The following is a 72,089-nucleotide window of genomic DNA, read 5'->3' as shown; positions in this document are numbered from 1 at the left end:
TCTGCATTTCAAGTATTTAGTCGAAAAATGAAATACACAGGGTGATTTAATGATACACCTTTCACCCCGCCTGAAAGGCCGAGGTGGTTCGCGCCCACGGCCTTATCTAGCCGTCCGTCCCTCGCCCTCCGATAATACGCCCGAGCGGAGCTTTCGATGATTTTGAAAGGGCCCGCCATGGAGCTTCAAGCTTGCCGACGCCGCCGGCTTGACTTTCTTCCAGACAAGATCGCCGACTTGGAACGATCCGGGATTACGCCGGCTGTAGTTTTGCTTCATCCGCTGGTATGCCATCAGCCGAACGGACGCCTTTGCCCTCTCCTCTTCTACCAAGTCCAGCTCCATGTTTCTTCGTTCGGCGTTGTCATCATCATAGCTCTGGATCCTGGCTGACTCAACGCCGACTTCGACCGGTATGACAGCCTCACCGCCATATACCAAATGGAACGGTGTGACTCCCGTCCCTTCTTTTGGCGTCGTTCGGATGGCCCACAAGACGCTCGACACTTCATCCGGCCAACTCCCTCCCAAATGGTCGAGCCGAGCGCGCAGAATACGAAGAATTTCCCGGTTGGCGACTTCAGCTTGACCGTTGCTCTGAGGATAGGCCACGGACGTGAAATGTTGCTCAATGCCGTAGCTTTTGCACCAATCCTCTAACATCTTCCCTGTGAACTGCCGCCCGTTGTCGGACACTAGTCGGCGAGGGATGCCGAACCGACAAATGATGTGTTGCCAGATGAATTTTTTAACCATTTGTTCAGTGATCTTTGCCAGCGGCTCGGCCTCCACCCACTTGGAGAAATAGTCTACCGCCACTAGTAAAAATTTCCTCTGCCCGCCGCCATCGGAAATGGACCCACAATATCCATTCCCATTGATCGAACGGACATGAGATGGTTGATGCCTTCATCTCCTCTGCGGCCGGTGGGAGAAGTTGTGATACTTCCGGCATGAAAAGCATGTAGATACCGTCCGAGCGGCATCTGTTTGTAAAGTTGGCCAAAAGTATCCGGCCAAGAGAATCTTCTTGCCAATGAGCGGCCGCCTGACCCCGCATGATCCTTGATGTACTTCCCGGAGGATGTATCGAGTCCTCCGAGCTTACACATTTCAGCAAAGGGCGAGAAAGCTTTCTTGTAAAGCTGATCTCCGATGAGCGTAAACCGACCGGCTCTTCTTCCGAGCCGGGCTGCATATTCATCGGATGGTGTGGTGCCGAACGGAGGAATTCTATAATAGGTGTCCTCCATCATTTGGAAACGCGAGGCCTTGCATCCGGTCGACATGCGCCGCCATTCAATTGGTTGCTGAATGGCGACCGACGTTATTGAGCTCACGAGTTTGGCTAACTCATCGGCCTTTTTTCTCCGTTCGTGGGATCTTCTGAATAAGCACCTCTCGGAAAGTAGCTTTGAGTTTTTCAAAGGCCTCAGCGTAGAGTTTGAGCCGAACACAGTTGATTTCAAAGGTGCCGGAAAGTTGCTGAGCGGCCAACTGTGAATCAGAATAGAGTGTCACCCGACCTGCTCCCACATGCCGTGCTGCCTGCAACCCGGCTATGAGGGCCTCATACTCTGCTTCATTGTTAGTAGCTTTATAATCTAGCCGGACGGATAAGTGCATCTTTTCTTCCTGAGGTGAGAGTAGTAATATTCCGATCCCACTTCCGAGCCGAGTGGAGGATCCATCCACATATATTCTCCACATAGCTTCCGGCTCTGGCCTTTGCACTTCGGTCACAAAATCAGCCAAGGATTGGGCTTTAATCGCCGAGCGGGGCTGATATTGGATGTCAAATTCACTTAATTCTGTCGTCCACTTGATGAGCCATCCGGACGCTTCTGGATTCAACAGCACTCTTCCGAGTGGACTGTTCGTCCGGACAATAATGGTGTGAGCCAAGAAATATGGTCGCAGGCGCCGAGCGGCTAGAACCAAAGCAAAGGCCAACTTCTCGAGCCCAGTGTAACGAGATTCAGCATCTTTTAAAATGTGGCTTAGAAAATACACCGGCTGTTCTTCGCCGTTTGCCCTCACAAGTGCTGAGCCTACAGCATGCTCAGTTGACGACAGATACATATAAAGTGACTCACCCCCGACCGGCTTGGCTAACACTGGCAGAGAATTAAGATATGTCTTCAACTCTTCAAATGCTCGGTCACATTCTTCATCCCACTGGAACTTAGTGGCCTTGCGCAGGATCCTGAAGAATGGGGGCTCGGTCGAGATGAATCTGGATAAAGCAGTTATCCGACCGGCAACCTTTGCACTTCTCTTGTATTTGGGGCGGCATGTCTCGCTTTTAACCTTGGGGATTTGCTTGATTCCCCGGTCACTATGTACCCCAAGAAACGCCTCCTTTGGCTCGAACAGGCACTTTTGGGGATTTAGCTTGACTCCATATTTCAGCGTTCGGAAGGTTTCTTCCATATCCTTGAAAAGATCGGCCGCTCGGACGGATTTGATAAGAATGTCGTCCACATAAACTTCCAGATTCCGCCGATCCGCTCCTTGAACACCTTGTTCATCAAGCGTTGATAGGTGGCTCCGATTCTTCAATCCGAACGGCATCACATTGTAACAATATGTGCTGTCAGCCGTTACTATTCTTGATCTTGCGAGCAGCACTTGATGATATCCTTGGTAGGCGTCAAGCATGCAAATTACGGCCGTAGAGTCCACCAAATGATCTATCCGGGGAAGAGAAAAATTTGGGGCATGCCTTGTTTAAATCTCGAAAGTCGACGCAGACCCTCCACTTGCCGCCCGGCTTGGAGACCAAGACTACGTTGGCCAGCCAGCTCGGGAACTGCACCTCGAAGTTTTTCCACCTCCGCCGGATAATGGCATTCCGCTCGGCCTGAAGTCCCTTTTTCTCTGCTTCATGGCCAAGCGTCCGGCCGGACATGCAATTCATGCTGCGCTAGGCTCGGCGAAATTCCAGGTAACTCATGTGTCGACCAGACGAAGACATCATGATTTCGTTGGAGGCATTGAATCGCCTTCTCCTCCTCCGGATCGGAGGCGATAAAAGTCGTGGCCTCCGATCGGGTCGGATGGATCTGGACTTCCTCCTTTTCATCATAAATTAAAGCAGGAGGTTTCTGTTATGGCGTGTACCTCAATTCGGGGCGCCTTCCGAGCGGAACAAGCTTCTGCCGGATCATCTCTATATAGCACCGCCGAGTTGCTAGCTGATCCCCGCACTTCTCCTACTTTGTCCTCCACGGGAACTTTATCTTCGGTGGAAGGTTGAGACAACCGCTCGGAATTCGCCGAGCGCCGGTCGTCCCAAAATGATGTTGTAGGATGAGGGAGAGTCGACCACCACGAAGTTTATTGTCCTGGTCCTCCGAGCGGCTCTTCTCCCAGTGAGGTGGCCCGGATTTGTCCGACCGGTGAACTTCCGTAAACCCGAGAGCGGGTCGTCATGGGCGGCTCGGCTCGATCAATTTGCACTGATCGAACTCCTTCTTGAATATGATGTTGACCGAGCCCCCTGTGTCAAATATGCGGTGAATGGTGTAATTTGCTATTACCGCTTTAATGAGAGCGCCGTCGTGGGGCACTTCTACTCCTTCTAAGTCCCCGGTCCGAAAGTGATTTCCGGTCCACTTGCCCGCTCTTGGCTGCATGGATCTCCAACCGTCGGACGCCCGCCTTTCCGGCTCGGTTGGAGTCTCCTCCGGTCCGCCCACCAGCAATAACGTTGATCTCGCCCCGGGAAGTATTGCTCCTATTTTCCTCCTCCCGAGCGGACGGCCGTGATCGTTCTCTGGACGCCCGGCGATTCTCCCGCCTCGGAGATCGGTGCCGATCGGGTGTCTGTGATGTCGCCCCTGGTGCGGGTCCGGCCACCATGAGTCCCACGCCTCCGTCGATGGGAGGCGACTCGTCGCTTTCCCGGAACAGATTGGACACAAAGGAAGGCTTCGACAATCCCTCGTGTTGTGCGTGTCCGTCCGGTGGTGTAGAACATAGGGGTCCACCTCTTCTTTGGCTTGAGGCAGCCACTTCTTATACGTGCGATCCGGCGTGAGGATCGAATTGCTTCGGCCCTCGGTCCTGTGGGCGGCTGATGAGCAGTGTGTGCTTCCGCTCGGTTTCCTTTTTCCGAAGCGGCTTGCGCTTCTTCCACATTTATATATTCGTTGGCCCGATGTAGCATGTGATCATAATCTCGGGCGGCTTTCGGATGAGCGGAAGAAGTCCCCATCCACAAGGCCTTGCGTGAAGGCATTCATCATCGCCTCCGATGTGGTGGGGATATCCATCGCCACTTGGTTGAATCGCTGAATATAACCTCAAGCGATTCTCTGGCTCTTGCTTGATGGCGAATATCTGACACTTGTCTTTTGATAACGCCGACCACTGGCGAAGTGGTGGAGGAAGGCCGTTCGAATTCCTTGAAGCTCGTGATGGATCCGTCCAAGAACCTCCGAAACCACCGCTGAGCCGATCCCAGAGGGTGGTAAGGAAGACTTACACTTTACTCCATCTGTAATCGATGGAGCGTGGTCAGATATCGAACTTACCCATGATCATCCGGGTCTGTTGTTCCATTGTATTCGCCGATCGTCGGAGGCACGTAGTGCTTGGGCAGAGGGTCTCGTAGGATAGCCTCCAAAATTGGCGATTGATCCGCTCGGGAGGAGTCCGCTGGGGAGCTTTTCTGTCATCCCGCCTTGGCATTTCATCCGAGGAAGATCCTCTATCTCTTCGGTGGTATGGCTTCAGGAGTGCGAAATAAGGCCCGATGGAATGCGACGGTGGTTGGAGGTGCTCGGCCACCGACGCAGATGTTGCTTGTTGCTCCGCCCGGATGCTTTTGTTTTGCTCCATGAGTTTTGCCCCTCATCTCGACCAGGGCCGAGTTCTTGCTGAAAGCGCCACCGTGTGTTGTCGTCCCGCTCGCCCATTGTTCTTGTTCGAATGCAGGAGCTCCCACATACGGCGCCAATTTGATCCTCGTCGAACCAAGAGACGCTGGGCACGTGGCGCTCCTTCTGGATCCTCGAGTGCTCCGAACTGCAACAAAACCGAGCCGGGGGTGCCCGGCGACGGCTCTAGTCAGGTAAGTGGTGGAGAAAGTGGCTGCCAAATTTGTATTATGCGTACCTTTGGTGAAGTAATAGCCTCTTTATATAGGACGGAGAAGGAACTGATGCACGCCCACCGAGGTGCGTACGTGTCAGCAATCCATACCACGGTATGCACTTGTCAGAGAGCTTACCTGACACCATGCTGCCACAGTCCGCGCATGTTCTTTGATGGGACGACAGGACCACCCGTTGTCAGACTAGAAGTATAGCACAGCCATACGACTTGACGGCTGTCAGAAGATGTCCCCGTCTTTTACCCACCGTCTGACTGGGGTGCCCGGCCTGCCGGGCGGGCGATGAACGTCGTCCGGACGGCCTTGATTCTTTGCGCCGTCCGGGCGGCACCTCCTTCCGCTCGGTCATTACGCACTCTTTATTTGAGCGTCGGACCCCTGGTCCCTACCAGGGTGCCTTTTACTATCAGATTTCCCTTTCTTCTGAGTCCGGTCGGCTCGCCCTTTTCCGGCGAGCCACTGGACCCTTTGACCTCCCCTCAACGTTGACTCCTTATGGGGTTCCGGATTTTTACCACCGGATCAGGCTCCATAAAAGCTCGTGAGCCATGAATATATTTGTTAAATAAAACTCGAGCTCGACTTGATTATAAACGAGCTAAACTCAAATATCCAAGAGTTCGGCTCGGCTCGGCTCGATTACACCCCTAGGTCTGAGCGTCCGGAAGGAATCTGGGAGCCTGGACCAGGCTCGCCCGTACAGGGCCAAGGGTGCCCATGTGCCTGGACCCGAAAAATGATCTAATGTGGAGTGCGCTGGTTGGTCGTGCACGTGGTCCAGGCGCCCGGAGAGGTTTCAGACGTCCAAAATAGACCTATTTAAAAGGTCTTCAACCAGAAGCTTAAAAAAAACAACTGCCACGACTTTCTCTTCTGCTCGGTGCTCCAAAAAGGCTCCTGTGATGTTAAAAAGCTCCTCCGACAACCGGCGATCAAGATCCTTTTCTTTTGTTGTCAGTAACACTGTTTTATAGTTCTCTTACTTGAAATGTATAACCATTTCAAACTATTAGTGAATTGTCCAACGAAAGCACTCAACGAGTGTAGGACTTGGAGTAGAAGTCGTTGAAGGCTCTGAATCAAGTAAAAACAACTTGTGTTAGAATTATTTTTTTGCTTCCATTTTCCCCTGCGTAACTTAGGTTTAAATCAAATTTTCAACGATCGCTATTCACCCCTCCCTCTAGTGAATTTCTGATCCTACACAGTACACTTCCAATATTTTGTCTCATTTACTTGCATCAAAAGATACTATACAGTAAACCTCGTGTCGAGAAACACCTGAACAGAATATGGTTGTAGAGAGAAAGCATAGACATCTTGTTGAGACAGCCCATTCATTCTTATTGTCTACAGATGTTCCAAGTATTTTTTTAAGGATAAGCAGTTCTTATTGCTACTCATGTAATTAATAGGATTCCAACTTCTCACAATTCAGGTTTGTCTCCTTTTCAAAAATTGTATGGTGGTGCTCCTGATTATTTCTCTTTACGTGTTTTTGGTTGTACCTATTTTGTTCTCCGACCACACATCGTGTGTGATAAGTTGTCCTCTACATCTGCTTTGTGTGTCTTCCTTGGTTATGGTTCTAGTCAAAAGGGATATTGTTATTTTGATCTAGTTAGTAAAAAATTATATGTCTCTCGTCATATTATATTTCTTGAGCATATTTCTTTCTTCTCCATACCTCTTCTACCACATGACATGACTCATACAGATCTTATTCGTATGGATCCCTTCAATACTAACACCGACGAAGCCTCCCCCACAGCTACTCTTCCATATGAAGACTTCACTGATTCTAGTATTCTCGAGACATCTCCTCCACCTCCACCTCCTGCGACTGTTTCATCACCTTGAGAGATTATGGACAATCCTATTCGTCAGTCTACACGTCCTCGTAAGTCTACTAAACTACCTGATTTTGTTTATTCTTGTTATTCTACTTCCTTTGCTTATTTTGCTACCTCTATTCATCATCTTTCTAAGCCTTTGTCCTATAGAGAAGTTGTTGGTAGAATGTTATGGACGAGAAATTAATTGCTCTACACCATACTCATACTTGGAATTTGGTACCTTTGCCACTAGGTAAACACACCATTGGTTTTTGTTGGGTCCATAAGATCAAAATTAAATCTAATGGTTCTGTTGAATGGTACAAAGCTTGTCTTATTGCTAAAGGTTACTCTCACGAGTATGACATGGATTATGAGAAATTTTTTACTTCTGTTGCTAAAATGACCACTGTTTGTATGTTAATTGTCGTTGCATTTGTTCATCAATGGAAAATATCTCAGATGAATATCAAGAATGTTTTCTTGAATGATGATCTTCAATAAGAAGTATATATAGTGCCTCATCCGGGAGTTATTCACTGATTTAGTGAAGTTTGTAGGCTCTGCAAAGCTCTCTATGCGGGGACTCAAACAAGCACCACGTGCTTAGTTTGCGAAGTTCTCCACGGTGATTACCTCGCTTGGCTTTCATCCCAGTAATCATTATTTAGCTTTATTTGTCAAGTGTACGCGTGTAGGCCATATACTTTTGTCTTTATATATGGATAATATGATAATTACTGGTGATGATTTTAATAGAATTGAGTCTTTGAAGTTTGAATTAGCTCTGATCCTGTCCGGACGCTGAATCGATGGACGCTAGGCAAGTGGCACTCTCCGAACTGATGACGTGGATCTCTGACCGGCCGTATAGAGCTCTGGCGAACCTACAAAGAAGTCGGGCCGGGAGGGGTTCCCGGCGACGACCCTCCGACGCTCAAGTCAGGCAAGAGGAAACTAAGGAAGTGGCTTCGAAGGTCCAAGATTGCGTGATCGCCTACCTTCGTCGAAGTATGAGGGCTCTTATATAGAGCTGTGGGGAGGCTTGCGCAGACTTACCGAGGTGTACCCGTGTCGTTTCCCATACCGTAGTATGGGCTTGTCAGAGGAACATGCCTGACACCATACTGCTACAGTCTGATCACCTCTCCGATGGGACAGCAGAACCTTCCGTTGTACGACTCTGCGTATGGCCTGATCATCGAACATGCCTGCTGTCAGAAAAAGATGTTCTCCAATGTTCCCTCTGCCTTAGTCCTCTTTTTCCTCGAGCCGAGTATCCATCCGCTCGACAAGCATCGATCCGACCGGACGTAGGTATCGGTTCAACCGGGTGCTTGGCTCAAACGGTTCCTTTACAGTATCGACGCTTCAAGCCTCGGCCGAGCGGGCTACCCGCTCGGCCAGACGACTCTATTCACCATGAGCGTCGGAGACCCGACTCCCCGTCGGGTTGCCGTTGCTTCTTCTTAGACCCCATTCGGCTAGTCGGTCCCCCTTTCCCGATCGGCCATTTGACCTTTGACCTCCACGTGGCGTTGACTTCCCTCAAAGGGGGTCCCCTGCTCTTACCGCCAGATCACTTGCCTCCCCTTCAAGTCTAGTCGAAGGAGGCGATTAGTCCGACTGACTGGACGCCCGTTGTGTCGAGCGACGCTTCCAAGAGACCATCGTCCACTCGGCCTGTGTGGAGATAAGTACGGCCTCAGTCAACACCACCCTCTCTCGGATCTCCTCGGAATTTGCACCAATCTCCGTCATTAGGGGCGAGCACGCGCTCTGTGCCTCGATAAGGCGTTTATTAAATGCTCTCCCGTGATGGAATGCCACGTGGCACCCCTGATGCCGTCAGTGTACGGCGGCGGCGTTACCTTCGATGGGACCGCCTTAGTTCGAAATGGACGGCGCGATGTGTGCTCCGGTTCTCGCGACCTGAATCTAACGGTGGAGGCCGCTCGGGCTCAACCCTATAAATCCTTCGTCTTCTCCTCCTTCGCCGCATTTCTGCTATCGCGTACCAGAAGCTTCCTTCAGTGTTTCAGTGCTCTGGCAGCTTCAGTTCTCTTTTTCCGGCGATTCCTCGTTCTTCATCGATCCTCCTTCTTTTTGTAAGGTTCTCCTTCCTTTCCTCTCCGTTAATCTTGTGTTTTTTTTGTCTAGTTTGGGTTCTCTGGCCGCTGTTTTGTTTGCCATCTTCTTTCTTTTATCCTCCACCTTTTTTCGCCTTTTTTGGTTTCGTCCGTTCGGACAATGGCTAGTTCCTCTCAGCCTCAAGACCAAGCCCTCGGCCCGTGGTACACCACCATGGAGTTGCGCTTCGATCGGCGCGACGCCGACATCCTGATAAATAGTTTTGACATCCCTTCCGACCTCGAAATTATCTTACCCACTCCCTCCGCTCGGCCACACAAACCGCCGCGCGGAGCCTTTTGTGTTTTTCGCGACCAGTTCACAGCTGGTCTACGACTTCCAATTCATCCCTTTATCATCGACGTTTGCAATTTTTTCGGCATTCCACTCGGAAGCCTAGTTCCCAACACTTTCCGCCTTCTATGCGGCGTTGTCGTCCTATTAAAAATCCACAACATTCCTCTCCGACCGGAGGTATTCTACTATTTCTACTACCCTAAACAGTCCGAGCTGGGCACTTACATGTTCCAGGCTCGGCCCGGTTTAGTTTTCTTCAATAAACTACCCTCTTCCAATAAGCATTGGAAAGAATTTTACTTTTATATTCGCCTTCCCGAGCGGGCCCCCTTCCGAACCCAATGGCAGGTCGGACATCCTCTTTCCCCAGAACTCAAAAGGTTCAAGACCCGGCTGGACTATCTTCATGCCTTCAACATGCTAGCCGGTCTGAAGTTTGACATCACTAAGTTCCTGCCAGAAGGGGTGATGTACATATTTGGACTGAGTCCTATCAGGACCCCCCTCCCGAGCGGCTTCGGTAAGAATCTTACTTGTACCTTCGCCTTAATTGCTAACTGATTTTCTTCTTTTTCCTTTGCAGCGAACATTATCATGGAGTCGGTGATGGCTGGAATTTTGAAAAGGAAGGCGACGACGCTCGAGGCCGCGGCGGACAAAGAGATGGAGACGCTTGGCATCCAGCCGGTCGGCTCTAACGAAAGAGAGAGCGAGACAAATGCTGGGGAGTCGGCCGCTCAAGCTTCTCTCCTGGAGCCAGCGGCTGGCATAACTGCTAGTCGAGAGCCTTCCGTCCGGGAGGTCCGCTCGGCTCAAGAGGAAGAGCGACCCCACCGACAAAAGCGGCGCCGCACGAAAACACCACTCCGCTCGGCTACATCTGCGGTCCATCCATCCGAGCGGACCATCGCTGATTCTCGAGGGAAAGCTCCAACGGTAGAGGCGATATCGTCCGATCGGACCCCATCGCAATTGGGCGCGTCGGCGGACCCCTTGGAGGCATACCCGTCAACGTCCTTCCGCCCGCTCCCCGCCAAGTCCAGCGTTCAACGATTTTGTCCCAGTTCTCTGCGCCGGCTTCCGATCCTTCTCCGGCTTCCACCCAGACGACCCCTGGTCGGCGCCGCACCGTCCGGGTGTCCCTGCATCTCCCTACTGAGGAATTAATGCCCAAAGTCGATCGGCCTATCGCGCCCGAGCACACGATCACCTTGAAGGGGCCTCTAGCCGAAATATGGGCCGACGCTCGGGCGCGCGTGGCGATGATTCCGCTCAGCAATCTGGCCAACAACCACTTACAGTAGGCCACTGGGGTAAGCGTGTTCTCTAAAGTCCTTTTTGCATTCTTTCCGATCGGCTATTAACAATCATGCTTGTTCCAGAGATGGGTGGAGGAGATCGCTGTCTCCAATCGTCTGGCTATGGTGGACGAGGAGCTAAAGAGGTTGAAGGCTTCTGGTGGCCCGGTCGGCTCCCAAGGCCCCTCTTACGCCGAGCTGCAGAAAGAGCTCAAAAAGACCCAAGCTTTGCTGGCGGCGGAGCAAAAGAAAACGGCCGACCAGGCACATACTCTGTCCGAGCTCGATCGACAGGTCAAATCACTTGACTGAAAAATAAGCCTGGCGACCGAGCGGAAGAAGGCAACTATCTCCGATCTGGAGAAGAATAATGTCGAAGCTCGGGGCCTGGAGCAGCGAGTCAAAGAGTTGATGGAACAACTAGACGACGAGAAGGCAAGCCGCTCGGCCGAGGCAATTAAGCATAAGGACGAACTGAAAACTCTGCAGGAGTCCCTCGCAGCCTCCCAAGCGGCCTTTAAAGAATATCAAGAGGCTGAGCCTGGCCGAGTCGCAGCCCTAACGCTGAATTACATCCGTTCGGAAGAGTTCACGGTGAAAGTCTGCGAACGGATGTACACAACCTTCGATCTGGCTATGATTGCCACCACCACTTATTTGAAATACATGGGTCATCTTCCATACTCCTTCCTCATCACGGCCCAAGACCAGGCGACGCTCCTCGGCAACATCCCAAAGGATCTTTATGACTTCCTTGAATAGAAGCTTTTTATGTAATTCGGCCGCTCGGCCAAAGACTATCCTTTTTTGTAATTCAGGCGCTCGGCCTTAATGTCTTAAATGCTATCCTTTCGCTTGCTTTTTCATTTATTAATCAATATGTGTGCTGGCCGCTCGGATTACCAACTACCGTTGTTCGTATTCCCTTAATTCTCCTCGTTATTCGTCTCTCCTCCCACCTTTCTTGTGTTCGAAAGGGATTTTTACGAAGTATATTGTATAGCTAGTCCGCTCGGCTGAATATATCCTGTTTTGCAAACAGGATTTTTGCCGGACATTCACGAAGTACTTTTGGTTACTTGACCGATCGACCAAATGACTTAAAAAGTTACCTCTTTATTGTCTTCTTTCGGCCGGAGGGTTTATAGTCGCCGGAGCGACTCTCGATTTTTAACGTCGGAGCTCGACGGTCTTTCGACCGGAGGGTTTATAGTCGCCGACGCGACTCTCGATTTTTAACGTCGGAGCTCGACGGTCTTTCGGCCGGAGGGTTTATAGTCGCCGACGCGACTCTCGATTTTTAACGTCGGAGCTCGACGATCTTCCGGCCGGAGGGTTTATAGTCGCCGGCGCGACTCTCGATATTTAACGTCGGAGCTCAACGGTCTTTCGGCCCTCCCGGCGCGACTCTCGATTTTTAACGTCGGAGCTTGACGGTCTTCCGGCCGGAGGGTTTATAGTCGCCGGCGTGACTCTCGATTTTTAACGTCGGAGCTCGACGGTCTTCCGGCCGGAGGGTTTATAGTCGCCGGTCCGACTCTCGATATTTAACGTCGGAGCTCGACGATCTTCCGGCCGGAGGGTTTATAGTCGCCGGCGCGACTCTCGATTTTTAACGTCGGAGCTCGACGGTCATCCTGCCGGAGGGTTTATAGTCGCCGGCGCGACTCTCGATATTTAACGTCGGAGCTCGACGGTCTTCTGGCGAGGGGGGGTTTATAGTCGCCGGTCCGACTCTCGATATTTAACGTCGAAGCTCGACGGTCTTCCGGCCGGGGGGTTTATAGTCGCCGGTCCGACTCTCGATTTTTAACGTCGGAGCTCGACGGTCTTCCGGCCGAGGGGTTTATAGTCGCCGACTCGACTCTGATTTTAACGTCGGTCTTCCGGAGGGTTTATAGTCGGCGCGACTCTCGATTTTTAACGCCGAAGCTTGACGGTCTCCCGGGAGGGTTTATAGTCACCGCGACTCGATATTTAACGTCGGAGCTCGACGGTTTCCGGGGTTTATAGTTGCCAAGACGACTCGATTTTAACGCCGAGCTCGACGGTCTTCCGGCTGGAGGGTTTATAGTCGCCGGCGTGACTCTCGATATTTAACGTCGGAGCTCGACGGTCTTCCGGCCGGAGGGTTTATAGTCGCCGGCGCGACTCTCGATTTTTAACGTCAGAGCTCGACGGTTTTCCGGCCGGGGGGTTTATAGTCGCCGGCGCGACTCTCGATTTTTAACGTCGGAGCTCGACGGTCTTCCGGCCGGAGGGTTTATAGTCGCCGGTGCGACTCTCGATATTTAACGTCGGAGCTCGACGGCCTTTAATGCTAATTTCAACACTGCCGTTCGGCGAAGATTGCCAAATGCGTTTCTTATCATTTTGCTTCCTGCATTAAAAGAACACAGGCAACCAAAAAATACACAAAATGAATTACATCAGCGCACCTTTCACCCAGCTCGGTACGGCTGGAGATGATTTGCACTCCATGGTCGATCTAGCCGCCGTCCGTCTTTATCTTCCAAATAATAAGCACCCGAGCGGAGCTTTTCGATAACTTTGAAGGGACACGCCCAAGGAGCCTCCAGCTTGCCAACGTCCCCGACCGGCTTTACTTTCTTCCACACTAGGTCGCCGACTTGGAACGCTCTGGGGATCACGCGCCTGTTGTAATTCTGCTTCATCCTTTGCAGGTACGCCATCAGCCGGACGGACGCTTTGACTCGCTCTTCATCGATCAAGTCCAACTTCATGTTCCTCCGCTCGGCTTACGCTTTCTGCTTCTGTTGTTCCACGAGTTTAGCTGCTCTTGCCTCGATTAGAGCATCGAGCTCCTCCTGGGAGAGCATCACGGTGTGCGGTCGTCCAGCTTCATCCATCTCTTCCGCTCGGATACAGGTCCGTTCCCACAGGCGGCGCTAAATTGATCCTGTCCTAACGCTGAATCGATGGACGCTAGACACGTGACACTCTCCGAACTGATGACGTGGATCTTTGACCGACCGTATAGAGCTCTGGCGAACCTGCAAAGAAGTCGGGCCGGGAGGGGTTCCCGGCGACGACCCTCCGACGCTCAAGTCAGGCAAAAGGAAACTAAGGAAGTGGCTTCGAAGGTCCAAGATTGCGTGATCGCCTACCTTCGTCGAAGTATGAGGGCTCTTATATAGAGCTGTGGGGAGGCTTGCGCACACTTACCGAGGTGTACCCGTGTCGTTTCCCATACCGTAGTATGGGCTTGTCAGAGGAACATGCCTGACACCATACTGTTACAGTCTGATCACCTCTCCGATGGGACAGCAGAATCTTCCGTTGTACGACTCTGTGTATGGCCTGATCGTCGAACATGTCTGCTGTCAGAAAAAGATGTTCTCCAATGTTCCCTCTGCCTTAGTCTTCTTTTTCCTCGAGCCGAGTATCCATCCGCTCGACAAGCATCGATCCGACCGGACGTAGGTATCGGTCCGACCGGGTGCTTAACTCAAACGGTTCCTTTTACAGTAAAAAAGATTTTACTCGATTCAAAACTCCCATCATTATTCGGCTAACCAAAGGATTAAATCGAATGAACGCTCAATTAAAATAATTATATGTATGCCCAGATACTAACTCCTTAACTTTAACTATCATGTCTGTCTGTGACCTTCTCCTCGATCTTAGTATCAATTACTACAACAAATATACATATTTTTAACATAAAAGATATATTGAGTATTATTTTTATATTTTTTTAAAAAAAGACGTGTCGATGAAAATGATAATAAGGCGGACTTTTAATTTTTTTTCCAATGAAAAAATAACTTCAGCCAAGAATATTTTATTTTGTTTTTTAAAATTATAAAGGTAGTCACATAATATTATTAAATGAAATATATAAGTAAACTGTCGGGTGTAAAATGAAATGTTCTCATATTGGATTAAAAGTAAAACATGATTGAAAATTTCGGTGGAAAAATAAAAAAAATAAAATTGTGGGGGGTGAAATAAAATTTGCACATGTTGGACAGCGAAAGAATTGGCTTCGTCCTTGCCTTGCCGTCTGATCTCTTCCGCAGACGCCGACGGAGAGCCAGCAACGGATTCCACGCCCTGCTCACGCCAAAAGCCAAACGCCTCACTTTTGAACCATCGATCCTTTCTCTATTCCTCCTCCTCCTCTTCCGCTCTGGTATAAATCCTCTCTCTCGCCTCCCCGGAAGCTCCACAGCGACCCACAGAGACGGAGGAGAAGGCGTAAGCGGTGACGCCATGGCGAGGCTCTACGTGCAGACGGTGCCTCCGCCGGATCTGAACAAGAACACCGAGTGGTTCATGTACCCCGGCGTCTGGACCACCTACATATTGATCCTCTTCTTCTCCTGGCTACTCGTCCTCTCCTTCTTCGGATGCTCCGCCGGCATGGCCTGGACAGTCGTCAATCTCTTCCACTTCGCGGTAGGTGACGTCGCTTTCCCTTCCTCGCCCCAAAATTTTGCTCTTTTGCCCCCTTTTTTTTCTCATGATCTCGCTTGCTCCCAATGCTAACCAAAGTAGGGTTCTGATTGTTGAGTTTCGAGATGCCGGGTCGGGTTTTTTTTTAGTAGATTACAAAACGGAGAATATGGATCAAAGATGATAGCATTTTAGAAATGATTTCGGAGTTCAGTGTCTCAAATTATTATTATTTTTTTCTTCTCTGAAACTCTTCCCGCAGCACAAAATTCTGATTTGACGGAACTGGTTAGAGGATGATCGATTCTATAGAGTGCAGTGGAGGAGTTGGATATTACAATTCGCATCCTCTTTTTGTGAGCAATTTAAGTAATAGATTTTTGTTGTTCCGATTTCTTGATGCTTCGATTTGTCCTGTGATAATTGTGCTGCAAGAGCTATGCCTTTCTTCTTTATGAAATGATCAGGTATTTTACTAGTTGCAATTCACAAGCACGCTATCCATGGCATAATTCAACACCTTCCATTTTCTTATCTTGATGGTATAATTTAACACCTTCCATTTTCTTATCTTGATTTGGAACAGGGTAATCATCTTAGAATTAACTGATCTTGTGTGTGTGCGCGTGCACACTTTGTTTGTTCACTCATAGATTTCCACATTTACTTGATTGTGGATAATCTAATATGTGGCCTTTGGTTTGTCTAAATGAAATTCTGACCAGATTGTTTTTCAGGTTACATATTACTTCTTCCACTGGAAAAAGGGTACTCCTTTTGCTGAAGATCAGGGCATATATAATAACTTGACCTGGTGGGAGCAGATAGATAATGGCAAGCAATTAACACGTAACAGGAAATTTTTGGCTGTGGTACCTGTTGTCCTGTAAGTATTGTGCTTCTAAATCCTTCCATATAAAAACCTTCCTTGGTTGTCGCTATTTATGTGCAATGCAGCATTAACTGCCAACACTCAGATTGTTATGTTTCTTGTTGCAATTCTTTCAAGTGAAACTTTGAACCTGTATTTACTTTTGACATCCTGGTTCAGGAAACTCTTTGGCACTACTTAACCAACACACATCAGTAAGATTTAAAGATGATTGTTTAGCAATACTTTGCTATATAGGTGCATTTATTTATCTTCTTTTCTGTTTTTGTTTTAAGTTGAAATCACCTCTCTGCCTTTGCCTTTCTAAGTGATCAAATATGGACCCTTCATTTTAGTAAGTGATCTAGAGAACTGGTAATTTTGGAATTGGAATTCGAGGCTTGTCTTGCAAATCAATCTTGGAACTAGCGCAATTTGTGGGGTTGGAAGCCTCTGTCTAATTGGATTTTTGAAGCAGGGTAATGGTGGATGAAATTGAAAACTAGATTCACTTAATTCTGTCGTGGGTGATTCCTCTATTTCGGAGTAGTTCAATACTAGATTCCTTGATGTCCTGTTTTAGCACTTTGTTTTGAAGAGAATTTCAGAAAGTTTGATCCATATCCCAAATCCTTTAAGAATTAATGCTTGTTTAGAATCTTTTGTATCTGAAATTGTTTGCTTAGATATCAATACTTGTTAGTTTTCTTCATCCATAAGTTGGTGCATGTCACATGATTGTTGGATCAAAAACCTAATGCCCAAGAATATACAAGTGAATTAATACATAAGAGTGGAGAGATCTATCATTGAAGCAAATTAAATTTATGAAGGATATAGTTTGGTAATTGTCATCGAGGATAACTATTATCAATATGTCCTCATAATAGAGTATACAGCAGTTTGACAAGTATGTTAGGCATATTTTTGATATAGTATCAACTTGCCAAGTACTAATGCATGAGAATAGAAGTTGCCAGGAAAAAAAATCTAATATTTCACTTTTCATCTAACCTCTCCATGCCCATGTTGAATATTGATGCTAGACACTGACACACTGAATTGGACACCCAATGTTCCTTGTAATCACATCTAAAAACTCTAAAAACCTTTAGAAAGAACCTTATCAAACACTTGGATCCATGCTTGTGTTGGACACTTGTAACCAAGTCCAAGTAACATAGCAGAAAATTGTGAGACCCCACTTATTCCCACCAAAGATAGGAGGAGATAAAGTAGGGTTGAAAATTGCAATTTTCAAATTTTTTTGTTTGATAATATAGGAAAAACAGGAGCATTTCATTGTAACTATTAGATTCAATCTGATACTCTGGTAAATTTTGTGTCACAATAGGAAATGCTATATTGGAAACAAGGTTTAAGGTTAGGACACCAAATGGGCATGCTATATCTCTATTGATCACGGGGAATTTTAAAAATAATTGTAAAGGACACGTGAATTCACCTGTGACAGACACTTGGATCCACCCGTGTCAAATAGTTGGCTAGTAACATAGCTTAACCTGTGCTCGACATAAATCCTGATCCACCTGCCTATTGCATAGGTTGAAAATGTAGCCTAGGTATTATTTGTTCTTAGCAGTGTGCCTTTTGATCCTCTTCATGTGATTCCAAGTTCTGAGCAGATAGAAGCTTGAGGTAGGGCATGATCGAAGAAGGTTAAAGTTAAGCTATATTCATGGTTCTTGATCAATGACTTAATCCTGTAGAACTCCTCTAAAGAACTTAAATAACCAAGTAAGACTTAAATTACTTGATTGTTTAAACAATTGAGCATAACTATTCTCTATCTCTTACTTCTGTTTCCACTCATGTTTGCTCGTCGAATTGGGCAGGTATCTGATAGCCTCACACACAACTGACTACCAACACCCAATGTTGTTCCTGAATACACTTGCAGTGGCTGTTTTGGTGATTGCCAAGTTCCCAAACATGCACAAGGTCCGAATCTTCGGAATCAATGGTTAACTGTTGCCGGCCGCAGCACATCAAAGATGTCGGATCTTTTTCATCGACTGCGAAAGTAGTGCTGAAGTTGCAGCAATGGCCTTTCTTTTTCTCCTCTGATTTAGTTCTCTAAGCCCTCTTTGTATGAGTTAGTCGAATACAATCAGATCATACTTGTGTTTCCTTGGAGATAAATCTTGCTCTTGAGTTTAGTCAGGATTATGTATTTGTGTCTAGTCGTTTTTTCCCTGAAGAAATGGAAACGAAATCATTGAATAAAATGCCAAAAGCATGGAGCTTTGGTAAACTCTGGTTATGGTTGGATTATTTGCATTGCTATCTAATTTTACCATAATCATGATTTGAATATTGTATTATTTGTATTCTAAAAAATTATTAAAAATTATTACTATGTGACATAATATCTCCATGTGTCACTTAAGGTATAAGACAAATATTGATGAATTGAAATAATATTATTTTTTAAAATTGTGATTGTATAAGATAATATTAAAATTATATAATTTTAAATAGAATTATATAATTCAAATTTAAATATATAGTTATTATATTTTTATTTTTCATCTAGTTTCTTTGTCTACCTCTAATTTATCGTAAGCACCCTACAATAACAAAATATTAATACATTTTTTCAAAATAGTAATTTAACTAAAAATAGAAATATCAGAAGTGATGAAAATATTAAATGTGCAAAGAAAAATCTAAATGTGCAGATTTAAAATAAAATTTTAGGTGAAAATTAAAAATTTATAACGTTAAGGTATCAAATTTAGATTTTTGAATAAATTTTTGATGCACTTGAAATTGGATGGAATATTGAAATTCTATAAAGGACCGGCTCTTTAGGATGAGTCCATATTTTTTTATAAAGGGATAAATTATGAGAGATATTTGTGTCGTATAATGGCCCTTTGTATAAGATAGATTAGACATTCCGTGAAGTATTTTACATAGAATTAAATATCAACTATGCCAATATATGGGGCTGAAAATCTATAAGGTTGAATCATATTATAATTTTTCAATATAATATAGTACTATTACCGATTCTCATTATGAAAAGGGGAAAATATTAATAAAATTTATTTAATTATAAATTTATCTGTATGTTCGTAAAATTATGAGACTAATTAATAGTTTTATTGAGAAACATGATAACTAGGCATGCTATGTAATTTTACTATAAAACGTGCATTGAAAAGTTCTCCTTTTTAAAAACTATTTTTTTTTAATATTTGCTAAATTTATAATTACAAAAAAATTTAAGGTGCTTTAAAATGATTTTATTTATTGCCTAATTCAAGTGGATCAAATCATCAAAATATAGAGAGGGTATAGACTATTTGAAATAAAGGTGAATCACCTTAGCAATATTTTTAAGATAAGTCCATATTTTTTAGAGGGAGTAAATTATGAGAGATATTTATTTAACGTAATAATCCTTTGCATAAATATTCCGTAAAATAATATTTTGCATAGAATTGACACTCAAAATCTATTGCCCCAAGTCTCCAACCACTCATAAAAATATTAATTATGTCAATATGTAGGGCTGAAATTCTATAAGATTTAATTATGTAGTTTTTCAATATAATATAACACCATTACCCATTCTCATTATAAAAATAGTGTCGGTTAATTCAATTAATTTGATATTAATTTTATATATTTTTAATTATTTTTTAAATAAATTTGATTAATTCGGTGTTAATTAAAATAATTAATTTTTAATTTGATTCACTTAATTTAATTATAGTAAAATTTTAATTCGATTAACTAATATTAAATTAATTTTTAATTAATTCAATTAATTTAGAGACCAAAATAATCAAATGCTCATCTTTAATCTAAACTTTAATTGTTCTAGTCCACTCTTCTGAGAAAATTATATAAATGTAAATTATGGGAAATTTGTAATTTCATTAAGAAATAGGCTTTCTATGCATTTTACTATGAAACGTGTCATTGGAAAGTGTTCTACTTTTGTGTTAAAAACTATTTTTTTTATTATTTTAAATTTATAATTACAATTTTTTTTAAGGTGTTTTAAAATGATTTTATTTATTACCCAATTCAATTTAACCAAATCATAAAAGTAGAGGGTATTTGATATCACTTAAATCCTAATGCTAGGGCTGTAAACGAGCCGAGCCGAGCTTAAAATAAACCAAGCTTTTGAAATGAGTGTTCAAGCTTGGCTTGGTTTATTTTTTATGAGCTTGAGCTTGTTTGAAGCTTGGCTTGAGCTTGGCTCGTTTAGATGTTATCAAGCTCTCAATTCAAGCTTGGCTTGAGCTTGGCTTGGGCTTGGTTCGAGCTTGGCTTGAGCTTGGTTTGAGCTTGGTCCGTTTAGATATTATCAAGCTCTCAATTCAAGCTTGTTTGATTGTTTGAAACTTTTAATTGTTTGATTAGTTATTAAGATTAATAATTTAAATTTATTTATTTTATTATATTATTTATTTAGCATATTGAAAGAGTTTTATTAATAAATATGGTTTGTGAACATTGTTCACGAACGTTGTTCACGAACATTGTTCACGAACGTTGTTCACGAACGTTAACGAGCTGAACACATATGTGTTCAAACTTGTTTTTTTAGCTTAACGAACTGTTCAAGCTTGTTTGTTTAATTAATCTTATGTATATTGAACGAACATAAACAAGCTCTTACCAAGCCCAACACCAAACTTGTTCACGAACGCTTGATTCATTTACAACCCTACTAATGCATGGGTTACAAAGATTCATCAGGCGAGCTTTCATTACGTTCATTACCTGATATTTCCATGTGCCTCTTAAGGCTTAGACTTAGACAAATATTGATGAATTGAAATAATATTATTTTTTAAAATTGTGATTGTATAAAATAATATTAAAATTATATAATTTTAACTAGAATTATATAATTTAAATTTAAATATATAATTATTATATTTTTATTTGTAATCTCGTTTATCTTCCTCTAATTTATCATAAACACTATACATAATAAAATATTAATACATTTTCAAAATAGTATCCAATTGAGATTAATATTTTATTACGTTTTAAGATTTTAAACCTAACTAAAAATACAAATGTTGAAAATATTGAATGCGAAAAGAAAAATCTAAATGTGCAAATTTTAAATAAAATTTTAGATTTAAATTAAAAATTTATAACTTAAGGGACCAAATTTAGATTTTTGAATAATTTTTTGATTCACTTAAACTTGGATGGACTCTTGAGAATAAAGATGAATACGTTACTTTAAGGTCTTTCAGAATGAGTATATATTTTATAGAAGGGAGTAAATTATGAGAGATATTTGTTTAACATAACAACCCTTAGCATAAGATAGATTAGATATCCATAAAATATTTTGTATAAAATTGACTCTCAAAATTTATTGCTCCATGTTTCCTACCACTCAGTATAAATATCAACTATGTCAATATGTGGAGCTGAAATAGAAAATGTTAGTAAAATCTATTTAATTACAAATTTATTCGTATGTTTGTAAAATTATAAGATTAATTAATAGTTTTATTGAGAAACATGATAACTAAGATTACAATGGTTTTAGTCCATTTTCACAAAAGATATAAATATAAATTATGGGTAATTTTATAATTAAAAGCTATTTTTTTTATTATTCTAAATTTATAATTACAAAATATTTTAAGGTGTTTTAAAATGATTTTATTTATTGCCTAACTAATTCAATTTGACCATATGGTATTTGATATCACTTAAATCCTAATGAAAATGGGTTACAACATTCGTCAAAACTGCTGTTTGGTATTACCAGTGCCCCACCCACGAGTTTTCACCACGCTATCCTTCTCGCTCTCTCCCCATTCTCAAGTAACCAAGCGTCTGTAACTCTCTCGCCGCCGCATCTGCTTCTTCTCCAAGACATCTTCGTTCCGTCTTACCACCGCTCAATTTGATCGCTTCCTCATCCCTCAACGTCAGATTTCTTCGACCTCATTCTCGACTCTGATCAGCGCGGGATAAAATCCTAGACGGGCGCGTGAGAGATGGCGAGGCCCTCGCGCGAAGCGATCGATACCTTCATCAGCATAACCGGCGCCACCGAGGCCATCGCGTTGCAGAAGCTCGAGGTACGATCTTTTCACGCGACGACTAGGCGTTCATCGATTTCTCTTCTCGCTTGGTTTCGGCGCTAGGTCTGTTTTTCCCCTTCTGCAGTTTGCGATACTATTTACGAACTCGGTTTTTTTTTTTTTTTCACTAAGCGCATCTACACATTGATTAGGGGGTTAGGAAATGCGTGTCTTTTTGAGTTCCGGCTAAGCCAGGATTGTGGGAGTGCCTTTTTATTCGTACAGGGGTGATAAATTTGGTTGTACTTTGTTCGTTGCAAGGTGGATTCTGGATTTTCCTTTCTAGTTCATATGAAGGTTTTAAGGTTAGTTTTATCTTGGTGGATTAGGAATTCTCAATTAATATTCTATCTATGTTAAAACTTTTCACCAATCTGATAGTGTTTTTTATTACTTCATTTCTAGAAGTATTTGAGTGTTATCTTACACCTTTTAGAAATTTTGGAGCTATTGACATGAACTTCCACGGTGACATTTAGTTACGATCTAGGTCAAGCTTAATGAGAAATTTGGATTAACTCACTGCTTTTCTCATTTTTATAACTAAAAGTATGTGTAATGTGGTTGATAGTGATTTCTTATTTCTATTCTTGGACACAGTTAGGTTCATCGAATAAGGTTTTATATCCATGTTTCCTCTCAGTTACGTTTAAGCTTTATTGAATTCTTGCCTTGCTCCTAAACAGGTCATAAGACAAGCTGCAGTATTGTAAAAGACAATAAGATGACTTTAGAATTTATGACTATGTAGCCTATTGTATGACTAGTTAGATTGCAAAGTTGATTCAGTTAGTCCTTGATTTGAAAGCAAGGGTCTCCACCAGGATTTTTTCATTATTTCTGTTCTTGAACGTAGATGGGTTTGTTAAGCAAGGTTTTATTTCACTTAGTTTAAAGCTTTATTGAATTCTTGCTTTACCCCTAATCAGGTTATAAGTCACAATGCAATTTCTGTACAGTTAATATGACTTTAGGATTTATGGTTATAACCTATTGGATGACTAGCTGGATAGCAAGGTTGGTTATGTTAATCCTTGACTTCACAGCAAGGGCTTGGACCAAATTTTTTGTCCCAGGATGTGATTCCCTTTGATGTACCTTCTGGATGAAAATTGTTTCCAAATCTAATGCCTTCAGTCTAGTAATTATTATAATCTAAAGGTTCTTATTTCATGAAATTGTCTCATAATTCTCTATTTCATTTTGTCTAAATTACCAATCAACTTTATGATGTCAGATGAAATTTGATGTCCATGGTTGGAGTTTTGGATCTTGACTGGTATTTTTTTTAATTCTAAATCTAGGTTAACTTATGTTGCTACTGAATACCACACTGAAGCATGTTTAGGGTTTCTCTTTGATTTTATTTGTGGATGTTTCCCACTCTGCCAAGTATTCATCCTTTATGCTTGCCAATGTCTGTCAAAAGCTGAATCAGCGACTTCATGATTGACATAAATCTACCATCTCTTGGGCCTCAAATAATTGGATTTTCTACCAATAGATATTACCATCTCTCTCCAAATATTGTCTTTGGAGATGAAAAAGGTATATATCCTTATGATGTTGGTCTCAATGAATTTCTCTAAATTCTAGTTGAATTTGGAGTGGGAAAGCAGCAAGCACACAGGATTACACTAGATAGTAAATTTTACAGTGTACTGACTACTGTAAATTGTCACCATTTTTTTTTGTATTGGAGTTTCCCCTTATAATTAGATCTCTCTAATTTGGGGCTGAGAATACCACCAGGAAAGTATCATTAGTTTTGGGAGATGACTTATGTTAAGGAACTAGTGTAGACTTCAAAGTCTCAACTAAACAGTTTCCTTTTTGATTTGTATAGGGATGCATTCTATTTTCAAGCCTCTTTGTGAAATGATTTCCATGTTTGTTGGTAATACTATTATTGGGGTAGTACCATGTGGTAAAGCAGTTATGTGGCTTAGTTTGCGTGCTTGTTCAAATTTACATGAAAGGGCATTTCAATTGTAGTTCTTAGTAATAGTTATACCCTTTATTTTGCCAATTTCATACAGTTACAAAAGTTCAATCAATTTGAGGAACCTGATTGTAGTTGTATTTATTCTATAGAAAACACACATCAGCTCTTCATTGTTCGAAGAAATCATGTGCATGCAAGATTGAAAAGTCAAACATCTGTCATTATCATGTTTTGATTCAAATCGAAGGTGCTGATAACTTATATTACATTTACTTCTAAAATGTGTTTAGGTAGTAGAATGCTAGTTTAAACCTGGCCTTTGATATAGCTTTGTTGATGTGTGTGATAAATTGTGTTCTATAGTATTGTAATGCAAGTGTATTTATGCATACTGATTTGTACTGTTTGTATTGTGTATCTTTTGTATGATTGTGAGTTCCTGAGGGCATGATGCTTACTGAGGCTTTGAGCTTTTATCTTCCTTATTCCAATTGCTTAGATGAAATGATCTTTCCTTAATCAGTAATTGAACTTTCTGCTAATAACATCTTTTTCATATGGCATTCAGGAACATGATGGGGATCTGAACAGTGCTATTAATGCACATTTTGGTGAAATAGACAGAGTTGTGTATGTATTACTATGTTTTACCATTTACTCAGTACATAGTATTTGTGACTTTAAAAATGCTAGTGTTTATCATTAAATTATTTGCGGCTGATCACCCTCCAATATACAGCACAAATCAAGTGGTCTCTCGTAATGACGATTTTGTGAACATAGATGATCCTCGTGAGAGTGAGCATCCAAGGTCCTCTCTTCCGTTGTTTCCGTCTCGAGATATGAACCGATTCTCTCTTCTTGATCCAACCTTTGGCCACTTTCCTAGCCTTTTTGATGGAAGAGGTGTTTCTGGTTTCCCTACACATGGTCCGCTGGTTTCACATCCAAGGGAAGTGAGGGAATTGCCCATTGAGTTCAAGGATGATTCTAGAGAAGCTGGAGCTTCTGGTGTGGGACCTACGAATAAAGACGTGACTAGAAACGAAACTGCACATTGTCAGGAGACTCGTGGCATTGTTATTATTAATGATGAAGATTTGGACATGGACCATGCTGATCATGGTACTAATGCTTCAGGGCGTACCCCTTTTGACAATCATATTGGACCAACCATTTCTCCAGTGGTTGATATGGACTATAACAATGATATAGAAGAAGAAATGATCAGAGCTGCTATTGAAGCCTCCAAGCGAGAAGCTGAACGACATGTATATGAATAGTTTGATAATATATTAAACTTTAGTTGAAGTTTTATCCTATTTCTCGTTGGTTATTTTATCTATGATGGTGTTGTAGGGCTTGCAAGGTCACCCTAAGTCACCTGCACAAGATGATACTGATCTCGCACGAGCAGTTTCATTGTCTTTGGAGGTATCTAATTTGCTTTCCTACGTTAGTTTAGAGTCATTGTCTGGTCTTTATACTATGTTGATTTTGCTTAAATACAGGCAGTAGAGGAAGAAAGAGCATTTTGTGAACAGTATGGGGAGAATCCATCTTTTATGGAAGTAGACAATGCTGGGTCTGCTGAAGCATTTGATACAAGGTGTATATCTCTTCATTTTTGTCTTCTAATGAGCTTCTCTCATTTTTTCTGTAGTTATTTTCTGATTCACAATAGAAAACAAACATCTTGAGAAAGTGTGAATCAAATGGTATCTTGTTTTTAATAATACATGAAAGATCTTGCCTATAATTTCTTTCAAGTTAAAGACTTGAGTCATGAAAGATATTGCCTATAATTTCTTTCAAGTTAAAGACTTGAGTTATTCAAAGCTTTTTGAAATGAGCTGATGCACCAGAAGGATACAATGAACGTTCATTTGATGTGGGAAAAACAAGTTTACTTGCAACTCCTCAAAAAAGAGGTCTAATTCATTGGATTGTTGCGAAAAGATATTCATTGCTGTCGCCTTTTCTTTTGTACTGTAGACATTGGAGAGAATGACAAATAACTAGATTTGTTATAGTTCCTGAAATATTTCAAGCACTTAATTAGACTTATGATATATGGGGCGATACTTAGCACATAGCTAAATATCCTGAAGCAATGCCATCCTTTGTTTTTTTTGTCTCGCAACAATATATTCTTCTTCCTTAATGATTGACAAAAAAGAGGAACCCAAAGAATAGACCAAACTAGTTGGTCTTCACTTCAATGGTATTTTCTTTGTTGATGTGGCTGTCTAGGATTTTCTTTCAAAGATTTGTGTGCGTGTGTATGTTTTTATGATATTTTAAATTGGACATTATACACAAAGATTTTCTATTTCCATAAAATTTTTCAAAATGTTAGTAATCAAATATTTTTGTTCTTATGCCAACAAGAAGTTTTGGCTTATTTTCTAATGATTATGACTTGTTATGTTGATTTGCCAACATAGGCATGATGGTGGTATTGGAATGTAAAGAATGGTGTCTTGCTAGTGTTGGTGTTTCTTATTAGCTTCTCTCTGCATGTAATTTCTGCATTAACTTGTTTGGCATCTCATGGTTGTTAAGCCTTGAATATTTACTTGGTTGTATCTTGAACTTCTATATATGTTTATAGATCAGTTTATAACTGAAAAATGGTCAGCTTGAGCCCTTCCTTGAGTTTAAGATCTGTTAGGTTGAAATGACAGATAAATCTTAGGATGGATAGATGAATTGATGAATGGTGAGAACATGGATAGATTGTTTTATCTTTCCATCTGTTTGTTTGGACAGATGGATGGATAAAATGATCCATTCATTCATCCATTTTTTCACTTTGTCCAATTGGAAAGATAAACCGAAAGATAAATAATTAACTTTAATAAAATTATAATACCATTTTTATTTATAAGTCTTATCCTCTGTTCTCTCTCAACCCATCCAACTAAATTCCGTACAATAATTTATAATCAACAATTCTTAAAAAAAGTTTGTTTATGATTCTTTTTATGAATTTGTTTTTAGATTTTATTGACCATTACTATGAATCAAACTTCAAGTAGGAATCAATTTGACAAAAGAAAATAAATTTCTAAATACAACAAGTAGGATTTAATTATGAATTGATGAAAATGAAAAAATCAGTGATATGCTTTATTAAATATAGATGGTGATGTGATATCATGATAATAAGCTTTAAAAAATCAATAATATAAAAATTTACTACAATTACTAGAATTTTTTATTTATTAAACAATCTATTAAATTTCTTAATACAACAACAACCAAGTCTTATCTCACTAGGTGATATGGATCCTTTTACGCCATTGGATTCTATCCCTTATTATATCATTATCTATACTTAAATAATTTTTATCTTGTTTTATTGTTGCTAATCAAGTCTTTTGGGTCTTCCTTGTTTGATGTGTGTATTTGTCATAGTTTCATATCGCCTAATCAAAGCATTTATTGACCATCTAAGTATATGTCCATACTATCTTAGATGTCCCTCGGAGTTTTCCCTCAATAGATGCAACTCTGACTTTCTCTCTAATGCTTTTATTTCTTATTCTATTCATCCTCATATGTTCACACATTCACTTTAATATCCTCATCTCTGCAACTTTCATCTTATGCTTATATGCTCAAATCATTGCTCAACATTCAGCATCATATAACATAACAGGTCTAACAACCGTTTTATAGAACTTCTCTTTAAGTTTTAGAGGTACTTTACGATCCAATGAAACATTCGACGCCCTTCTCCATTTTTACCATCTTGCTTGTATTCTATATAAGACATCTCTTTCAATCCTTCTATCGTTTTGCATAAATGATCCTAAATACTTAAAACTCTCGGTATCAAACAACTCGTCATCTCTTATCACAATTATCTCATTACGTCCAATATTACTAAATTTCTTAATAGAACTTTGTAATTCATCTAAAAGGGGGCAGCCTGGTGCATGCACCTACCATTGTTGGGTCTCTAGGAATGATCGAACTACATTAAGTCTATTGTACACAATCTTATTCTGCATTGCAAGAGGTTTTCGTGATTCCAACCTTGACCACAAGTCACACGTCAACAACTTTACAACCTTCAACTTTGTAATTCATCTATTTTGACCTTTTTTTTAAAAAAAAAACAATTACTTAATATAATTAATCAATTGTGTGTGTGCGCGCGCACGCGTGCACATTTATATATATATTAAAAAAGTAAATGCTAGTCCAATGGTGGCAAATGTTGATGTTGTGATTGTGTATTCCATGTTAGTGCATAGGTGGCGGTCTGAGGAAACTCTTCGCAATTTTGTGGTGTTGGAGAGTGATGAATACACGAGTAGACAGTACATTAGTCAACACGTGGTTAATATGTTTACAAACATTATAGGGTTAACTTTATAATTTTTATTAATTGTTCTCATTCATTCTTTCCTCAGTTTGCCCAATTTTTAGAAGGCTAAAAATGATGGATTAACTAGAACCTGTTTCCTTTGATTTATTCGTCTTGAAAGATCCATCCTTTCAACTAAACAACCGAATAGATGAATATATGCATCCACTCGTCCATCCATCCTTTGACTTATTTATTCAAATCAATAGACCCTTAAGGATTGGTTTGAGTTTTTGTCAGCGGATGAAGATTGTATGACCAATTGAAATTTACGTGGAGAACATATATTTTCTCTTTTGATCGCATACATGAAGTCAATGTTACCTCAGTTTTCTCTTATATATTTTGATGAATTATTCGGATATTCTTGGATCAACCTGGTTTCTAATTCACGAATATCTTGTATCGGAGTGGCATATGATCAACAACTTAAGTGTGGTAAGTTTTGAGCTTTTAGCTTGAATTAACCAGTGCATTACCATCATTGGCATGAATGGGATTTTCACATAGAGTCGTTCTGGTAATTTTCACACCAAGATTATTATTTCAATTTAATAATTTGAGTGAAGTTGATTAAGTTGCATGTATATATTCATTGATATGTTATAATGTTTGACTTTGTATCTTAGACCAATAATCATGCCATTGCTAAGACAGGTTCACATTTCTGGATCTCTCTTAATGTTGCATTAGCCAGGCAATCTGTTTTAGGTTAGTGAATATAAATATTATTTTAGTGCATCTGCTCAATATCCTGGCCAATAGAATATACACCAATCGGAGCATCATGAATTCATGATGCTTTAGCTGCTTGGATATTTCTTCCTTTTTTCTGTAGAAAACTTTTGATTTATTATATGAACTGCTTAAATAACGGACTCCTTTACTATATGGTTTTTTGGTTTCTGGAGGCATGGGTCTGGTTCAGCTGAAAGTGGAACTTCAAGTCAATTGAAATTAGAAAGAAAAAGTCCATTAGTCTTGGAAGAAGCTGAGGATGTGGAGGAGCAACCTTTAGTGAGACATCGTTCCAGACAAATTGCCCCTGTTATTGCTGAACCTACAGACTCTGGAAGTCCAAGCCATAGTGCTTTGGATCCTCCATGGCTTGATGTAGATCGCCCTCAGCTTAACGGCCATGCTTTTGAGAGAGATGAGGTATATATTATGAAGGATTTTATTTATTTTGTTGTATGACCCTTGTCATTTAGACAATTCTTCATTTTTCTTTTCATTTTTCAATTTAGTGGGGTGGAATTTCTTCTCAAGAGCATGATGAAGCTCTCATGCTGGAGGCTGCAATGTTTGGGGGTATTCCTGATGAAAGAAGGTTTCAGTTTGGATACCCGACTCGTCAAATGCCTCGTCCTCCTTCCCCTACACTTATGGCACAACGCTTGTTAAGAGAGCAACAGGTTTGATATGTCCTTTATTATTCGTTCATTGCTGATGCAGTGAAATAATTTAAGGTTCTCATGGTTACAGGATGATGAGTATCTTGCATCACTTCAAGCAGATAGAGAAAAAGAATTGAAAGCTCAGCAGGAGGCTGAGCTCCGTAGTTTAGAAGAGGCTACTGCCAGGGAAGCTGCTCTTCAAAAGAAGAGACATGAAGAGGCAGAAACTCGTAGGAAGCAAATTGAAGAAGAGGCAAGACATGCTCTTATGTCTCCACTAATACATAACTTGCATATTGTGAATTTATTTTTAATCTGAATTGATTACAATTATTAAATGCAAATGTGTAGTCTCAGTATGCTGAATGTATCTTTGAATAGATTTGATAATACTGACATTAATTCAGGACAAATTAGCTTGTTAATGTCGAATATCAATGTGCAAATTTTGTCAGCATTTATGTGCCTTAAGATATACTTGGATGTAGAATATTTTGCATATGCAGTTAGAAGTTTGGTTAGTTATTATTGATTATGTCACCATGCTTTAATATAACAGGAATTTAAACTGCCACTATATATAAGATGGAGGAGGGAATTTCATTAATTTACTTGGTGAATGGAATAAATTTGTTGACTCTTCCACTCTTATTTGTACTTTCTTGGTTACAATTCAACTGAAGACCAGTAGCTACATGATCTTTGTTCGTGACATTTCTAGGACATATTTCAAGAATAGAGTGTATGATAAGGAACACAACTATTTTAATTAGTTGATAAACATAGTATGTCGGTGTGTCTGCAAACATATTCTGCAGAAGTTAAAGTAGTTGATAGATCAATTATTTTCTGGTGATCTTTTGTTTTCTGATTTCTTTTGGTCATTATTTTGGCCTTGAAATTTTTTTTGCCAGTCTCGAATTCAGTCTCCTGTTTATTGGATTGAAGGTAACTTTCTGTAGATTAATGAGTATTCTGTTGACTTTTATTGTGAAGTCCAATCATTGTGATCACAAATACATTTTAGGGTAATGCTCTAATTCCATTTGGTCTTGGTTGTCGTAACATTTTTGTTACCCCAGGAACTTGAGAGGAAGCTTGCTGCTAAAGAATCATCTTTGCCACAAGAGCCTTCTTCAGATGACACAAATGCCGTGACACTTCTTGTGCGTATGCCTGATGGCAGTCGGCGAGGGCGCCGTTTTTTTAAATCTGACAAGCTTCAGGTAGATTTCTCTATATCAGTTATTTGCAAAATATGGTGAAATTTCTGTGGGTTACATATTTAATTCCACTCCTGGAAATTTGCAGTTCCTTTATGATTACATTGATATTGGGAAGGTGGTCAAGCCTGGCTCCTACAGATTGGTAATACTCATTTCTCATACTTTGACTTTTATGTTAGGACATTGCATATAGTATTGGATTTTTAGTTATGAGTAGATTTGTTTATTCAGAAATTTTGATCATTTTTTTACATTCTGCATTTCTCCTGCTTTAGGTAGATAATAATTCTGAATCTGACATGAACTGCCTAGAGATCATGTTGGTTCTTGGATTCCATGATACTTCTGTTGTTATATCACTGATGTTGTGTGGTGTTTTGATTGATATCGATGTGTATTTTATCTTTTATATTTATATTCATAATTTATTTTTTTTGAGGTATTTTATTCGATGATACACTAGTGACAAGACTGTCTGCTTGTGAGATTTTTTTACTTGATGTTCTTTACATTTGAATCATTTGTATGTTCTAAGATCTTCACATTAGGAGGGTATATGCCTAATCATGATTTTATTGTTGATCATTCTTTCTCTAATTTAACAATCTATTGTCAAGAATGGCAGAGTAATAACCACTACCAAACATCTGGAGGCACCTGTGAATAATTAATGAACATTTGTATGAGTGATGGGTAGTTGTATTGCGACCTTCAAGTAGTTCTTCTTTCCTGTTTCTTATGGTTTTCTATTTTATTTATTCCTTTTTTTTCATTCTTTAAATTTTCTTTCTTTATTGTTCTCCCTTTTCTATCATTCTACCTGATTGCAAGCTGTTTGATATAAACCATTTAGCTGCTGCCTTAGTTTCAAGTGTTGATTGGTATTGCTCTGGAACCTTTGAAACATATCATGATGATCAACTTATCGTTTGAGTAAATATCATAGTGTTGCTCATGTTGACACAATTTTAATGGTACTGACTGAGATAGGACCTTGTCTCAGTTGAGTTGCGAAGATTCTCTACCATGTCTCGGTCTTTGATTTTGTCACTGAAAAGAAGGAAAGGGAGGGGGAATAGGAAGAGGTGAAACACCAAGATCTCTTTTGTAACTCATTCTTCAATTATATCTATTTATAACTGGGAGTAGATGGAACACTAGAAAAAATGGAATTGAAGAGGAGATGCACCAATCAGAAGCATTGGCAATGGCAAAAAAGAGTAGACTATAGCTGGAGAAACAATGTACCTATTCCTACTCATTTTCTATATTTCTATTTCTACTCCATCTCCTAGGTTAACAACTTTAACTCCTTGTAGTTAACCTAAATATATTCATAAATACATGAAAATTCAATTCCAATGTTAAAAATTGTAGGAGCAATATTTAATATAGGCCTTCAAAATTATTGGTGGGATTATTAATCTTAATAGAATACTAGCTATGGATTACACTTATTGTTGGATAAGGAAGGAATAATTATTAGTTAAAATAATTATTATATTCTTGTAACTGATACTCTTAAATTTGAAGTCGATGCACAATTTAATTGTTATAGTGTCTCAATTGGATTTGCCAACTAGGTATCTATCTCTTTGAGCCGAGTAATTCTGAGTGACCGACCTGGTCCATGGAAGTTTCCCACCAGTTAAATTGGGAAGCTCTCATGGACTAACATTCTTAAACCCGTGGTTATCCGTTGACGGGCTTAACCATTGCACCATTACTTTGGAGGCCTCATAGACCTTTTAAGTGTACCTAGTGTTGACATAGTACAAACATCATGTTTGATCAAAGATTGAAACTGACATAAATGGTATTTTAAACCTTAGTTACTACAATGATGATTGCTATTTAAAGTTGACATATACATTCTAATAGTTTTATTTTAATAAAAATTAAGATATCTGATGTTGGACATTTTAAAATAGTTTTATAAATTATTTATTAATATAACTTGAGCTATGTGTGCTACTTGTGAAACCTAGATGAGTTGTGAACCAAAAGCCCCTTCTACGAGCAATCTTTGTAAGCTCGAAGGAGATAGCTTTTCTTGATTTGACTCTTTCTCTCACTTCCAATTTTTGTTCCTTCCTCTTTAGACAAGTTTGGCTTAACAAATTTAGTATTTTATGCTCGTATCTACGTTCTGTCATATGCATTATTGAAAGGAGGGAGGACGGGCTAGGTATAAGGATGGTTTGAAGATAAAAGTTTACTTATGAAATCCATATTTCATAATTAATATTTGCTAAATATTTTACATTTAAAAGATGTTTTAGTTATTTTAATATTTCTTAATTTTATTTCATTATTTTAATAAAGATAATGACATCATCTTCTTTGTCACATTTAAGCTTGATAAAACATAACATAATATTTTTTTTGATAAAATCATGACAATATTTTATTATTATTTTACTTGATTATAGTTGAAAGTTCTTATCTTTTTATATTCTATCTTTATATTTTAGATTTTTTGAATAATAAATATTGGCCTTAGGTAAATAATTTTATCTTTTCTTATATTTACTATATTTATATTCTATGTTAAAATACTTACGCCCTTATTCTTTATGTTTTAATACTTGTTCTATGTATATTTACATGTTGAACATAGAGATGACAATTCGACCAGGTTTGGGTTGTGTCCAACGACGTGGCCTGATACGGGCTTGGCCCTGGACCATTAGTTTGGTTGACCTAGTTCACTGGTCGGGTTGGGTGGAGGTGGCTTAGTATGGCCATACCAAGCACAGTACAGACACGAACTATTCTCAACACAACATAGACATAAGCTAGCCATGATATGACGGTTGAGCTTGGCTGGGATATTTTAAAAATATGAAAATAATAAAACTGAAAAATTGAAAATAAGATAAGTAAAATTATTTTAAAATTGTAATATATTGATTTTTTATATTTTTAAAATTTCTTTTTCTTTTTTGTAAATTTCTTTAATTTTTTTCCTTCTTATTTATTTGTTGTTTTATTGTAAAAAGCATGACTATGGCTCAAGCGCACTAGACTATGGGTTGATCTATGAAGACGTGTTTAGCTGCCGATGTCCTCTATAGGTACATGACAATATCTAGCGACAAGAAACATTAGTAGCTTGGCTTAGTTGCAAACGAGTTGGTAGCTTGCAAGTTGTTTGTAGATTGTTTGGAGCAATGAGGAAAATTATTAGAAATTTTCTTATCCTAGATAATCCCCCTCTATTTGTATTTTTTTTTTTAATTGTAGCTTTAATTGCACCCAGCATAGATGGCCCCCTCACTTTTTATTTAGTTATTGTATTGAATTTGGTTATGACAATTTACTTATTTTTTTCTATTTCAATACATTATGTTTCGTTTTAGAAGCATATAATAACACACTGAAATATTTACTTATGGGAGAACTTGCCCAATTTAAAGAATTCCATCCTAAAACAAGTGACCTTTCTCATTGTCTCTTAGCGTTTCCTCCTAATTATCATGACATGGAGCTGTCTCTCAACGCTTAATTACATGGGGTCTCAAGATTACTAATTGCATTAACTGCAAATGATAACTGTTATACTTCTATGAAATTTAATTTTCCTGCTAGTCTTTTGTAAAGCTAGAGTGAATGAAATTGATTTGTTGTCCATAGTACTAGTCTCTTCATGCTTATAAAACACATTTTTGTTGAGAGGTAAATGTATCCCATGAGCAGGCAAACTTTTATTGGAGGGGTACCATTTTTAAACTATGCCTTTTAAGCAAGCAATCTTTTCTCTAGATTGCTTCTATCATATAATTGTTCTTTAGCTGCTACGCTAGGGTAGTCTCTCCCTTGAGTAACAAACTCTAGAAATTTTTCATATAGCTCTTAGTGAGATTATTATCAACGAAAATGTTTTGGGCTAAAGTCAAAAGGGTGCCCCACCCCTTGAAAAATAACATAACTGTCGAGTACTAATCTCATTATTATCCTACCTATATCTCCTATCTAAATCGAACGCGTTGTAGCAGTTACGAAATCGTAGCAGCTACGAAATCGTAATTGCTACAACATGGATTTTTTTTAAAACATTGTTCAGAGCCAGCCTTTAAAAAGATTTTAAATGATGCTTTTTTTCCTGAAACTTGGTCGTTATTGGTTCCATCCAATAATTAGTTGTAAATCTCTGAACGATGTTCGATTTGATATGTTATGCGTCACGTGGTTCAACTCAAGTCAAAAGTTGTGGTCTTTCAAAATTTAGGATTTAACATTCACATTGTAGTAGCTACAAAATCGTAGCTGCTATAACTGCATGACAACTCAGATGTAGCAGCTACAAAATCATAGCTGCTATACAATTTTAGCATCTACGAAACTGTAACTACTACAACGTGAATGTTAAAAAAGGTAGATCCGCTACCTTAGCGGCCCCTCTAGTGCCGGCCCCACGGATAGGGAGGGAGGTTCATGCAGGTACACAGGCCATAGGCGCATGGCGGGGTAAACCCCAGGTCGTCAGTTCCTGAGAATCGACCGCTAACCATTACACCAGAAATACCATGCGCCCACCGTCTGCGCTACGCCCTGGGGACTACAACGTGAATGTTAAACCTTAAACTTTAAGAGGTTATAACTTTTGACTCTAGTTGAACGATGAGAAGCTCGTTGATCTACAATTAATTATGGGGTGGAACTCGTAACGGCCCAATTTTAGCTCAAAAAAACATCGTTTAAGTCTTTTTCGGAGGCTCCGAACAATTTTAATCTTACTTTTTTTTCATGCAGTAGTTACGAAACCATAGCTGTTAGAACTGTGTAGCAACTACAAAATTGTAGCTGCAACGTGCCTGATTTAGGTGGGAGACAAGGATAATAATGAGAATAGTACTAAAGGGCAGTTGTGTCATTTTATAGAGGGGTGGAGCATCCTTTTGATAAAAAATCAACATAGGGCGCGCCCTTTGACTATTTGATAAAAAAGAGGGCACTCTTCTGACGTTTGCCCAAATGTTTTCTTTGTCAAATTGTTTCCTTTTGTCAACAATCAACTTCTGAGTTAGTCCTAAACTAACATCAGAAAACATTTAAAATGAAGACTTGTTTTGCAGCCATGCAAATCAAATCTAAAAGGGCCTTGGAGATAGTTTGAGGAATTAAAAAAACGTACAAGAGGATAAATAGTTAGCAATTGGGTGTGAAGTAGAACATTGCTGAGAACTTTGATAAAGAACATTGGAAAAATTTAAATCAAAGACAAGATTTGGGATAATGGTAGATAGTAGGGCTCGAGTCTTGAGCTAGTGTTGGAGGATGCTTCCAAGGATTCCAGTTTTGATCTGTGCTGCTTGATACAGGTGGTTTTTACCGTTGTTCTGGCACTGGATCGGCATCTGAATCTATCGGCACCTTTGTACCACCTCTGCCAGCTGTACCACATGAGATTCTTGTGGTCGATCACTGGTTTTCTCGCATACTTGCAGCTGACAGAGAAATAGTTTGATTCCTTCTATTGATCATGCGAAAAAGGTACTGGGGAGGGAAATTGAAATCTTATAAAAGGACAGGAACTTGAAATCATACCGAAATAGTAGTGGTGAGAAGTAACAGCCAGGAGCAATGATGAGCAGCAGTGAGATGAGGCAAGCGGCAGCGACTTCTTTGAAGTAACAATAAGAATGTACTGGGGAGGGCATCAGAGGCGATTGGCAGTAGTCGCTTGCAATTGCTGGCGGTGCTGGCAATCAGGAATTGGGGAGGCGATCAGGAGGAAAGGATTAGAAAACGAATTAAATAATATATCAGTTTAATTAAATTTGGTATACATAAATAAATTTTTTATATATAGAAGATATAAATAACATATGACTGTTATGTATAAATAAAACTAGTGTGTCTATATATATATATATATATATATATTAAAGAGTTTATGACTGTTATTTATAACAATGTTACATTTATTAAAACAATATTATAGTAACATAACTGTTATATTAAATTATATAACTTATATTAAACAGTTATATTATTAATTAGTTAATTATTTTTATAAACTGTAATCAACTAATTAATTTTTATTACAATCAATTATTAAACTGTTTATATATAATTTACTTTTTACAATATTTAAAAATTATATAATTATTTGAAATTAATTAAATTATTATCATATATAATCACCTAAATTTACTAATCACATTATTAATTAACATGGAATTCATTATTTAATTTTATGTGCATACATGTGCACGGATGCACGTTTGTGTATCATATCAAGGCATTTTGAGGAGAATTAGCTAGCATAGACATAGGTTTGAATTATAGATTTATAAAATTTTAGTTCAATTCAAAACTTGTTTGAGATTTGGATCACATTCGAATCATAAAATTGGCAGATTCAAAGGTCTGTTTTGCAATTTCAACTACTATGGTTGCAGTGTCGTTGCCCACAGAGATTGCACCTGGAGGAAATTGAGTTTGTGGTGTCATTCTGGAAGTTGATTGCTTTGGAGATCAAGCAGATAGATTGGTATAATAATGGTCTCGATACCAGCTTCGGAGTGAAATCATCTTAGAAGTATTGGGGCGACTTATGAAAGTAGTAAATTACGGATGATGATGATAAGAGAAAATGGATTAGTTTGTTTGCTGGTTCAGGTATGTTAAATAATCGAAGTATGCTAATATAGAAGGGATAACTAATTAAATTATAGGGAATTGCTGTGAAAGATGTATTGGATAAATAAATGGAATTAAAATATAGAAGTCAAATTGGATTAGGATTTTGTTTAGTTATGTTGTTTATAATAAAATTTAACTATATTGTACGATATATTACAGGACTCTGATTTGCAACGTGCTGCTTTACGTGAGATTACTTTTGGCACACATTATTTTGAGGTGGGTATCTTGACTTATCTCTTTTGATATGTCATGTTGATATGCGTAGTAGGTTATAGCTTTTAGTAATAATTATGTTTATCTTTGTTTTGATGTCACTATATGATACCTGTTGCATGCTTTTATCTGTTCTGCATTTAGATTTTTATACCATCTTGTTTATTGCCATGACTATTTATGCTCATAGAGATAGTGACATACTATGCCTTACGATACACCAGACTAGTCATTTACCATATCTGACATATGTACCTAGATTTGATTATTTCATGCTTAGTGTCATGCACGATCTAGCATGATTGTATGTTGAGCGATTGGTAGCTCCATTATTATTGATCACATCGTCAGTTACATGGATCTGCACACACAACCACTCATGTGTTAGTGGTATATCAATCAGAGTGTATAACAGTTTTGCTTTGTTAGGCTCCGTTGGTCCGCTCATGGGTAGTGTGACGTAGCATGGTAGCCGACAGGGATCCCTCCTCTAGACTGTCTCAGGGAGATGAGAGCATTGAGTTCCCCCACTTATGATTTGGGGTAGGAGGATAGGTATACTCCGACAGCATCCTGTCCACTCGGTCACTCATCAAGAGTAGTGACGGTAGAGTGCACAGTTGTCATAGTCCTACCCACTCAGTCTCACTACCGTGTGTGAGATGACTGACTGGCATCAGAGGTGACCATGTCATTGGCATCATATGCATGATTGCATTATTGCTTGTGTTAGCTGTACTTTATTGCTGCATATTGGATGGATGCATATGGTTAATATGCATATAGGGACATGTTATTTTTGGTCTGACGACCTATCTTGATAGGAGGCCCTGGTGAGTACAGTTTCTCCCTTTACTTCCAGTCTTGCATTGTTCATTATTTCAAAAGACTGTACACATATTTATTATTATTAGTTATTTCTTGTTATGCATGTCAACTTGGTATCCGCTGAGAATTTGACTCACCCCGTTGATATTACCATTTCAGGTTAAGGCCGTCAGGAGATTCCAGTCGCTAGTCCTCACTTTACGTCGCGTTGATTTTCTACTCTTTAGTTTTTTAGTTCCTTGTTGCATTTCATATATATATATATATGTGTGTGTGTGTGTGTGTGTGTGTGTGTGTGATGTTTATGTTTGTACTCGAGGAGTTTTATCGAGTGTTCGGTCTACTACATTTCTTTTTCCGCTGTGTTGGTTTCTCTGTCGTGGTGTTAAGGTTTCCATCATTGTAGTGGAGTAGGTGGTTTTCAAATATAAACTGTGTGGTTGTGTCATTCAAAGACTGAAATATATATAAACTGCGTGGTTGTTTAGTTATGTTTATTGTTATTGTTCCAGCTGTGTTGGCCGAAGTATATGTGGCATCGAGGGTCTTGTAAAATAGTTTCAGATTGTCACTCGTATAGGAAAGATGTTACCAAAAATTTTTCTGATAGGGACTATCTGGGACGTGACAAGAGGTGCCATTACATTAAGGGGAAAGCCATCGGTTGTAGAACTGAAGCTAAACCTGGACTTATGTTTTTTTCTTTCATTGCTAGTGTGTGTGAAAGATGTTTTGATATAACGGTAAAATTATTACCATGATTGACAAAATACTCGAGTCGTGAAAATGACAAAATACAAGGTAAAATTGAGTTTTTTTTTTGAAAACATGTTATTAGTGGCCACTGGCCATTGAGTATTTAACTAATATTATTTAATCATAAGATATACTTTTTATTTTAATTATCACGCTCTATCCTATTTGCCATCAAAAATATCCTTTAATAGTAAGTTCTATAAAAAAAAAATGCTATAATGTAAAGTAAAATTATCACACAAAATATTTTTATTCCAACTTAACCTAAATTATTTAATTTAGTCAAAATAATTCTAATTTAGCCAAATTAGAATAATGTAGAACAGTTGTAATTAATTAATAGCAATTTGACTAAACTTACTATATATAATAATTTTTAGCAAAGTTACTACAACAGTATTGGGACAATTTCAACGTAGAGCTTTATTTTAACCATAGTTTGAAAAACGCCCTATCAATTTTTCCCTAAAAATAAATTTAATCGTTCAACATCTAGGACCATGCCTAGAAACAAGGACGACACATGTGACCTCCAATTATTTTTTTTTAAAAAAATTAAATCCTTTTTAATATTTATAATATTTAAAAATATATAAATAAAATCTACCTCTTTTTAATCCCGCATCTCTAATAATAAGCAATCGAACTACACATCCAACATTTCTAGATTTTGATGGTGCACCAAAGTAAAACCATGAAGGAGAGAATTCTGAAGTTGGCAGTTAATTATTAGGCAGGTTAAAAACGGACGACACGAAAACCTCAAACAAGAAAAATATCAATACTATCAGCAATCTGCCAAAAAAAAAAACAAGTTTTAAGAACAAACCTCAACATCTCCTGTTAAAGAGCCTCAACCAGAGACATTTGCATACGATATCGAACAACATCTCCGTTACCCTTAAGCTCCTATCAGCATGCAGAAAACATTATGAACTTTGCACATCAGTAATTTTCTACGTGTTTTCCCAATGACAGAAGCCAAACATCACCAAGAATCCCCATCAAACATCCCACCGTCTATAAATTCTTGAGCAATCTGATCTACTTCTGCGAAATCCAAGTTCTCTAGCAACTCGAGCCTCGAATTAAGACTGTTTCCGCTGATGGAGGGGATGCTAGCCGTGGCAGCAGATTTGAAGCTGTCATTCCTGCATGGAACTGCAACTGTACCATCTTTACGAAGGGCTGTGGCATTGTTTTGCATCTCAAGTGCATTTCTGAAAGATCCAGTGTCTATCCTGGTGGGCATGCTCATAGTGTCACACCCATTGGCATCTCCAGCTGCCAGGTTAGTGTTCGCACGAGGAGCCGTAGATTGTTGTGGTGTTTCCTTACTGTTATTCATCATCTCTTGTAGCATTTGATGAATAACATGTTGCTGCATTTGCTGATTCACCAGAGGGCCATTTAAATTGTTTTGTAGTGGCAGGCAGCCGTCCAATGGAGGCTGTTGCTGATGCTGGCCAGGCAAGTTATTGTTAGACGCATCTGTCGGATGTGATGAGCCAGATCCTGGAAATTGCATAGGGTGTGCATTTCTGGACTTACTTAAAGAAGTAGTAGCCTCTTGTTGAAGCAGAGCTTTACTTAAAGAGCTGGAAGCCTCTTGCTGAAGTAGAGATTTGCTCAAGGAACTAGAAGCCTCTTGCTGAAGCACATTCTGCTTCATATTCATAGTATTTCTCAGCACATTCTGATAGTTGTTTAATGCATGAACACCCTGATGATCGCTGTTAGCGAACAGGCTAGTTGATAGATTGTCGTTCATGTAGCTGTTTAAACCCGGAGGAATTTTAACATCCTTATCCAGACTACCTGGATCACCAGACAGACTATGATTCGAGAGTTGTCCTTCCAACTTTACTTTTTTGATCTCAACTGCTGCCTGCCTGGGGTAGTTCTTTAAGCTTTCTGTAAAAAAATCTATGCAAACATCAAAATGAAGATCTTTCGTTGGAATATGATATCTATCTTTAAAGCACCTTCCTTATTTAGTTTCAAAGATTATAGGGCACATATAAAGACACCCCTTCTTTATCCGAAGTATCAAAGGAGTACCTCATTTTTCAAAATCATCATTCAAAAAAGGGTCCCTACTTTTATACCTCATCATTTATAATAAATTTGATATAAAATTTGAGTTTAAAAGATTTAAAATATTTACAATACATGTCTTAAATTATTTTGGTTCATTTGAATATGCCTTAAATTATGTGTCTAAACCAAAAGTAATTTTATGGTTGTATATGGCATTGGTCATCATGAGTTTGAGTCGCGGAAAAAGTCTTTTGCAATGCAGGATAAAGTTGCATGCGATAAACCCAATGTGGTCCGATCCTTCCCTGAGACCCCCACATTAGTGGAAACTTCGTACACACGGTTGCCCCTTTGTATAGCATTGCCAATTATAAAAATGACCATACACAATCATAAAGTCTTTAAGCCAAATAAATTCTTTTATGGTCATATATTGCCAACGTCATATACTATGACGACCACAAAGTCTTTAGGCCAAATAAATCATTTTATGGGCATATATTGCCAATTGTCATATACAACCATAAGTTATTTTGGTTCATTTGATAAAAATTTTATTTAGTTCATTTGAATATGTATAGGACTTAGAACCTTAAATTATCACATTTGGTAGTTTTGAATCTAGTGTCCTAACTTAAACAAATTATTTCTTCAAGTAATACACACTCTCTACCTATTGTAGTTAATATTGAATATTGGATTAATAATATCGATATGCTTTACATTGTCCAATCAACATATTTTTTTTTCTATGTGGAAGTATGTTGATTAATATATTTATAGTCTATGTTGGTTTATATTTTAAGTACCTTTGAGTGCAGACCATATATTGGTAATGCAATAGGTTAACTCCTACATACACTTCTTAAAATATTAGGTTAAGTTGAATTTTTAAATAACACCAACCCTAGTGTATGTCTCGGGGGCATAAAAATTGACGACAAGGAAATCATTTACCCTTTTATATACAGTACCACAAGAAATTTACCTATTGCTCCAATCTTCTGCTCCAGACTATAATCAATCAAATCTTTCATGCTGCTCACAACCTCAGCTATCTGGAAAAGAAAATGGAATATCAGCAACTTTATGGATAAAAAAACATAAGATAGAAGGCACCCTTCAATTCATGAGGCACATAAACAATGCTTATTAGTTACCTGCAAACATCTGAAATATCTTTTGGAGAATCCCAAATCATTCACAGCTTGTAAATCTAAAGTTTTTACTAACTGACGACCTGTTGCTGCAAGCCTACCAAATGTGTTACATAGTCAAGCAATATATGAGTTAAAAGAACAGCGAACTCTACAATAAAATCATCATGACAACAAAGACTGATAAGACTGACAATGAAGAAGCTAGCAAAGGGTATCATATTTTGACAATTCAAATGTAGTCTCTGTTGAAATGGATTTTTTAAAAGCCATAAGAAAAAATATGGCAACATGAAGTTCATCAGCTCATTAATATAAAATTATGACAATCAAGATACCAGAAAATGATGGCATGTCATTATAGGCATAGATAAAAAGCTAAAATAGCTAACAACAGGAATGCATTGCATTAACTTGTCTAGTATTTGTGAATATTGTTGATTGATTGCTAAATCAATCAATCAATCTTTGGTTAGCCATCTCTTTGAATAGTTTGCATGAAGTATCTGCATTTAGATAATTAAAAAGAATATTGCAAGGTTGAACAAAGGATTAGAGTTTCAGCTGATAATGTTCTATCTAGATAGTATGTATTGCACCACCAGCTATCCCATAACAAAACGGAATCATCTTTGGTGGGATTGGTTATTGGTAAATGGAGTTAGTTTCAATTGTGTTATTTTTTTAATAGAAACATGGAAAGTTAAGCTCCCAATATTAGAATTTCTTTTGAAATGCTGTAGATTAAATGACAAGGTTCACTCACATGTTGCAGCTGGCTTGCAAGTCTTGATGTGAAACAACAGAGGAATTATTTCCAGCTATCGTTGCTTGATATTTTTGAGCAACTTGCAATAATTGGTTAACCTGAAAATTCCATACGTAATATTTTAATAAGCAAAAACAAATACAGACTATATGTGATCCCACGAATATGCTTCTCATGGGGAAACACACTATTGAGTTGCAAATAATCACTAGATAGTAGTAGAGATAACATTATGGGTTACCTATGAAATATAAAGTTTATCTAAATGTTTGACCTTAATCAGCCTTCTGAAGGATTGCATAGGGGAGGACTCGGCCACAGTGAAGAAAGATAACCAATGTTATGATCATGTGATGGACATAACAAAGTAGGACAAGAAATAATTAACAGAAATTTTAATATATGTTGTAACATCATTTAAAAACAGATGTTGGATATCAGGTGAGGTAATCAAGCGGTAACAAAATGTCATCTCCCTTTATTCTCTCTCTCTCTTTGGTGGTGATTTGTTGCCGTATTGCCACTTGCTATTTTGCCTCCTGTGCCATCACGAAGAGACACAGTTGCACCTCTTCCTACAAATTCTAACCAAAGACCATGATTTCCCTTCCCTCTAATACTAATGGAGGCACCATGGCCTCACCATTGTTGCTGAATCAGAACAGGAGCCCCACCACATGCGGGCGCAATCCTGCACCAAGGCTTGTAACAAATTGATATCATAAACATGATGATACCGTAAAGATTGAACATGACTTCCACCTAATATAAAGCAAATAAAGAAAGATCAGACCAAGGAAACAGGGGAACAAGCCAATAATCATGAAGTGAAGAACCAGCAAAGACTAGGGAAGATGGCAAGGACTGTAAACCTAATTACAGCACCCACCAAGTAGATGGAGGCCCTTCACACTGCAGCCCAGATGACTGACGACAATAGTTGGGTAACTAGGTTAACTGATACAATGTCCTGTGCTCCACAAGTCTTGGGAGGATTGATAAGAAACCTGAGCAAAGAACACCTCGATCCTAGGGATTCTGCCCCATATTGGCCGCTCAAATGGGAGGTGCCCAGAATCAGGCTCCTAGATTTTATTTCCTGAAGTATGATAGAACAGAAGATCCGCTACCTTTGATATCAAGGTGGCACCACTTTTTTAAACATCAATTGATCTAGGAAGAAGAAGAATTGACAGTGTCTCCCACTACCTATAAGGAAATGCACAGGTATATTTTTTTGAAAATTAAAAATGATTTTTTTTTTGCAATAATACGAGGTGAATTCAAAGAGATTTGCTGCAACCAATTTAGACCACCAATAGGGATTGAAAATTAGGTGAATTAACCACGCTTCAAGAGATATGCTATGTCAAAAAATGATTGAGCTGAAGCCTAATGACCAGCCAAGAGGTAGTTATATGTCTTTCACCTCGGTGTTGGTACCTCACCTACAGGTAAAGACACACCAATCCTGAGACGCCACCAATGCAATACACCTTGTATGCCCCTATGAACAAAAATCATGAAGACCTAAAGAATCACAACAATGATAGTAAACCAATAAGCAATGCCTACAGCCAACCATCTGAAACTTAACAAATGTTGAGATGGTCAAACATCATGCCAACCATTCTGGAACAACCATAAGCATAATTACAAGTGACTATTTATGCTAGATGAAGTTGCAAAGACAGAACCAAAGGAATCTCCTAAATACTCACTGATGGATTCAAATTCCACTATTACAAATATCAACCATCATCATCTCGCACCTTGTTTCTATCCTTATCATTAGTTATCAACTCACAAAGTAGAAGAAATTTCATCAGTAAAGGCTGAGCAACCAAACTAAAACTGAACTTAAAGCAAGAAGACCATATCCCCTTGATTGTCATTGTTAGTGGTGTTGGCACAATCATAACTCAAGTGGAAAGAGCAAGATCTTTTGATGTGTGGTAGAGGGTTTAAGTTAGTGCATGGGCATCGAATTTGCAAGGATTTGGCAGGTTGCACATAGAATATTGATGAAGGATGGCAGGGGTCTGATGGACCAAAAGTCTTGGTCGGCATTGGAAGTCTAGAAGCATGATTTTTGAGCAAACGGATGAATTCCTATAGGTGCAGTCTTTAGACATGTGCAAGTCCTGAGAGCATGACTGCGTCTTCGGATAGGAAGTGTTGAAGACATGGAGTGATGGAGTCTTGGGCAAGTTAGTGAAGTCAAGACAGTGAAGTATGAGAATATGTGACTTGGGTCTCTAGGTCCATATATTTTGGGAAAGTGTAAATGTGGCTTGTAGAGTCTTTAACCTAAGAACAAGGGTTCCTGCTTGTAGTCAATTGACAAATCTCGATCTCAGAGGCTTATGGAGGCATAGGTGAGTATTGTCAAGATCCTCAAGCAGATTAAGTCGATTGCTGAGTCAATTGGAATTGATTCAATTACTAAGTTGATTGAAATACCATTCTTGCAAACAGAATTCTCTGTTAAGACTGAATCAAATCAAAATGGGCTCTTAATTAACTAAACAGACTTTGAACTTATTGGAGCTTTGTTGAGTCCGCTGAACTGCCTATAAAATTCTGCCAATGATTCTTTTATTTGAATTTAAGTCGACTGAAGTTGAAATTTTCAATCGATTGGACAAGCTCAAAAATAAGTCGTTGAATAACCATGTAAGACCTCTCTATGTAAGCATCAGGCGTATTTCTTCTCAGTGACTTTGCATAAATAACATACCTAAGTTTCAACTTTGTGTGATCGAGATACGACCAATTATTGTCAAAAGGCATCTTCTACATGATCAATAATATCTTCTGTAGGAGGTTTCTTTGCCTCATCCAAAGAGACTTTTCATAACAGGATTGCAGATTTGATCCACCTAATGAATTGTTAGATCATGGAGTAGGCCTGGTGATTTGAATCGCGTAGAGGTCTCGAGTTAGCATTTTTTGTATCCGGCTCTTATGATCTGACTAATTTTAGAGGTGACTGGCCTGGCCTTACGAAAGTTTCCGACCGTCTACCAGGGTAAATTGGAAAGTACAGATGGGTCCTGGCGGACGACCCAACGTCACAAGTTTTAAACTCCCTACGTATAATGTGCCCCGGGTGAGATTTGAACCCTTGTTGCCTATGAAACCCGTCGCACATCTTACCATCGCACCATAGCCCCGGGGATGGTCTCGAGTTAGCATTGCTTTCTATTCTTTATGTTTGCTTATTTCTATTTTGTAGTATTTATTCTAATACACACAAACACACAAGCATGACAAGATGTTCTCTTGCATAAGAGTGCAAGAGAAAGCAAATTTTGCATTTGCAGGTCAAGAAGCTATTAACACCCCCTCTTACGTGTTAGTCAACATCCATCGATCATCTACAAATGAGGGGTGACTCTAAGGTTTAAGGATCATTTCAAAAATATATCTAATGCTGAGTATTGAAGGTATAATGATTACTTGTTATTCCACTAAAACAATTGATGCTATAGTAGGACTTTGATAGCTAAGCATGTTGGGTCTTCGTCTTGCATTTTAACACCATGAACATGCAATTTATAAAACAAGGGACAAACTACGAGGGAGCCAACAATGACCACAATTAATATCTATATGGGATGGACAAATATTGGTGCATCGAATGACAACGGAGAAAGAAAATCTACTCTAAGAGTTTAGATTTCACAGACCAAAAATTCATGAAGGGAGATCTTAAAGTGTCAAACACAAGAAGCTAGGCCCTATGATTGAGGACAAACACAATTTCGACGAGGCAAGAAATGTTATAAATGTAAACATGCCTTCTGAAGGATTGCGTGACTCGACCACAATGAAGAAAGAGAATGAGTCTTATGATCATTTGATGGACATGAGACATCCAAGTGGCTTCGAATTGGTACACCACAAGGCCAACACATGCTCCAAACCAACCACCCTGGAAGTTCAAACACATAATAAAAGTGGCTTCTGAAGGAGACATCAATCCTCCCCGACTATTGTTGAACAGGAGCATAAGCACCATTACCTAGGGAGTATGAGTGTAAGTTATATATATAACAACAACGACGACGACGACAACGACGACAATCAAGCCTTTTCCCACTAGGTGGGGTCGACTGTATGAATCATTTTATGCCATTGAGCTCTATCTCCTACTGTATCATCATCTATATTCAAATAAATTATCTTATTTTATTGTTTCTAATCAAGTCTTTTTTGGTCTTCCTCTTCCTCATTTGATATGCATGTTTATCATAATTTCACATTACCTAACTGGAGCATTTATTGGTCATCTAGCACATGTTTGTACCAACTTAAACGTGTCTCTCGGAGTTTTTCCTGAATAGATGCAACTCCGACTCTCTCTAATGCTCTCATTTCTTATTTTGTCCATCCTCGTATGTCCACACATCCACCTTAATATTCTCATCTCTACAACTCTCATCTTCTGCTCATATACTCGAGTCATAGCCCAACATTCAGCTCCATATAACATAACAAGTCTAACTGCGATTTTAAAAAACTTACCTTTAAGTTTAAGAGGTACTTTACGATCACATAAAACAATCGACGCTCTCCATTTCAATTATCCTGCTTGTATTCTATGTAAGACATCTCTCTCAATCCCTCCATCGTTTTGCAAAAATGATCCTAAATATTTAAATCTATTGATTCCTGACAACTCGTCCTCTTCTATCTTAACAATTGTCTCATTACTTCTAATATTATTAAACTTAAATTCCATATATTCTGTCTTTAATCTACTAAGTTAAAAATCTTTCCTTTCTAGTATTTCCCGCTAAGATTCTAGTTTAACATTTACTACACGTGTTTCATCTAAAAAAATAATATAATCTGCAAACAACATGCACCACAGTACTGTCTTGAATGTGCGCAGTGAGTTCGTCCATGTTCTTCTTGGGTAGCCCGGTGCACGAAGCTCTCGCCATGCGGGGTCTCGAGGAAGGATCCATTATACGTAGTCTTACCTTGCTTTTTGCAAGAGGCTGTTTCCAGGATTTGAACTCGTGACCTTTTGGTCACATGACAACAACTTTACCGTTGCGCCAAGGCTCCCTTTCTTTAATGTAAAAAGATAAAAACTTAGAGCTGATCCTTGATGTAACCCTATCTTTATTGAAAATGCTTTAGTTACTCCACCCGAAGTATTTACTCTGGTTGTTACATCCTCGTATATATCCTTAATTAGTTCAATATATGTTACGCCAACACCTTTCTTTTCCATAATTCTCCATATAATTTCTCTTGGGACTCTATCATAAGTTTTTTCTAAGTCAATAAATACCATGTGTAGATCTTGTTTTTGCTCCCGATATTTTTCAATTAATTGTCTAAGAAAATGTATAGCTTCTATTGTCGACCTTCCAAGCATGAACCCAAATTGATTTTCAGTCACTGTGGTCTCCTTCCTTAATATTTTTTCTATTATTTTTTCCCAAAGTTTCATAGTATGACTCATTAGTTTAATATCCCTATAGTTTGCATAATTTTGTTCGTCTCCCTTGTTCTTATATAAGGGAACTAGAGTCTTATCCTCCATTGATCAGATATTTTTTTTATTTATAATATCATGTTAAATAATTTTGTAAATCATTCAATACTTTGTTTCCCTAGGTACTTCCATACCTCTATCGGAATATCATATGGTCCAACAACTTTTTCATTGTGCATCTCATTTAAAGTTTATTTTACTTCTGAAGTTTGAATCTACGATAAAAATTAAAATTTCTATGCTCATTTGACCTACTTAAATTATCTAAATTAAGTTGGTCACCTAAACTTTCATTAAAAAGTTGATGAAAATACCTCGTCCATCGCTCTTTTATTTCTCCATCGTTTACTAATACCCTATTATATTCATCTTTCTCTTTTATTTCTCCATCATTTACTAATACCCTATTATATTCATCTTTAATACATTTTATTTGGCTAAGATATCTTATTTTCCTTTCTCTCACTTTAGCTATTCTATAAATGTCTCTTTCCCCTTCTATCCAATTTTTTATATAGTCGTTCAAAAGTTTCATTCTTTAGTTTACTCACTACTTTCTTAGCTTCTTTCTTGGCTATTGTATATTTTTTTAAGTTTTCCTCGTTCTTACAAATATATAATTCCTTATAAGCTATTCGTTTTTCCTTCACTTTTTCTTGTACTTTCTCATTCCACCACCAAAATTCCTTACTTAGTGGTGCATGTTCCTTTGACTCACCGAGTACACTCTTAGCTACTATTTTCAACTTTGATATCATCTTATTCCATGTTGTATCAGAGTCATCGTATATTTCACCTAATGCTTGTACTTCTACTTTCTCCTTAAATATATTTTGCTTCCCATCCTTTAATTTCCACCACTTAATTGTAGGAATCGTATATATTTTCTTTCTATTGGTACTATGTTTGAGACGTATATCCAACACTACTAACCTATGTTGGGTAGTTAAACTTTCTCCAGTAATGATTTTACAATCTTTACAAATCTGTCTATCCTTCTTCCTAACTATAAGAAAGTTAATTTGCGATTTACTATTCCCACTTTTGAATGTGACTAAGTGTTCTTATCTTTTCTTAAAAAACATATTAGCTAATATAAGGGCATATGCTATCGCAAAATCTAATATAGTTTTCCCTTCCTCATTTCGCGTTCCAAATCCATAACTCTCATGTACCATCTCATATTTCTCATTTTTCACTTTGACATACCCATTTAGATCACTTCCTATTAAAATCATTTCATTTGGTAGAATATTTTGTAATATTTCATCAAAGTCGTCCCAAAACTTTGATTTGGTAGCTTCATCTAATCCTACTTGTGGTGCATATACGTTAATTATGTTCATAGTTCCTTTCGTCACTATTATCTTAAGGACTATAATTCTATCCCCTTTTCTAACTACTCCTATAACTTCATCCTTTAACAAACTATCTACAATAATACCCACTCCATTTCTTGCTCTACTCTTTCCAGTGTACCATAACTTAAAACCTAAGTTCTCTATCATCTTTGCCTTCTCGCCTACCCATTTTGTCTTTTGTACACACAAAATACTAATTCTTCTCATAAACATTATATCTACTACCTCCATTGATTTACCAATGAGAGTTCCTATGTTCCATGTTCCAAATCTTAGATTATTAGTTTTCCTAACATATTTGTCTTTATCCAACCTATGGTGTGAGAACTCTTGTCTATTTAATACTACACCCAAGTTCTCATAAAGAAGTAGCGGTCCTTGTTGAGACGTTACAGTCGGACCCTGTAATACGAACTCTTGCATATTTAGCACTACATCCGAGTTTTAGAGATATAGCGGTCCTTGCCGAGACGTTACAGTTGGACCCTGCAACGCGTTCCTTCCAGGGAAGGACCTAGCATTAGCACAATAGTTTAATGAATTCATTTATTAAATATTCGTTATAATTTTAACACTGAGTTGGGACCGGCCATGACCGGTCACTATGGGCTATATATATATATATATATATATATATGGAACACAACTGAAATTTATAACATGACCCAAGCTACAAAATTCCTTGATGTACAAGAAAAAAAGTGCATAGATTCTAAATGAACATTTCTTTTTCAAATTAGATCCCAAAAACATGTCGTAGTTGCACTCATACTCCAAATATTTTTTTATTTCTTTATTAATTTTTCAACCTATAGGTAATCAAATTGATAATATGATGTTAAGCTAAGATTTGATGAAGAAGATTTAATTTTAAAGATATGTGCACAATGAGGTGATTTTCCCCAGATGAATATAAAATCAAATATTTGGGCTAAATTCAACACTTTGTTTTGTCTAGCTCATCTCTACTTAATTCTACCATGTCCTCGCCAGCCACAATTCCACATCCTTCAATGAAAAGAATCTTATTAATGTCCAAAACGTGAAATCTATATCATCGTTTTTAAAGTTCTACATTTTGTTCACCAACTTCTTAACACACACAGCTGCTTGCTTAGCCTCCCCAACAAGGCATGTATCCTAACTAATTGGATTTGACAACATGGAGATATCCAACCTTGAGCTCACGATGCAATATCAGTATTATCACCTAAATCAATCACAATTGATTATGTTAATTAGAGTGTCTAAAACCCCATCTACCCTTCACCTTTTGCTGTAACTAACCAATTTACTAACTATGAATCCGCCTCATTCTATTCATTTCATCATCCATTAAACTTTACCTAATCATTCGCAGTTATTTTATCTTTTGAGCAAATATTGTTTTTTTTCTTACTTTTAGGAATTTCATTCTATACTTAGCAATAAAATAAAAAAATAGTTAAAACAAAGAAAATACCTGAGGTGCTAGCAATCTACGTGAAAGAAACTCTTCATGTCGTCGACTACAAAATTCCCATAATAATATCTGTAGCAGTGTAATAAGTATCATATAAATTAAAAAAGGATGGAGAAAATGACAGCTGAAAGACATGCAATCAATTCAAGGAAGAGATTCGAGCCCATCTAGTTTAAAACCTTCAGTTCCGGTGTAAATAATATGCGAAGTTGTCCTTCATGAATAATATGTACATGTTCATAAACAGTCTCTTCAACAGCTTTTTCAAACTTCAGTACCATAATTCCAGAAGGTAATCGACACTCATGAGGCATATCAAGAAACAAATTCTCATCAATAACTCCACCATCAAATTTAATTTGCAAAAGTCGAGGAAGTACTTCAAAAGTAGCCTCTGGAAAACAACACAAATTTGAAATTGTAGAGAGACTTCAATGAATCCGGACTGTACTGATTGTAGTAAAAAAATTTACATAATATTAGTACCAACATAAACTGATAATAATGGTCACAGAACATCTAATTAGAAAAACTGATTGTAGTTTTTAGAGTCACAATTCAAGTCAAATTTCTGGTACCAACAAATACGAGCTTCAGGAGTTCCAGTAAATTCATCTACGTGGTTATTTGACAGGGGAATTTCAAAATTCTGGCGTCTAAGATCTGGAATATTTTGTGGAAGCGACATCAATTTTCTGTAATATAGAGAATGCTATACTCATCTGTCGTTACCAGAACGACACAGACATTGATGTTACTTCTCTATGCTATACTCCATGCTATCCTTCTAAGGTTGACAGAATGTGTTAGTAGCAAGATTGCAGAAATATATGGAAATAAATGACAGACATTATGAAAAGGTGAATCTCTTGGGAATGACACTGGCCATAGCTTTTTAACAATATAGACTTGTGTTGAGATTTAATCAAAGTCTCACATTAGAAAGATTTGATAAAGATCCTGGATTTAAAATGATGTAGGATATCTCCATAGGCGACATCCTTCCCTCCCTTTGAGGGGAGAATTGTTGGGATTCAATCAAAGTTCCACATTGAAAAGATTTGGTAAAGATAATGGATTTAAAAGGATGTAAGATATCTTCATTGGCATGAGGCCTTTTGGGGAGAGCCCAAGAGCAAAGCCGCCATGGTCCAAATTTTTGTTGATCTATATATATATATATATATATATATATATATATATATATATATATATATATATCAACAAAAAATCTCCAAAGCCTTTTTGTTGCTTTGTTTATATTTTTTTCATTTTGCGGGATGCCGGGAATTAATTACTTGTATCCTATTATTTGTAATAGATATACAAACGAAGAGAATACAAGGGAAGGATGGCAAACCGGAACTCTTTTGTTTAGATTGATAGGAAGTTGTGGACAAACAAAAAGAGAGAAGATTATAGGGAAATAATTGATTGAGCAAATAGAACTTCTTCTATTAACTTAAACTTATAACTTAGAGAAATTATTCAAACAAATTTAGGCCCGGGATAGGTCAGGGTGACCAGATGCTCGCGAAGAGGCCCGGGCCATAAGAGTAATTGTGGTCCTTCGTTTAAGGAAAAGATTGTGGGGTTCAATCAAAGTCCCACATTGGAAAGATTTGATAAAGATCATGGGTTTAAAAGGATGTAAGATATCTCCATTGGCATGATGCCTTTTGGGGAGAGCCTAAGAACAAAGCCATAAGGGCCTAGGCCCAAAGTGGACAATATCATGCCTTTTGGGCACAACAACTTGAGAGACCTCAGGCACTCACATTTGGTGAAAAAGGGTTTACAACCCAAGATTTTGGCAACAACTTCCAAGGCTCTAACCAACTAGGCTAAGTGGCACCCTTCCAATAGCAATAGGTGTTGACACCAACTTGGTATTTATCCAAGGGTTTGGCATTATACCATTTTACATACCATTGGCTTGTTGCTAAATGTGGTATTTATCCATGCATTTGGAAGCACACATTTTGCATGCTTGTGCCAATTAGCAACAGACTAATAGTATGCATGAAGCTTGTGCTGAAGTCTTAGGCCTTTTACTACTATTGATGCAAATTAAATTCTAGATAATTAGTTGGTCTTCTCAATGAATGTCTTAGAACATATAGTTTTTTACCCATTTGAAATTTTCCATCTTTTCTTCAATTCAATCAAATTTGTATTTTCAGATTGGAGAACTAAAGAAACTGAAAAAAGAAACACCTTTAGAAGAAAGTCCTCAAATAGTTCAATAATGCATTACAGGCTTCCGAACATCATTGTATCCTAGATTCATCTGGAATTCTGTGCGCTAAATTGTGGGTCAAGAACCCTTTTTACTGTCACATTTAGATCCCTGTAATATCTTGTAAAACTTCGGGGACTTCAGATTTTGCCTTCAATTGTCAGAAAAATTGAGGTTCCAATTACAAATTTTACTCATTGGTTAGTTCATAGTTCATAAAGGCATTCAAGTTCAAACTCATATTGAATAGAATCCATAGGTGCTATTTCTATGGAAGCAGGTTGTGTGAGGTTCCAATAACAATAACTATAATATCAATCAGAAATTCGATTTGAATTACGGGAAATTTCACTTCACCCTGAAGTTTATTTCTTTTAGAAAATACCCACCCACCCCAATTTTCAAATTCTTAATGGAATGATGACATGGCAAAAATGTTACAATCATTCATTGGAGTTGAAATCCACCATCATGATCTGTCAAGCAAAAAAATGTTAGTGATTGAGGCTAAAAATGACATGAGATTAATTTATAGCTGGCCTAGTTGGTCATCAATATCGTGGTTCACCATATGAGTCAGAAAATTATAGACACAATAAAAATTCTTAGGCTTCTCTTAGAATTAGTGAAAGAAAATGGCAACAGGAATCAAGCCTGTTTCAGTGTAGTAAAAGGTTTAAACTATTCTATGAAGGCCCCCATATCACTGAGATCCTATGGGTAATGCCACAACATATAGACACTATCAGCGCACCAATATTAGTTAGCTCTATATTCCTTGCTTGTTTGCTTATCCAGAAAAGAAACAGGAAACTGCAGCAGTTGACTCAAATGTCTGTTAATCTTAAACAACTAAATAACTCATCTTGTGATATTACTGAGGAAGTGATATGCACAGTTGAACATCACATATCATGACAATGTTGCATAGAAAGGAAATACAGGCAAGACAAAGCATCTTGCTAATGCATATGTATATTTAAGGATCATATGGATAGTGTAATATTTATCATAGACTGTTTTATCTAGAACCAATCAGACTTCTGCATTAAGTTAATGAATAAAGAAAACTATAAAGATATAACTACTAACCAAATCCCTTTCCAGATTTAGAACCACAGATGTCACATTGCCATGCATCCTGCATCAACCAAAGAGTGTGCACACACTAAATAATAAAAATAATAGGAAAATAACTATGTTACCATAATCTAAGCAAAAATATTTAATATTTCCTTGTAAAATTTGGATGATTTTTTAAGCTATTTTTTAGCCACATTCAGAGATAGAAGACCATGCCAATGACCAAGCACGAGCAAAATCAAGTAATTCTAAATGTATGAACATGTTGAGAACCACAGCAGTAAAATACAAATATGATGGCAATACATCAGAACAAAACCTAGTTGAGCCCAAGTTAGATTCTTCCTATTTTAGTCAGAGACAAACCTAGATTTATTTAATGGATACATGAATCTTGAGGATACAAGACTCGGAAGGGAGCAAGATCTTTAAAATATTAAGATGTACATGACCACTACATGATAATATTTGAAATAATCAAACATTTATCTAACATAAGAATCTTAAAATATCAACATGTAAAATGTATTACAATCTATTTTCTACCATACTTGACTAGTCAAATAAACAAAAACCTAAATACCTAATTTAGTTCCACCTTCTAATTTCATAACCAAATAGTAATTATAAGTTTGTGAAGGGGAGTCTTGACACAAAGGTAAAGTTGCTTCCGTGTGACCTTATGGTTATGGGTTCAAGTCACGGAAATAGTGTCTAGCAATGTTGAGTAAGATTGCATACAACAGACCCAATGTGGTTTGACCCTTCCTCGGGACCCCGCATTGGCGGAAGCTTCATGCATCAAGCTGCCCTTTTATAGTAATTATAAGTTTATAACTAGCATTAATTCTTTCTATAATAGAAGAGTTTCATTCGAAGCCCAATTAGAAAAATGAAATAATTATTCTCCTAATTCATTATGCAGAAAAAGTAACCAAAAACAAACAGCAATTTAATATACAAAACCACTTACAATAGCCAACTGTGCGAAAATACCAAGAGCATGATTGCCCATATTTTCATACAAGGACAAACACCATCTTTTCTTGGCTTGTAGTGCAAAATACTCGGATACAAACTTCCTCCAGTATAAAATTGTGTTGTCCTATAAGAAACAGATACGACTTGAACATTGCAGGATGCACAATAATGATATGAGGTCAATCTTAAGAAGGTACTAGATCGTGATGAAAATCAAAAAATAAACTCACATGTGGCCGATGTCGTTTGTGATACAAGTATTGCATAAGCTTACGGTAGCATATTCCATTATCAATTGTCTGTTTAACAGGAATAGATAATTGAAGAGCCTGGGACTGCAGATGTTGTTGCTGCAGGTTTCCCATAGGGCCTCTTTGCATATGAGAGAAGGATTGGATTATCTGCTGTTGCTGCCGTTGCCGTTGCTGCTGCTGCAATAATCTCTGCTGTTGCAAAATGGCCTGCAGTTGCATGTTCTGCTGACCTTGTGCTTGAATGGGCTCGTGTCCCTGTAAAAGCTGTTGAATCAACTGCCGCTGCAAAGCATCCTCATGCCTTCCATCAACTCGAGGCTTCTTTTGGGCATTCATCAAACTTCCAAGGTCCTGTTGCGTTAGCTGAGATGTTGCTCCTGACAACCCTTGCTTTTGTATCTGTGCTAGGGAAGGGTTTTGCTGCACAGTTGAACAACCATCAATCACTGAACCTGAGAAGTTGGAGGAGAAGGAAATGGGAGAGGTAGGAAGCCGTGTGTATCCTTCGTTACTAAAGCTGGGGCATCGTTGCAACTGACCGCCACAGAGAGCTGAGTTGGCATCCGTCACAAGGGAATTCGCACCGATGTTCGGACCCGAAGAGTTCGCAGCGCTGTTAGGTACATGGTTCATGTCGCCTGAGGTAAGTCCGAGACTGGAACAACCATTCCCCGACATGGGGATCAAAGTGTCTGACATCTGACCACCATCACTCTAGAAAACTACCAAAGAAGGAAGCCTACTTGGCCTCAGTAAATCCGCGAAGAAGTTGACACTATATAGCAAAGAGAATCCTCGTACCTACAGTGAGCCAGCCATCTCACAAACAACCTTAGAAGCAGAACTTCTGAAACCTAATCGTCACTGATTCAACAAAACTTGCGCCTTGTGCCATTCAGTTTCATCCTCAGCTCCATAAAAATGATTCGAGAGAGATTAACTGCAAATGTAGATAAGCCGCTTTGAGGATCGCATAAAATATCTACCTTGTCACTGTCAAGAGAGATCGAAGATCGACCATTAAAAACTGCAATCTTACCCTCGGGAAGCATATAAAGCAACTATAAAGAGATCGCGAGGACGAGAACATAAATCCTAATTTCTCCGAGATTTAGTAAAAATGATAGGGCAAAGTCACAACTGATCTCGAAATCACCGAGTCACACAACGCTTCACAACAATTCGAATCCGATGAACTGCAAGATGCCTATTTTAATCAAGTCGCAAAAAATTGACACGCTCACGAACGCTCAAGTAACAGGTCGAAAATCTCGAGGAAGAGAAAGCGAAAAAACGATAGCTTGAACGGAAAAAGCAAATGAATCAACAAGCACTTACCCTTCGAATTCGCGACGGCATCGACCAACGAGAGAAAGGGCCGCGCGCATCAACAGATGCAACGAGCTTGCTCCTTTTTCGCCGCTGCCTCCTCTCGGCCCCCTTTCTCGCGGCGCTGCGCCGCCGGCGAGCGGGTCCTCTTATGGGTCGCGGGAACTCGCGGGGGGAGGTGATTGATGACCGGCTGCAACCGCTTCGGCGGCCCCCGTTTACTGGCTTTGACCGGTTCGCTCGACCCTTTCGCTAGACTCATCACAGCCGTCCATTCCCGCCGAACTCCTAATCCGACAGCCTCACTTTCATGTAGGTTTCCAAATCTGGAATGGCCACCGGAAAATCATCTGATCAAAAAACACGGCCCACCCATTGTCAATCACCCACCTTTCTACCTCAATCGAGAGTCAAGATGGGCCCCTCTGTTGTTGATCCATCGGTGGACAAAGCAGGTGTAGTTCTGGAGGACCACATCGTTCAGCGGTGCACGAGCCTCGACGTTTCTTAAAGAACGGTTTCGAGGTTCGAAATGTTATCTCAGAGACCGATGATTCCATTTACCTATTTTGTACCTGTATGATGACTGGAGGAGGAGTGGAGCCCACAGCAAGGGAGAATAAGTTAATATTCCTAGTTTGACATCCTGAGACTAAGGTTGTTCCGATGCACACCGGCCTTCCTAATTAAATGCTCATACTTGTTTTCGTCCGTTACTCTATTTTTGTATACTTAGTAAAAAAATATAATAACAAACTGAACAAAAATTCGATTAAATATATTAGATCGATAAAAACTATTGAATTAATTTTGTTTGGATACTTCGATATTTCAGATTTTTTTTAAAAAATATTTTTTTCAATTAATTTTAATTTTAAAATTTTTTATTCAATTAAATGAATAAAAAAATTAAATCGATAAATCACCCATAATTCCATTATTATTTAAAAAATCAATTTTAATTAAATCTCCCATTATTTAAAAGAAAATATAATTAATTCCGTTTTTAATCGAATTAACTGATATTTTATCGATTCATTTTTATTGAAAAATTTGGTCGGCTCAATTAGTTTGAAAAAATATGATTAATTCAGTTCGATTCAGTTTTAACTGAATATTTACTCGTATCCATGAGATATATAATCTTTGGCATTTTGTAGAAATTTTTTCTCCAAATAGGGGTCGTAATCAAAAGATGTTGGACACTTGGAATGTCCGTCGAGCGTGCTTCCCGATTTACCCTGATGGGCGGTGTGAAACTGTAAATACCCTGTGACGATTTTGATTTGATCAATAAAGTCAAGTTAGGTCCTTTTGTTATTTTGATGTTTTGTGTCTAAGTGTGCAGGAATTTAGGAGCACAAGAAGTCGAAAGAAAGACGCAGCTAGTGGAATGGGAGAGAGCTAATGAGCTCGGTGCGTCCAAGGAACGAGGCGTTGCAGAAAAGCACGCTGGCGGACGAGAAGGAGGCGTGTGGCGTTTCCGAGGGACGAAAAGCCGGAGCGGAAGACTGCTCGAAGGCCAGAAAATAAGTTCGGATGAGCTCTATTCAAGATAGCTGAAATCACCCAAACAAGCGGAGTCGGAGTGGAAGACTCGGACCCAAGCGAGCGGAACCGGAGCAGAAGACCCAGACCAAAAAGTCAACATCCTGTTGACTTTTGGGTCCGGGCACCCTGACCCTATCGGAACGCGACTTGGCGTGATCCGTTGCGACAGAGATAAAATTTTATCCCTTTCCAGGCGCCTGAAACCCTTCCAGGCACCCCGATCAGGGCTATAAATACAACTCTGATCCCAATAACTTAGAACAATCACTTGTAATCAACTTCTTTGTCTGTTCTACTACTGTGTGAACTGTCAACGTTGTAAGAGGCTTCTCCGGCCAAAGGAGACTTGAGTGAACTTCATTTATCTAGGATTAACAATCATCTGATTGCAAACTTATTAAATTCATTTGTGCTTCTGCCTTTTTAATTTATGCATTTTCGTTTTGTTATTATACAAGTGTTTTCTTAATTTAGTTTGATACGTCGAGAAGGGTTTATTTTTATTTCAGGGCTATTCACCCCCTCTAGTCGGCCGCCAAGGGACCATCAATTGATATCAAAGTGAGGGCGCTTCAGAAGGACTTGTTGGGCTGATAAGCACATGAGGGGGGGGGGGGGGGGGGGGAATCACGTGGTTTTCAGAAACTCTTCTTATCTTTTTTAAAATTTAAAGTATATGAACGCAGCGGAAAAGAAATAAACAACACTAAAAAAACACGAGTGGTTTACTTAGTTTGGAGCTTTCGACGACTCCTACTCTAAGACCCAGGTCTCACGGATCTATCGATGGACAATTCACTATAAGCCTCTTTCGGTACCTCCGGAAGAGGGAATCGAGTACAAGAATAGGGACAGTGTAACATCCTACACTTCCCTTTTAAAGTAATAGAATTAAAAATTGCAACACTAATAACAGGTTACCAATAAATTAGAGAGTTCGGTGTATTGTTGTTGGTTTGTTAGAGATGATCAGATGTCCCGGAAGTGTACTTGAAGGCAGACAAACTTTCTAGAGTAGAAGCAGGAAGCAGAAATAGTCGGAAGCCCAATCGAATGCGTAGTAGTTCGTATATCTGTTCTATTTTGAAGCCTTCTCGAGACCCACTTATATAAGGCATAGAAGGCGCCTTCCATAGGCGTGGAAGGTGCCTCCAACCTGTAAAACTTGATCCCGAACAGCCAGATACTCATCTGCGGTGAAGTTAAAATTTTATCTTGCGGAAGGCGCCTCCTATGAATAGTATGAAAGCACCTTCACAGCTTGAAGGCGCCTTCGGACACTGTTCATCCGAAGGCAATTTTACTCTTTTTTTTTGCAAAACAACGTTAGTCCAAATAACCTACAACATAAGTATTAGGATAATAATAATTAATAATAAAGAGTAGTGATTAGTTTCTGTCCTCCTAGGACCAAGAACTAGTTAAAGTCTCAGTTTAGATATCCCAAATGGACCTAAACTGGACTGACGCCTAATGCCCCCTCAACCGGGATGCACCCTCACTTAGTCACTCTCCTCGAGTGACTTACCTTAACGTACCAATTTGCTAGATATTCGGTCAGCCTATCGACCTATCTGAAATTCATGCCAGCTATTCGATCAACCCGTCGACCTATCTAGACTTCATACTAGCTATCCGATCGACCCGTTGACTTAGCTGGATTTCCGACCAGATATCCGATCGGCCTATCGACTTATCTGGACTTCATACTACACACTTAATCAAGTAGTTAGATCACAATAGAACCTCACTTAACTTACTTGTCATTCATCAAAACCTGAGTTAGATCATTAGTACAAATTGCACCAACAATCTCCCCATTTTTGATGTAATGACAACCTGGGTTAAGTTAGGAAAAAATATGCAAAGTAAGTATACAAAAATATGAGTAAATTAGCTTTTATTGTGGGGTTTAAGTTGTTCTGATTTTTTTTATTTGCTAACTTAATACCTAACCCTCCCCCTTTGATATTCATCAAAAAGACATGAGTTAATAAGTAAGACAGTGAAACAAAAACTTGTTTAAAAAAAATAGGCAACAAAAACAAGGTTCAGAGTTATGGGGGATGTAATTAACTACAAAAAATAAAGGTTTGCAAAACACTTGTAATTCTTTGGAAACTAACTGTAAGTTTAAATAGTTATTAAGAAACTTTAAAGAAATAAGTTTTGAAAAAAAAATTCAGGGATGAACTTTTTTCACGATTGAAACTTTTAAAAGAATAATTTTTGCAAAAACAATTTTTAAAAAAAAAATCCAAGGAAAACGTCTTCAAATTTGTTTAAAAGCAGTTTACAAAAAGTAGTCAGTTTTTAAAATAATTAGAATTCTGTAAAACATTGGATATTTCAAAATGTGTCAAGAATGATTTTCAAAATAGAATTTTGAAAAGTATAGGTGTGTTTTTGAAAAAATATATTTTAGAAATATTTTGAAAAAGTATTTTTGAAAAATATAAGTATGTTTAAAATATCTATTCAAAGTAAATGTAAGCAAAAATTTGAAAGTCGTTTTTAAATATCCTCCCCCTGAATATGATATTATTTCAATATAATCAACTATAAATTGTTCTTAACTGTCTAACCATTAGTTACTAACTAACTATCAGAAGATAGCAGTGTTCACTTACTTAGTCAGGTTAAGTCTTTTTATCCAGTTAGTGTTTGACTAAACTGGATTACTTAACCTGATCACTATAAATTTGGTATTTAACGTCCAGACTTATGTTGATGCACTGATATAAGAATCTTAAGTCCAGACAATCTACTTATATATCTCACCCCTTTCTAAGTTTTGGCAATACACAAACAAGGAAGCCCTAATGTGTTAGTGAGATGCTCAAGTCTTAAATATATAAGAACATGTTTTTTATGAATTTGATCTAGACTAAGACTAAAATTAATTTTGAAAATTCTAAAAATAAGGGACTTTTGAGAATAATGTAAGAAAAGAAATTTTACTCTAGAATTTCTAAATTATTTGAAGAATAATTTTGAAAATAGTGGTCCTAGTCTATTAAACACATTCCTAATTATCGACGTAAGTTGCTAAATTCACTTTCAGAGAGAGATTTAGTGAATATGTCAGCTAAATTTGACTTGGACTTAATGTACTTGAGTTCAATGTCGCCTTTATGGACATGATCCTTGATAAAATGGTGCCTAACTTCGATGTGTTTGGCTCTTGAATTATGCACAGATTTTTTTGTTAAATTAATTGAACTAACATTATCAATTAGTACTTTTATATTTATAAAGTTTAAATTAAAATCTTTTAGAGTGTGCATCATCCATAACAATTATGCAACACATTCTCCTATTGCTATATATTCTACTTCAGTAGTAGATAAGACAACACAATGTTGCTTTCTACTAAACTAGTTTACAAGTGATGGTCCAAGTAACTGGCATCCACCACTTGTACTCTTACAGTCTAGTTTATAGCCAGCACAACCTGAGTTAGAGTAACCTATGAGTTCAAAGTTGAGTGTTCTAGGATACCAAATTTCTACATTTGATGTTCCTTTTAGATATTTGAAAATTCTTTTTACGTTAGTTAAGTGAGATTGTTTAGCACAGGTTTGGTATCTAGCACACATACTAACCGCAAATAAAATATAGGTCGACTTACAGTTAAGTATAAAAGACTACCTATCACACTTGTATAGTATTTTGGGTATACGGGTTTTCTATTTGAGTCATTATTTAAGGTTGTGTTAGTTGCCATCAATGTTTTATTTCCTTGGTGTTTTGCATTCCAAATTTTTTAAATAATTCCTTGATATACTTTTGTTGGTGAACATAATTTCCTTCATTAGTTTGTTTAATTTGTAAATCTAAAAAGTAAGTTATTTTACCTACTAAGCTTATTTCAAATTCTTGTTCCATTAAGGTTATAAATTCTTGTAAAAATTCTGACTTGGTTAAACCAAACATTATGCCGTCTACATATACTTGGGCTATAAAGATATCTTGGTTGATTGATTTTACAAATAAAGTTGGATTAATTTGTCCTTGGTTGATCCTTTGGAAATTAGGTAGGAGGTCAACCTTTCATACTAGACCCTAGGTGCTTGTTTAAGACCATACAAGGCTTTTTTAAATTTAAAGACATGGTCAGGATGATCTAGATTGTCGAACCCAGGTGGTTGACCTATATAAACATCTTCTTTTATTAGCCCATTTAAAAAGGCGTATTTAACATCTATTTGATAAAGCTTAAATCTTTTATGAGTTACATAGCTAAGTAGAATTCTAATATGTTAGAATTCCAAGGTAGATTTTTATGGGACCTTGACGCTGCTAGAGGGGGGGGGGGTGAATAGCGACTCACCCAACGTTTGCTAACACGTTGATTTAACGTGGTTTAAAAATAAATCTCATACTCCACGGTTGTCCGTAAGGTGGACGATCCCGATCCATCGGTGGATGACTCCCCAGAAACCTCCGGCTAGCTCACGTAACTCCTTGTGTATGGAGAAACCTCGCCACAAACTGACACAAGCACGCTAGGCACACAACGACACTTTGGAGACTCTAATAGGGGTTAACCATCTCTATTTTCATCAACCATGGCCAAGCACTCCGAACTCTCTTTAATAGAGATCGGGAGGAAACACATAACTGTGTTTTCCGCCACCAGTCGACTAGTACGACCATCAGTCGACTGGTTCTAAGTGAAATTCGACCGTTACAAGCCAACAGTCGATTGATGAAAACAACAGTCAACTGTTATAGTAACGCTACAGTAATACTACAGTAACATAAAAATAACACTGGAATTTTACCCTAAGTGCAGTCCCTTATGCACTTGTCCTTACCCGGACAACCTAGACCTAGTCTTCTAACCTCCTCTATCAGTCTCGTGTCCCTCGGATGTCTCCCCATCCTTCATGCCTTACCTTCTGGAGCTTCCATCGACCTTGTCATTGTTGTCGGGTCTTCCTTTGCCAAGAGGTCGTGCCTCCGAGACTTCATCTATTGTCAAGTCACACTTGGACTTACGTTGTCAAGACTACATGCTTGGACTTACACTGCCAAGACTCACCCATGGACTTTCCTCCTTTGCCAAGATCACACTTGGACTCTCCTTGTTGTATCTATATCCTGCACACTCACAATGCATATCAAATACAACAATAAACCTAACTTAAACATTTGCCCAAACATCAAAACCTAGGGTCACACTAGATTGCTCCAACAATCTCCTCCTTTTTGATGTTTGACAACCCGTTTAAGTTAGGGAAACATAAATGCAATAACAATGCAAATAAAAATGCATATCTACTCATGCATTAGTTAGGGAAACTAATTTTCATACAATATGAACCTAATTCACATTTCAATATATGAAACACATCCCAATTGTGCCAACCCACTAGGTTAGAGACTTAAGTCCGTCTCCTAACTACTTAGCACATTTGATAACATATCTACCATGGGTCCCAGAGGCTCTTCCTAACCTTAGGAATTTTAACCTTAATCACCTCCATTAGTGACTCATCTACTATGGCTACACCCATATGGTGTACCATAGGTGGCACTTGGACTACAAACTTGACTTTCTTAAACTTAGACAACTTGTCTTTGGTTAATTTCTTCTTGTCCTTCACCTTGGGCACCTCATCCTTGCTTTAATTATATGTCACCCTAGAATATTCCTTCTTATTGGTCTTGGATGACTCTCCCTTATCCTTTGTGACACCACCCTTACTAATGTCATATGTCACCCTAGCACTTGACCTCCACTTGGTATGGGAGGGACCCAATTTAACACTTTTGAATCTTTGACCATCCAAATACATGTCAAGTCCTCCAGGTCTAATAATGAACCTATCTAGGACTTTCTCCATTTCTTCAAGCCTTACCTGCAAGGCTTAATTTTCTAATTTTAGGGTTCTAACCCTTGAATCAACATGTCCACCTTGAACATCCCTAGACCTACCCACCTTCCTAGGCATATGTCTCCCCTTCTTGGAATTTATGCTTAGATTTTTACCCACTTTCTTTCCCTTAAGCAAAGTGGTTTGGGTCTTACTAGGACTACCCTTAATAGATTTAGCATGAATAGGTATCTTACGATTATCACCTACATTAACCCTATTCCCATTATTGTATCTAAATCCATGATTATGCTTGGGTAAATAATCTACATTATTTCTAACAATAATATAAGAATTAGATCTTGGATTAAACTTTAAAATAAAGATTACCTTCCCTTTTACCTTTGAAGCTTCTCCTTGACTTGAGCTCCTCTTTTTTTCCCATTTCTTCAAGTGCGCCAATTTCTTGAGTTCTCCTCTCCTTGGGCACTTTGTGTGGTAGTGACCATATTTACCATACGTGAAGCATCTAATATGCATTTTCTTCTTCTTCTTTTTACAACTCACATTAGCTAAATCAGCCTTAGTGAGTTTAGAGTTTACCTTCCTTACCTTTTGGAGCGATAAACACCTACTCTTGTAGTGCCCCATCTTACCATACTCAAAGCATTTGATGTGACTCTTCCCACTTTTCTTGGTGAATGAGGTGGAGGATTGAATTTCCAAGATCTCTTCTTCCTTAGATAGATCCTCTTCCTCTTCACTCGAAGAAGTGAATGGTTCCACTTCCTCTTCCTTTGAAGATGCGGATGACACTTCCTCATCTTCCTTCTCCTCCTCGAATGTTGAGCACGTGTAAACAATCGATTGGTCCTTTTCCTTTTGAACTAATGAGCTCTTCTCCTTGGATTCCTCCACTACTTGGAGTTTTGTAGGATCCTCATGAAGAGCAATTATCTTTTTCCAAAAGTCGCTTGCGTTCTTGTATTCACCTACATTCAATACCAAATTAAGAGGTAATCAATTAATCAAAATTCTAGTTACCCCCTTGTCCACCTCCGATTGCTCTCTTTACTCCTCGATCCAATACCGAGGCCGGAGGTGCTTTCCTTTGTTGTCTGATGGAGCTTCAAACGGTTCCTCCAACACAATCCATTTGGAACCAAGTCTTTAACCGCTTCCTCCAATACTCAAAATCATCTCAATCACATAGAGGTGGGATTCGGATATCCCATCCTAGAGGTCCTTCAGACTCCATCTTTCTCTAGTGCTTTGCTCCCTCGGTGATTAGTCCGTAGAAGAGTGACCCGCTCTGATACCAATTGATGGGACCTTGACGCCGCTAGAGGGGGGGTGAATAGTGACTCACCCAACGTTTGCTAACATGTTGATTTAATGTAGTTCGGAGATAAAGCTCCTACTCTACGATTGTTCGTAAGGTGGACGATCCTGATCCATTGGTGGATGACTCCTCGGAAAACCTCTAACTAGCTCACGTAGCTCCTTCTAGGTGGAGAAACCTCGCCACAAACTCGCACAAGCACGCAGGCACACAAGAGCACTTTGGAGACTCTATTAGGGGTTAACCACCTCTATTTTCATCAACCATGACCAAGCACCCCGAGCTCTCTTTAATAGAGCTCGGGAGAAAAAACCTAGTTGTGTTTCCCACCACCAGTCGACTGGTACAACCACTAGTCGACTGGTCATAAGTGAAATTCAACCATTACAAGTCAACGTCGGCTACCAGTCGGCTGATGAAAATACCAGTTGACTGCTACATTAATACTGCAGTACTGCTACAGTAACGCTACACTAATTAACACTGAAATTTCACCCTAAGTGCAGTCTCTCATGCACTCATCCTTGTCCGCACAACCTAGACCTAGGCTTCTAGCCACTTCCATCAGCCTCGTGTCCCTTGAATGTCTCCCCATCTTTCACGTCTTGCCTTTTGGAGCTTCAATCGGCCTTGTCATTGTTGTCGGGTCTTTCTTTACCAAGAGGTCACGCCTCCGGGACTTCATCCATTGTCAACTCACACTTGGACTTATGTTACTAAGACTACGTGCTTAGACTTACATCGCCAAGACTCACCCTTGGATTTTCCTCCTTTACCAATATCACACTTAGACTCTCCTTGTTGTACCTGTATCCTGTACACTCACAATGCATATCAAATACAATAATAAACCTAACTTAAACCTTTGCTCAAACATCAAAAGCTAGAGCCACATTAGATTACTCCAAAAGCTTTGATGTGATCAAACAAGTTAGGTTAGGTCTTATTAAGTTTAACCTTGTGTCTAAGTGTGCAGGAACTTAGGAGCACAGGAAGTCGAACAAAATACGCAGCTAGTGAGAAGGACGATATGGGAGATAGCCGACGGGCTCAGTGCATCTGAGGGACGAGGTGCTGTAGAATAGTACGCGGGCGGATGAGAAGGAGACGTGCAATGTTTTCGAGGGACGAGAAGCCGGAGCAGAAGGTTGCTCAAGAAGGCCGGAAGTTGGGTTCGGGTGATCCCTACTTCGGATGGACGAAATCACCCAAGCGAACGGAGCCAGAGCGGAAAACCCAGACCGAGGCAAGCGGAACTAGAGCGGAAGACCCAGACGAAAAAAGTCAAATGTGTTAACTTTCTTGGTCCGAGCGCCCGGAATCCAAACTTTGCCCAAATCGATGTAGTGTTTAACCGTTACGTTGGGGATAGAATTCCATCCCATTTCAGGTGTTTGGAACCCTTCCAAGCGCCCCAACCAGGGCTATAAATACAACCCTGGTTCAAGAGGTTCAGAACAACACTTGTGATTCATTTTAGTTTTGTTTTATTCTATAATTGAGTACTTCAACTATTGTAAGAGGCTTCTCCGCCTAAAGGAGATTATTTACTAAGTTCCAACTTCCTTGAATTAACAACTTTCTCGGTTGTAACCAAATAACCCTTTCGTACATCTTTTGTTTAGTCATTTATTTTATTTATACAAGTGTTAGATTAATTAAGCCGTAAATTGAAGAAAATTCTTTTTATTTGTCAAGGCTATTCACCCCCTCTAGCCGACAGCTAACGATCCTACATAATAGACTCAAGTCTAGCTATTGGGGCATATGTTTCATCATAGTCAAGTCCTTCTACTTGACTAAACCCTTTAGCCACTAGCCTAGCCTTGTTTCTAATAATTTCTACATTTTCACTTAGTTTATTTCTGAATACCCATTTTGTTTCAATTACCTTTTTATTGTTGGATGGTGGTACTAAGTCCTAGACTTCATTTGTTTCAAATTGGGCTAGTTCTTCCTGCATTGCTATTGTTTTGGGTTTAATTTTTAACATCAAAGATATTTGACTTAAATTTCTAAAGGATGATCTAGTCTAAACTCTTAGGTCTGAGTCACTAATTATTTGATTAATTGGATAGTTTGGGTAAACTCTTACAGTTCTAGTAGGTTCATTTACTTAAGGTTGATCTTCTTCTTCGTATTCGTGACTTAGGTTTTCACTGGCTCCCCCTTGACTATTGTTACCTCGAATAAAATCAATTGTTTGAGTTTGGGTTTGTTCTAAGTTTTGGCTGGTCTCTTCAAATTTTATGATCTGGTGGTAAGAAAGGAGGGGCCTGCCCGGATGATGGTCAACGGGCCTGTGGCGGTCGAGGTCAAAGTCAACCTACCTGAGTGATCGGCTCAGACAGCGCCCGAGCCGGCGCTTTGACAGCTCGGCCGTTAGTCAAAGTCAACCTACCTGGGCGATCGACTCAGACAGTGCCCGAGCCGGCACTTTGACAGCTCCGTCGTTATGTGTAACACCCACGAATTTTTATAAATACATGAGTATTATTCTCATTAAGAGCATGGAAATAAATAAAAAGAATAAGAGAAAAAGAAGAGTAAGAAACAAAATAAAAATAAGAGGTAAGAGGTGGAGGTCAAGGATTGAACCTTGAACCTCCCACCCATAATGGAGAAAGATTAATGGCATGATCACCACTAGGATAGAGAGTAACATATGCATAGGAAGGAATAAAAATGTTAGTTAAAGGAGAGAAGAAAAAAAAAAAGCAAAGAGCAAGAGAAAACCAAATTGCTCACCTCTCCTCCCTCTTGGTTAAGAGAAGGAACAAGAAGAAGGCAAGTTGTCTTCCTCACCCTTCCCTCTCCTCATTTTCGTGGGAATCAAGAGAGGAGTAATGGATGAATTAAGGGAAAGATTAATGAAGGCTTAAATTCCTCTCATGATGAATAAATAGAAAAATGAGAAGTAAATCTCTCATTTTCCTCATTCTTCCTCCTCCTTCCTCCTTTTCTTTTCTTCACTGAGACTAGGAGATCCTCCCACTCTTTGATCTGAGCACTAAGTCAAGTTCTTCTCCAAGGAAGCTAATTTCCAAGAAGAAATCTTCAAGTTCTAGCCCTCCCAAGCAAAGAAAATCAAAGGAGGCACAAGAAGAAGAACCTTCTTCCTTCCTTAACAACTAGAACACTTTCCTCCTTAAGAAAAACCACAAGCGAAAGGATGTAAGTTCCCCTCACCTGTGGTACAATAGCTATGTGATTGTTATGTAAAAATATTGCTTAAAAACCTAGGGTTGTTTCATGAGGGTTTCGGCCAAACAAAAAGAAAGAGGTTAAAGAACCTTGAAAAACCAACTAAGATATGTTCATGATGTTGCTTGTGTTATGTACCTTATGGTAGGAGGGTTAAACTAATATTTTCATGCTAGAATGTTTGGTTAGAACATAAATTTATGAACTTAGATTTTCGGCATAGAAGGAACAAAAGAACTAGAAGAGCTCTATGTTGGAGTGTATACTGAAAGCCTAAGCTTTGTAAACATTCATTATGAATAAAGAATCACATTTGGTCTAATTATCTACATTTGTTTGTAGTTGTTCATTTAATTTATATTGTAGATAACATAGTATGTGGTGTCACATACAGAAGATGATGTTATCAGTGCCTTATAAATTATAAACAGTAGCTCACGACCAGAATGGAAAGGAACAAACCATTAGAAGGTCGTAGTGTAATTAGGTATTAGTTTATCTTGACTATATAATTACACTAGTACACTCAGAGTGTATTGAGTAGGACCATTTGAGGTCGTTCCTTTTATACTGACTTTATAAAGGAACAAAGACCTCAGTTATTATGGAAGTGTGTGCTCTTAATCCTAATATAATAACAAGCACATATGTTTGATATTTATTTCTTTAATTTATCAATGGGTGAGATTTAGTTCGATGAATCAATAAACCCGATAAATTGGGAAATGGTATCACTCATAGTGTGTGTTGTTGATTATAAAAGGAAACTGTGTCCTAGTGATACTAGGTTGATAATGTCCTCAAGAGGAGCTCATAAAGATTGTCATGTTAAACCCTGCAGGTGGACTTAGTCCGACATGATAATAAGGTTGAGTGGTACTACTCTTGGACTTAGATATTAATTAAATGAGTTGTCAGTAACTCACTTAATTAGTGGACATTCGATATCTTAAACACAGGGAGACTAACACACTCATAATAAGAAGGAGCTCAAAAATGTAATTTGGGATTGGTGCGGTAGTTCAGTGATAGTTCTCTAGTGGAATGAATTATCATTGATAAAATTAAGTTGTGTGTTCGGGGCGAACATGGGATGCTTAATTTTATCGGGAGACCAAAACCAATTCCTCCTCTCGGTCCCTATCGTAGCCTCTTATTTATAGAGTACTATACCCACCTATACCCACCTTCTATACCCACCCAAAGGGGGCCGGCCAAGCTAGCTTGGGAATCAAGCTAGGGCCGGCCTAGGTATATTTTGGGGTGGCCGGCCCTAGCTTGAACCCAAGCTAGTAGGGCCGGCCAAATAAAATTAAAAAAGAAATTTAATTTTAATTTTTATTATTATGTGGAAGATATATTTTAAAGAGAATTAAAATTAAAATATCTCTCTTGTAAAAGATCTACAAAAGATTAAAGAAAGAGATTAGATTTCTTTCCTTATTTGTAGATTGGAAGAGATGTTTTATTTTCTCTTTAAAATTATTCACATGTTAATAAAATTAAAATTATAGATATTTCCTTTTATTAACCATGAAGAGATTTTAAAGAGAAATTTTATTTTTTAAAATTTCCGGAAACAAATTAGGAAGTTTTAATTGTTGATTAAAACTTGTCCTCTTTTGTATTTCAATGATGTGGCCGGCCACAAATTAATTGGGAAATTTTATTTTATTTCTCTCAATTAAATCATGTCAAGGAAATTAAGGAAAATTTATTGTAATTAAATTTCCTAATTTACCTAGGCCAAGGAATATAAAAGAAGGGTGAGGTGCCTTCACAAGACACAACATCTATTATTCCTCTCCTCTTTTGTTCCTTGGTGTGGCCGGCCAACCTCTCCATCTCTTCCTCTTGTGGTGGCCGAACCTACCCTTCTATTGGAGCTCTTGTGGTGGCCGGATACTACTCGGAGAAGAAGAAGAAGAAGGAGAAAGCTAGCATCTCTTGGAGCTTGGTTAGTATTTTGGTTTTTCTCCTTGGTGAAGCTTTTCTTTTGTGGCCGAACCTTGCTTGGAGGAGAAGAAGGTGGTTGGTGGTTTCTCATCTTGGAAGATCGTTGCCCACACAACGTCCGAGGTTAGAAGAGGAATACGGTAGAAGATCAAGAGGTTTTTCTACAAGGTATAACTAGTAATTTCTATTTCCGCATCATGCTAGTTATTTATGGAAATAATACCAAATACAAGAGGCTTACGTTCTAGTATTTTGAATATGTTTTTTCGAAGTTGTGTTCTTTTGTTTCTTTCTTTTCCTTGTGATTTGATTGTTCTCTTTGGTTAAACTAAAGTTATTTTAGGAAATTAAATATTAGTTTTCTATTAAAGGTTTTGTCTAGTCGGTGGTGGTTGCTCCCATATCCAAGAAGGCCATGTGCCTCGCCACGTCAGTACTGGGAACCTTTTATGGAAATTAATATTTAATGGAATTAATAACTTAAGGAGACTTGGGTCGAACGTGTTAAGTTCCGCAGGAGATCCAAGTCAAAACCTAAAAGAACAAATAGATTAAGT

General features: G+C 38.6%; 3 protein-coding genes across 8 annotated transcripts; 2 read left to right on the top strand and 1 right to left on the bottom strand.

The window, feature by feature from the left end:
- Nucleotides 1-14,674: 14,674 nt before the first annotated feature.
- On the top strand, nucleotides 14,675-18,244 carry LOC122009049 (ORM1-like protein 2). 2 transcript variants are annotated; one of them, XR_006119457.1, is made up of 3 exons: nucleotides 14,675-15,101; nucleotides 15,836-17,727; nucleotides 17,826-18,244. XR_006119457.1 is itself a non-coding variant. In XM_042565037.1 (3 exons), exons 1-3 carry the CDS (start codon nucleotides 14,916-14,918, stop codon nucleotides 17,956-17,958), a joined length of 468 nt encoding a protein of 155 aa, XP_042420971.1. In that variant the 5' UTR covers nucleotides 14,676-14,915; the 3' UTR covers nucleotides 17,959-18,244. The 2 variants fall into 2 exon arrangements, 1 of the variants encoding a protein (XP_042420971.1); XM_042565037.1 differs by having other exon boundaries at nucleotides 14,676-15,101; nucleotides 15,836-15,984.
- A 3,503-nt stretch (nucleotides 18,245-21,747) lies between these two features.
- Nucleotides 21,748-31,239, top strand: LOC122009048 (plant UBX domain-containing protein 8-like). Of its 2 annotated transcripts, none has more exons than XM_042565035.1 (10): nucleotides 21,748-22,067; nucleotides 24,584-24,645; nucleotides 24,755-25,286; nucleotides 25,375-25,449; nucleotides 25,527-25,624; nucleotides 29,305-29,551; nucleotides 29,641-29,808; nucleotides 29,879-30,043; nucleotides 30,873-31,016; nucleotides 31,102-31,239. In XM_042565035.1, the coding sequence occupies exons 1-10, from the start codon at nucleotides 21,984-21,986 to the stop codon at nucleotides 31,207-31,209; spliced, it is 1,683 nt and encodes a 560-aa protein (XP_042420969.1). In that variant the 5' UTR covers nucleotides 21,748-21,983; the 3' UTR covers nucleotides 31,210-31,239. The 2 variants fall into 2 exon arrangements, with proteins under 2 accessions (XP_042420969.1, XP_042420970.1); XM_042565036.1 differs by lacking the exon at nucleotides 21,748-22,067 and adding an exon at nucleotides 22,248-22,375.
- Nucleotides 31,240-40,167: 8,928 nt separating this feature from the next.
- LOC122009046 (probable transcriptional regulator SLK2) lies at nucleotides 40,168-57,861 on the bottom strand. 4 transcript variants are annotated; one of them, XM_042565032.1, is made up of 11 exons: nucleotides 57,667-57,861; nucleotides 57,130-57,321; nucleotides 56,305-57,050; nucleotides 56,067-56,198; nucleotides 55,103-55,151; nucleotides 51,951-52,165; nucleotides 51,772-51,840; nucleotides 43,431-43,531; nucleotides 42,668-42,761; nucleotides 42,496-42,565; nucleotides 40,168-41,393 (listed from the first exon to the last, which is right to left on the bottom strand). In XM_042565032.1, the coding sequence occupies exons 3-11, from the start codon at nucleotides 57,025-57,027 to the stop codon at nucleotides 40,456-40,458; spliced, it is 2,391 nt and encodes a 796-aa protein (XP_042420966.1). In that variant the 5' UTR covers nucleotides 57,028-57,050; nucleotides 57,130-57,321; nucleotides 57,667-57,861; the 3' UTR covers nucleotides 40,168-40,455. The 4 variants fall into 4 exon arrangements, with proteins under 4 accessions (XP_042420966.1, XP_042420967.1, XP_042420965.1 ...); XM_042565033.1 differs by having other exon boundaries at nucleotides 56,305-57,067; nucleotides 57,130-57,268; XM_042565031.1 differs by having other exon boundaries at nucleotides 57,130-57,268.
- Nucleotides 57,862-72,089: the final 14,228 nt, after the last annotated feature.

Source organism: Zingiber officinale, chromosome 8A (genome assembly GCF_018446385.1).
Source record: "Zingiber officinale cultivar Zhangliang chromosome 8A, Zo_v1.1, whole genome shotgun sequence".
In the NCBI taxonomy this organism is placed as follows: Eukaryota; Viridiplantae; Streptophyta; class Magnoliopsida; order Zingiberales; family Zingiberaceae; genus Zingiber; species Zingiber officinale.
The sequence above is the reverse complement of the archived record's forward strand: the minus strand, read 5'-3'. Positions and strand labels throughout refer to the sequence as shown.

Bases quoted from the DNA above. Each gene is read 5' to 3' on its own strand.
- LOC122009049 (XM_042565037.1), top strand. From the start codon at position 14,916: ATGGCGAGGCTCTACGTGCAGACGGTGCCTCCGCCGGATCTGAACAAG. The intron at 15,102-15,835 runs GTAGGTGACGTC...ATTGTTTTTCAG, and splicing joins TCAATCTCTTCCACTTCGCG to GTTACATATTACTTCTTCCA. The intron at 15,985-17,825 runs GTAAGTATTGTG...CGAATTGGGCAG, and splicing joins GCTGTGGTACCTGTTGTCCT to GTATCTGATAGCCTCACACA.
- LOC122009048 (XM_042565035.1), top strand. From the start codon at position 21,984: ATGGCGAGGCCCTCGCGCGAAGCGATCGATACCTTCATCAGCATAACC. The intron at 24,646-24,754 runs GTATGTATTACT...TCCAATATACAG, and splicing joins GGTGAAATAGACAGAGTTGT to CACAAATCAAGTGGTCTCTC. The intron at 29,809-29,878 runs GTTTGATATGTC...TCATGGTTACAG, and splicing joins GCTTGTTAAGAGAGCAACAG to GATGATGAGTATCTTGCATC.
- LOC122009046 (XM_042565032.1), bottom strand. From the start codon at position 57,027: ATGTCAGACACTTTGATCCCCATGTCGGGGAATGGTTGTTCCAGTCTC. The intron at 52,166-55,102 runs GTTAGTAGTTAT...GTTGTTTTCCAG, and splicing joins TAAATCTGGAAAGGGATTTG to AGGCTACTTTTGAAGTACTT. The intron at 42,762-43,430 runs GTGAGTGAACCT...CACATTTGGTAG, and splicing joins TTGCAAGCCAGCTGCAACAT to GCTTGCAGCAACAGGTCGTC.